Below are 65,701 nucleotides of genomic sequence, written 5' to 3'. Positions count from 1 at the left end.
TCCATTCCGTCTATCTCTTTCGTTTGAGTATTAGCGACTACATTGCGTTAAATTTGTTATTTCGTATTACTAGCATTAATTCGTATTAATTAGAATATTAAGATAATATGAAGAACGAAGAACTTCTAAGCTGAAGAACGAAGACAACCGACGAGGGAACTTAGTTTTTTATAGGTTTAGGCTCAAGAAAGAAGTCATCCGCCGAGGGATTTTAGTACCGATAGTATTAGATAGTTAAGATTTAAGTTATTTATAAGGTTTATTGTGAAAGGTGGGAAGATGTAGAACTTGTGATTCCATCTACCTGCCTTGGGCCTCCACTCGCAGCAACCTCCTCGTGGTGAGGCCTGGGCAATCGGTATTATCATCGGTAAAGTACTGTAAACTGATGACAATATCGAGCTAATGGCTGCGAACTTCGAATCTATCTCATAAAATCACGTTCAGTGTTACATCGAACTTGGATTATTCTGAGAAACGATATGAGATTGAAAGTTTTGTAAGAATGTCTAGTATTTTGAATGTTGTAATAAAGTATTTGAGATAAAAATACATGAAACTGTTGAAGATTACTTTAGATCTCTTCCCTTATTCTGTATATCTTTGGATTAAAATACAATAGTTGCTGGAACAATGGACATTTTGACAGGATACTGGTATAAATAGAACTTTGACATTTTTCTAAGTTTCATTTGTTTGAGTTGGCTGAAATTCTTAAATATTACATCATTATTATCTTAAAATCTTAACATCATTTATTTACAATAATTTTATTTGTTGCGAGAAATTATATAATGAACTTTAACCCAACTAGAGCTCAGTTAACTAAACTTCCACAATATTGCCAGGTCTGCATTTTCTTCATTTTCCCCATAAAGGAAAGCCTTTATATAGCCTAAAATACCACTAGGTATTGTAGATCAATGCTTTCCATCCAAAACAAATTGAAATAACAAATTTTCGAAGATAGAGATATGTACGCGGTTCAATTCATTCATTAGTCGTAGGGTACATTGGAATGTAAGTTTTCGAAAAGTGGTCAAACAAAGGCACGGAACATATGGCTCTGACATTGTTTATATAACCATCAGAGTGCTGCGAAATGAAATTTCTGAGAAATCGTCCTTGTACGTCTGTTATTCCGTTTGAGGTGGGTCAGTGCTCGTTGAACTAACCGAAGGTATACGTAAAAAGAAAAGGTCGTACCGGCATGTAATATGGTACTGAATATTCTATTTCGTTAAACTAGAAATTGAAGTGGGGCGAGGAAGACAGTTACCTGCACCCACTGAACCTCCAATAACAATGCCCCTAAGATAGCCGAATCAACCCACCGCGAGCAGTCAAAGACGGCCTAAGGGTCATTCGTCGTGCACAAGTTGAAGTGACAAGACGTGAAGTGAATTCGCTCCCATCGAAGTGTACGTGATCTTTACTTTTCACATTTAATCATTTATACAAACTATTAGTGCCTTCATGAGTTCTTTATCGTTACTTTCGTTTACTATTTATTCAATTTCGTGTAAATTATCGTAAATTAATTCGATATTACGGGACAAAGTGATCGGTTTCCACGACTTTCTTTGTCTACGCTGTAGTATTTACGCGTTTCTAATTCCGTTTACAATCTTTTACGGCACACCTCGAGTACAATAGTAGTTTATTTGTAACGAAACCATTGGTAATTTAATGTAATTACTTGGTTTAAACGCGTTTATTTTCTGTTTCAGAGCACCGGTTGGAAAGGACGTGCCCCCTGACACCATGGCAGTTGTAACACTCTGGAAAATTGGTGAAACACGGTAATATGTTGTAACAAATAGGTGATCATTTACTATATATTTTTATTTTATCGTGTTTCTATTATGTCTCGCTGTAAGCATGATCGCGATTTTAACCATCGTGTTTGCATTTGCATACGGTTTCGGTTGTAAGTTTGATTATATAGATACCGCGTAATTGATTGTGCTCATCGAAGCACGGGTAAATAACGAAACTTTGATATTTGTAACGATTTTCTGAATATTTACAAAAATCGGGCCGTGGTTTAGATACAGAAAATGAACGTGCTAACAGCTCTAACAACAAATGTCTTTAATATAATAGATAAATATTAAATATTTACGTATAACATATTTAATATATTTATATTGAATTGAATAATTATTCTGTAATATTTAATAATGTTTAAACTCATATGAATGATTGAAAGGCAATATTTTCTCGACAAACACTTGGTAGGATACAGAAACTAATATAGTAGGCAGGCACAAGTGTGCCTTTTATTTCCCATGTACTTTTCTTTCAGAGAATTTTGTGGCCGCGCGCAATGCGGTCGAATAGAGTCAGTGTTTATATCGTACAAGATTTTTGGTTTATGCGGAGCGAACTGGCTCCGTGTAGAATCTCACCGAAGATGCTAGGTTCTCGTGAAATTAGAGTCAGTGTTTATTGCGTGTTATCAATTACTGTCAGAGTGTCGGGACATTTTTTGCTTTTTGAGTCGCGAAAGTAGAGTCAATGCATCAATGAAGAAAATATTTTTGCGCAGCTCTGTTTACAGAGGATGTAAGTATCTTTATATTCTATTATTTACACTATTCAATCGAAACAGCTAGAATTTTGAGAAGAGGTTGTAACGATTTCTGTTCCTTTTTCATCAGATTCATCAGGCGCTGTATCAACGACCATTGCAGAGGATGTCCTCGGGCGAAGCTCCACCAGCCAAGACTGTAAGCATCTTTAAATTTTCTTACTTCCATTATTCACTCGAAATAGCTAAAATGTTGAGAATAGATTGTAACGCATTTTGTTCCTTTTTTTTCCAGATTCCTAGAGTCTTTGACGGAGCCCTTCTGTCATCGGGTGAGTCTGCATGCTTTTATTCCTCCGGTCCCCAAACATGTCGTAGGACGATTGGTCTGAAACGGCACGGGTGACTGGTTGTATACGTGCTTACTTTTGCGAGTACAGTGAACGCGGATATGCAGTCATATCCGCGAGTAGTGACATCGATCTGTTGTATTTCTTAGATAGGCTAGGGTCTTCTTGTACGCCGCGTTTGATATTAATAATACAATTCAGAAATATTTTCTATTGAAAGTATATTTATAAACGTATATTAATTTAATATGAAATATTGATCTTTGGTATTTTGAAGCCAGAAGTCCTATTGTTTAAACAGTTGATATTTTTTTATTAATCGAGAACGTGGTACTATGTTATTCAGTTGACAGCAGTAACTTGATGGTAATTGGTAGAATAGTTTCAATGATTTCGATATTATCTATGTTATTCAGTTGACTAAAGAATGCAGTAACTTGATGGTAATTGGTAGAATAGTTTCAATGATTTCGATATTGTCATTCGGATATAGTTGTCTAGTATCGTTTATGAAAATGAGCAGTAAGATTTTAAAAAGTAATACTTGTGATAATACGAGTATTACGTTTTAAAATTTTACTGTCCATTTTCATAAACGATACCAGACGATTGTATCAGAATGACGACATTCAAAAGATTATATTGAAATTATTCTCCTAATGTCTTCATCAATCAAGACGATAACATAAAAATGATTCTAGTGTTGTTTACAAGTACGGTCAGTAGATTAAAAAATAATATTGAATTCATTAATGTATGAAATAAATGTCTACGAATATAGAATCAAAATAACAAAAACCATGCCGGTATGTTTAAAGTAGAGGAAAAAACATTGTGGTGCCTTCTTAGATGTTACATACAGCAGTTAGCGCAATACCACGAGACACGGCAGCACGTTTCAAAAATTGAAACCAGTGTTTCAGGTTTCATTCGTATTTCCAAATCTCTATAAAGTATCGGTCCATAAAACGAAGACGTGTTGAATTGCGTTGTCTGTGCGTCGGTATGCACATCCTCGTGAAAAACCGCGTGTTATGGAATAATTTAACACGGGTGCACACGTGTTAAATTATTGCACGATAATTGTCGTGACCGGTCGTTTTGATTTTCCAATAGCAAAGAATTGTATCCAATTTTACGTACAAACGGGTAGTAATATGTATATCGAAATGTGCTGGCGTGTACTCACAACCACTTTAATGGAGTGTGAGCGTTAAATGCAGGGAAGGTACTACTGTGTTACACCAGTATGTATACAATGTTCCTTAAACATATCGTTATGGTAGACGTAAATATGTACTCAGAAGAAATGAGTATTTGTAAAGTCTATCCCTTAAAAAGGACAGGGCCAGAGGTGTCCATCTACCACTTGCGAGCAGCATTCTTCCCCTCCGGAGGTATTCCCACTACGGGACTCTGGTTGACTCGCTCGAGTCAATCTGAGGTCGGTAGTCGGGGAAACCCACGAGGGGAGGCTTGTAATTGCTTGTAGCTCGTGGGTGGCATTTGGACACCTCTGGTAGTAGAGTCAATTTTTATGATTGTTAGTATATAAAATTTTAGATAATAATAGTATAGAAATTTGTTTTATCCGTTAGTGTGTTATTAATTATTTTTAAAAGTTCTACAATCATTGGTAGAGAAATAAGAAAATTAATATAATGTAAATTTATTTATTATTTAAATGCAGTGTTAGTAAAATATGGAAACATGCATTGCATATTGGTTAGTGATGCTTCATGATTATTCTTATTTGTATTATAGATATAAATGAGTCTTTGTCTTCATTTATATCTTTAATGCAAATAAGAATATTCCAGAAGCATCACTGACCAATATATAATGTTTGTTTGTATATTTTCCTAATGAAACTGTGAAGAATTATATCAAATACATACTACCACGTTACTCGAAGACAGATATAAAAATTAAATAGCGCATTTTGATACACATAGATTGAGCTAGAACGTAACGTTCTAGACAAATATGATATTAGAGACCATGTACAAGAAGGCATTTCGCGACGGGTAGACCTCTGAGTCAAAGTAACGTGTCTGTGATACTGATATTATAATATATGTCTTACATTGGCTTTGACGATGAGATCGCCCGAGGATTGTTCAATATATCTAAAGTCATGTATCTTACTGCAGAATCTTGCGTAGAGTCTTGACAATTAAATTATACAATATTAACAAATAATTAATATTTGCTTTTCAATTTTTATTAATATAAAGTCGAGTCACTTTTATTCCAAGAGAATAATAGCCCGTTAGAAGAGAATGAACAATGTAATATGTTTTTTAGTTAGGATTTTCAGGATATTGATTCCGTGTTCGTTGCTCAAGCCCTTTCACGTGCCCAGGTGCTACTTGATTGGGCGAGAGCAACGGGGAACGATGACTTGATTTCATATAAATAACATGTGTATGCGACTGGCAAAGTTAGCTTACCGTGCACGACGTATTTTCCACTTGTGTGTGTGTGTGTGTGTGGTTAGGCAGTGGAATTGCGTCGGTTTCTATTTTTATCAATTAACATTTCATCTGTAATTATACTTTGGAACAATTTTTTACAATTTCCGGTATCGGTCGTACATATTCGTTTGTTTTATACAATGTCTATAATAAAATTCCCATGGAATATGTACTAATTTCGAGTCTCTCGTTATCATGCGAGAAATTTAACACGTAATCGATTTAAAGTATACCAAATATACGTACTTCGAGAATTTTTCTATTTTCGCAATGGATGCTAGTCTTTGCCAGTCGATTTCAGGAAAATGGTACGTACCTATTAGAGTGTGCAAGTTGAATATCGCGCTCGGGTGTCGGAGGCGTCCCGGGACGTCCTCCCTAGGTGTTAGGCTAAATTGCACCCGGGCGTATGCTTGAGAACCGTGGAGCGTTGTGTGTTGGTGAGAATCTGTCTTTTGAAATTTCTTTTTAAATATAGGGTTAGGTAGGCAGGTAGCATACTTTCTTGTGTGTGAATGTACGATTAAATTGTAAGTAGGTAGGGGCCGGGGCAGGCTATCACAGTCTCTGATCGGGTAGGCCCCCCATTTCGCGTGATAGTCCTGCTACCGGAATAATTTGTAGCGTCGATTCGAAACTGATCCAGACGGAGCATGCTGTCTGCTTCTGGTTTCGATTTCGATTCTTCAAATTTGTCAAATAGTTTTGTCGCGGTCGCGGTCGGAAGGATAGGAACGACGAAACGAACGACCTGCTCGATTGCACTCGTGGTACGATCGTACAAGACTCTTGCGAGTTCGGTTGATCGTCCACAACCGAGCAGTTTTAGGATTTCAGATTCGGGTGGACCGCCGAAGAAAAGAAGTGGCCCAACACAAACTGTGTATCGAAGAGGGCAGCAACGAATGGCTTTGCATCTTCGGATGCGGAGTCATTACTACTTTGTCACTGTACTCGCTTGTAGTTGTAGTAGTTAGTATTTTTGGCCAATGTATCGGCCCAACGACCAGCAATTTTGGGCAAAATCGCGGTTTGAATTAGTGTTGCGGATGAGACTAGATCACGGGTTGCATTAGCCTCTGTAAATTGTTAATATTGATATTCCTAATTGTTTGGAGAATAGTGTTGCGAATGATGAAATCGTGTTTGTATTAAAATCATTTTTATATTTTCAGAGTAGTGTTGCGATAATGACTGAGCGCGATTGCTTATATTTGTTATTTGAATGAAAGTCTTGTTGGATTAAAGATCACAATTTTAATTGATTCATATAGTTCTTGTCTTTTGTTGAATTAGTGTTGCGAGATGAATTGATCGGATTTGGCTTAGTGTTGCGATCCATGAAACGCCCAAAACTATGCTGGAACCACTATCAGAACCACAAAGCAGCAGCTTATATTGCTGTAAAGAGTGGTTCACCGCAGCCCAAAATGGTTGCACCGATTTCATCAACCTAAAGTTAGCGTTGCGTATTATGAGATGAAGGTGCACGGGAGTTTTTTCATTTTTATATTTATTAAATTAGCGTGGCGAGCAAAGAAAGCACCACTCGCGTTTTTTGAGAATCTTCTGAACATCAATTGACATTAAATGATTAGTGTTGCGAGTGATAAACGCCCTACGTGGCTGCTCTCGGGAGTTTTTTCATGTTAATTCAATTATTTAGTGTTGCGTAAAGAAATATAATGGTCCACTCACGGGTTCTTCTTTTAATAAAATGAAATTTAAAGAGTGGACAGATTCAGCGCCCTATTGTGGCTGCTATTTTTCTATTTCTGTATTATTTGCCAAGTGTTTGCGTTGGAAATATTGCTGAAAAAAATATTTATCTATCAAAAAGAAGTGTTCAATTTTTTTTATAATAACATAATCAGTCTTTTGTAATTTTTTGAACCATTAATATCAGCTACATACACATTGATGATTATATAATTTGGATTGAAGATTTGATTAATTACTGAGATTTGACACAAGAATAATGAAAATTAAAGTCAATTTGAGATTAAAGTTTAGAGTCTTTTGAAGTAGGCATGACTATTTGTTGTTAGAGCTATTAGTAGATTAATTGTTCAATCGTAATACGTTGCTTGTATACAATATTGATATCAAAATAGTGTACATTTTTGTACATTTTTGGAATTTCTCTGCAAAAATCAAAGTTTCTTCGCGATTTTTGCTAAGCTTGACAATTAATGAAAAGCTTGCAGTTGAAAAAATATGCAAATGCAAATTCGATACTTCATATTGATAGCAATTTTTCAAGTAGAGTCGCCGTTAATTCGTTATTGCTATCTCTATACGAGTATAATTTCAATTTCGATATGGTAAAATACGATTATTTCGATTTAAATGTTTTTATTATGTTAAATATTGATTATTGCATATCACAAATGAACTAACAGAGTCGCGATAAAATCTATTCTTGTTTCATCTTTGCACAGAGACAATTCATTTTTTGCTGAAATTCATTTTTTGCTTAAATTCATTTCTTGCTTAAATTCAATTGATTAATAGTAGAGTCTACCGTTCTAATAAATTCATTTTTTTCAATAGTAAAGACATATTCTTAATATTTTGTGTGTACTAACCCGTTTCCTTTTCAGCTTCTTACTCAATGAATTAGTCTGTTTCAGATTATCTACATAAATTCCTACAATGAACACAAGTTTGTCAACATGAGAAGATAATACATTGAATTTTCTGTTTCAAATTAGGTATCGTCGTGGGATTAAATTTCTACTCGGCCGAAATAAAATGTCTACAAAACCATGTTATTATATTATGTATTCTTATTATGTATATGTTGTTATGAAATTTTTATTGAAATTTATGCAAAATGAAATGTTCGTAACCATGTTTTATTGTGATATATACTTTGAATATCTATTATAGAACCAAAATATGTATAAAAATATATCGATATACTTTTATGCTTATTACATGTTATTATTGAAATTGTTATTGCAATTATTATTTAAAATTATGCATAATGAAATGTCCATTAACATGTTTTGTTGTGATCCTTTGAACTTCTGTTTCAGGGATCGCCGTATTATCAAATTTCTTTGACTTTCTGTTTCAGGAATCATCGTGGATTCAAACTTCAAACTGAAGTATCCACACCTAATAATAATGTCTCGTTTTAATCTTTCAGGGTCTGTTTCAGAAATCATCGTATAAAGACATCACATATGAAGATCAATAATAATGTGTCTCGTTCTAACCTTTCAGGGTCTGTTTCAGAAATCATTGTATGAAGACATCGCATATGAAGACCAATAATAATGTGTCTCGTTCTAATCTTTCAGGGTCTGTTTCAGAAAGCATCGTATGAAGACAACCCTTCATCTGATGATCACATATGATGAGTTCACGCTTCACATGAACTTCATACGAAGATTTCTCTTATCTAATATGAAGTTCACGTGACGAGTTCTCTTCATATAAAGATCTTGGGGGCTGCTTCGATTAAATCAACAACTAGATTCGATGGGGGAAAATGTTGCAAAAAGCACAAAGGGTGGGGCGGTGTAGGCGCGATGGATGGTGGGTCTCCATTCGCAGCAACCTCCACGTGGTGAGACCTGGGCAATCATTATTATTTGGCATATAATTGACAGTCATAATCATCTATGAGTCGACGAGTTATATAGCAAATAATATGAGCTAATTGGCTGCGAGTTTGTTCATTACTCAATTCGCGAGAAATTATTTCATTCAAACATTTAAGATGAAGTTTTATAAATGAATAATTTGTATTTTATCATAAATTATTAAACAACAACCCCGTCTTAGTATTTATGAGAAATATGAAATATTAATTATTTTATTTAAATGATTTTAATTACGTTTTGTGCGTAAGTTCAGGAGAGAATTGCCCTAGACGTGTGGCGCGAGACGATTTTGGAATTTGTATTTTCATGAACGAAATTAGAAACTAGTACTTGTGAGAAAGGGCATTATTTTTCTTCGTCACGCATTAAATTCGAAGTTTAAAGAACGTAGAATAATACTCTGCCATTGACAATAACAATAAACGACCAGAACACTGTTAAAATCGCATTTAATCGTAGAATACCACTATTGTTTGACCGGTGGCGCCACCCGTGGCAATTCGCTCAAACTGTTAGCCAAATCATACCGACAGGTGAGTGAAAATTCCTAGTGATGGAAAAATGCGAATATCTCAGTAATTAAGCGCTTAAAATGAACGTCATTAGTCTCAGATTGTTCCTCAGGACTTAATGCATGGACCCAATAGTGCAGAACCTCAGAATTAGTAAAATTATTTATGCCTGTATTACCGCAGCCCCTTATGGAGTGGCAACCCTAATTGCAACAGAGTTCGATCGCATTTACATCGCTGAACGGGCATCATTTTTCCTCGTGACGCATTAAATTCGAAGTTCTAAGAACGTAGATTCGTACTTTCCTGCGGCTGTGACCCAGTAATTACAAAAACGTTGTTAAAATCACATTTATTTGCAACGGTTGACACTGTATCTCGTCATGCGTACCCCGTTTAGTTCACTTTGGACAGCCCTTACCCCGTTATACGGATAGCTTTCGTCTAGATAAAGCACTCGATTTGTAGCTGAAAGAACGTAGATTAATGCACTGCTATTGACAATAACAATAAACGACCAGAATACTGTTAAAATCGCATTTAATCGCGGAATACCACTATTTTTTGACCGGTGGCGCCACCCGTGGCAATTCGCTCAAACTGTTAGCCAAATCATACCGACAGGTGAGTGAAAATTCCTAGTGATGGAAAAATGCGAATATCTCAGTAATTAAGCGCTCAAAGTTAAGGTTGCTAGTCTTAAATTATTTCATATAATTCAATGCGTTGACTGAATACAGCAGAACCCCATAATTAGACAAATTTTTGTTACCAGTGTTTTTATGTACATTTGTAGTGTTGACAGAAATAATTCTCCTGATTATGGGTTTCTGGGATATTGGTTCAATGTACGGGATTGTCAGGAGTAATTTGAGACTAACGACGTTCATTTTGAGCACTTAACACTTAGCAATTCATGACTTCACAATATTTCTCAACAATTTATATCTTAAAAAATTATTCCCGGTTTGCTCTTTCCGAATTTGAAATTGGTCCCATCGCACCGTTTATATTTAATGAGATATTGCAATATTTCTGGAAATCTGGCCCTCGTCACTAATGGCGCTAATGTCACATTTTCTTACACATAACGTTTACTTCTGTGTAGTGCTATGTAATCGGCGGATAAAACACATGTTGGCGTTGGAGGGATATTTATCAATATTTACTAAATTTATTGCATGCTGTATGTATGTTATGTAATAAATTTAATAAACATATTTAAAATTGCAAACACCTAATATCAATTATATTATAACTCAAATTTAGCATACACGATCTCATACAGTGGCCGCCAGTCATTCACTGTCTTGTCTATTATAAATCGTTCCGAAATTCAAACGCGTCCCGGATTTCCGGCACTCGTTTTAGTACTGGCCTGTATCACCTATAGCGCTGCAAATTGACCAAGAAAAACCTGTGAGATGTACCCCCGTGTACTGTCACACTACTAGGGTGGTCAGTGTGTACTAGACTATTGTGTAGCAGTGTGTAGAGTTCAATACTTCAGTTGACTTCAGTGTATACATTTAAATCAATATATTTATAGTACAAACGTAAAATAAAGGAGGAATGATCAGTATCATGAGCAAATATATTCAATGCCAATTATGTGGGAAAATTTTGAGAAATACCAAAAAATACTGAAAAGAAACTAAGAAAGAAAAGAATAGGTCGTTTCGTACAATACTGTAGAACATTACAAATAATGTCAGGTAGTAAAAGACACAAACTGACTGTAAAACAGCGACTAGAGATTCTTAAACACTTGGAAGACGGTGCTACAGCAAAGCAAGTGTCTTCTTTTTACAATGTGCATGTAGGCACTATCCGTAAAGTTAAATATGATGCAAGACAGCTACACCGTTACACAGAACAAGCAAGATCTTCTAACAAGAAGAGAATGCGAAGACCAATAAATAAGGAGTTAGAAGGTCGGTTGTATACTTGGTTCTTGGAAAAGAGAACAATGGATGATCCTATCAGCAATCGCTTGCTTCGTGAAGAAGCAACAAATATTAATAAAGAATTGGGAGGTCCAATAACATTTAGAGCAAGTGAAAATTGGTTGACTTGTTTCAAGATTCGTTATAAAATTAATAATATACATACTCATGAAAGTGACGAAAAAGTAGCCTTAAAATTTATAGAGGATTTAAAGAATATTATGTATGAGCGAGACATTGACCTTGACAATCTGTATAACATGGACGAAACAGGATTGGCATGGAAGTCTCTTCCTAAAAGAACATTAGATCATCTGAATGTGAAAAAGGTTGACGGTAAATTATTAAGGAAATATTGTTTCACAATGGGACTCTGCTCCAATGCCAGTGGCAGCCATAAACTTCCTCTGCTAATAATTAATAAGTATGCATCCCCAAGAGCATTAAAGCATTGCAAAAATCGTTTGCCTGTTGTGTTCAAATCACAACCAAATGCTTGTATGAATAGAATATTATTTTTAGATTGGTACGAGAATGATTTTAAACCTTCTGTTAAAAAGCATCAGTTAGAGAATGGCACATGTGGTTCAGTCCTTTTGATTGTTGATGATTGCAAAGTGCACAATCTTCCAACAGATGTTTTCCAGGACGAGAGATTCCATGTTATGTTTTTGCCACAGAATGCATCATCACTTGTACAACCCATGAATCAGGGCATAATTCGAAATACAAAAAGCAGTTTTCGATATAGAATGTTACAACTGATTTTAAGCAAGCCTGGTGGAGTGTATCAATTTTTCGTTGAATATGACCTGAAGGAAAGTATTGAACTTATAAATCAAACATGGATGAGTATTACACCATACAGTATTAAAAATGCGTGGTGTAAATTGTTGCAACAAGTTCCTGAGAAGGGTCCGATATCTGATACAAATGATATGGAAGAGTCCACTAGCTGTAAATTACAAGAGAGCATTCAAGCAATAGTGGGTGGAAACATTGCCCTTAGTGAAGTGGAAGAGTGGTTATCCATATGTGCAGAGATGGAAGAAGAAATTCTTGAGGATAATGAGGAAAATATCGAAAAGGAAGGAAGCTCACAGCTCTCTCTTGAAAATGATTCGTTCTTGGATGATGAGTTCTTGGATATAGAAACAATGTTCAAACAATTACTTCTTTGGTCCAAGAATGAACCAAAGCACATTCGATTGCAAGTGCAATTCTTGAAAAAGTTTCATTATAAAAATTAGTTACTAAATTATTGTCAACATCGTAAAATCAGTTCTATACAGAGCTATCTGGTTATTAATAGGAACAGTTTAATGTTCAATTTACCAAAACTAATGCCTCCTCTACTAATGAACCAGCATTTTTGAATTGGGAAAGTAAAGAACAGAATTATATAATCTGGACCATTTAGCAAATCAATTAGAAATATTATAAATAAGATAAAAGAAAAACAATCAAAATGTTATTCTTCATACAGTAAAGATTCCCTTAATGCTCAAAACTCGGAACCGGTTTGGAACAGTTATTCTTCTCGCTTGACACTAGTGGGAATAAAGTAGAACCATTTAGTGCAGAGATCTTTCCAAACATTCACGGAGGCTTTACTGTATTTTATTGTGCCGTGCATAAACAGTCAAGGGAGGTCTACTTCCATACTTATTCTCATTCATCCCTGTACAGTAGTAGATATCTACAAGCATTTAAAAAGTATTTTTTTTAAATCAAAATAACATACATTTTGTTCAAATGTTTTATCCTTCAATAATAGCATTCTATAATTTAAAGAAAAAGAACTTTTGTTGGTAAACAATGAAATTGTAGTTAATACTTTCATTCCATATACTCTGTAATCTTTGTTCCTGTATTTATTAAGTATGAAATACACAGACCAAATATTTTGTAAATTACTACATGCAATATTTTGTATATAAAACCAACTTTTTGTTACTGCTTGTGCTATCCATGCATACTCCCAGTTTAAGATACAAGATTTTGGAGAGACAAATTATTTATACAAAATCACACACAACTAATCACAAAAAAATGTACAATTGTTACAAATTTGGAAATATCATTAGCACATTTGTTTATGTGTTTAATATAAATGACAAAAAGACCATGTACTGGTTAGAATAGATTTTTATTTAAATATAATACTTGTATATAGCAGAAAAGTTAGAAGATCTTAAAAATATGATACAATTATAGTGTGACGATTCTCCACACTAAATGCAAGATTTAATATAACTAAAACTGTATAAATCCTCATTACTAATATTAATGATAATTATTTAAACGTACACATCAATTTGTGGTTTAGTATCATAGTTTTTTAAGGAAATTGAACCATATTATTAATGATTATTTCTATGTTCACCATACCACAATGAACTTACACTTTGTAAATTCTTACCATTATATAGTTCCAAACAGAAAGCGATGTATAACATCTATCATAACCTTTAGAATGATGGGAAGATGTGGATGATGAAGTAGTTTTAGTCAAAGATGCAGATGTGTGTCAGAACATATCATCGTGACCCATATCTGGAATGTATGACAAACCTCGCTCCTTCAAAGCATTGTTTACTAGTCGCTTTCGATCTTGCTTTAATTCTTGCTCTCGTCTTTGTGCGTCTAAAATATCATCTACAGATACTTCAGTTAGAGGTAAATCCTTTTCTTTTTCCCTGTCCTATAATAAAATTGAATTATTTCAATGAAAATATAATACTTTGTAAAATATTAAACAATATAATTAGAGACATTACTATTTCTCCTAGAAGTACCACATTTTCTCCTCTCACAATAAAAATTCCTCGTGGGATGTCTCCATATTCCTTACCAACATGAATTCTTTCAATTGTGCGATGAAGGACTATATTAGCAAATTGATCAACACTTCTAAGGTATCCAATTAAGGTTCTACCATCTCTTAATAAAACCATAAGTTTTTCTAAAACCAAATGGTACGTATATTATTTATCATGTTTAAATAATTCAATTTGATTAAACTATTACACATACTTTTAGAGAGTATACTAAGAACATGTAAATAAGCATCATATAGCAAGAGCATTATTGGACTATCAATTTTATGCATTTGGAACAAATATGTTTATCTAAAACTCAATACAATAAAACATTGAAACAAGTTAAATGAGATTTCTATAGTATTTAGAAATACATGAAATCCTTAATACAATAAACAAACTTCTGTTTGATTTCAGTTTCTACAAATTAATTCATAAAAATCTATATTTTCATCAACAGACACAATCTGTGTATTACCAATGAAAATGTCTTTTTTATAAACAATATTCTTACGAGTTCATGGCTCATTGCCTTATATTTTTGTGTATAAATAAGTCGAAATTTTTAATTCAATATTAATAATGAATATATGGAATATAAAGAACATAATAACGTACCGGCATAACCTACAAATAGCATGTCTGTGATACAAATACCTACTGTCAAGTTCTTCAAGAAGAGACGCTGTTCCTGGCAATATATTCATTTTGAAGTTCTTTTCACTTTTTGTAAAAATAATTTCCTGATCAAAACAAATAAAATTCGTCTATATCAACTTAACCTGTATTAAAGTTTACAGCTAAAGTCATCTCGCTTATTCAACACTATTTGAGCTACTTCCATGTATTAATGACTGACACTTACTAATGTTAACAGTAATATATAAAATTAAAATAGTTGTAAATGTTATTATTTCAACATTTCTGCGTACTACTTAGATCTGTACAGGTTGAATTGGTACCAATTATTACTGAAGTTTGAATGGGATGCAGTTGGAGGCAATGAAAGGAATACCTATAACCCCTATAACCTGATAAGATTTGCAGTGAACGATTTTTATGTTAAAATATACGTACTCTTGTTAATTCGATAACTATTTTCAATTTTAGAAATAAGGAATTCTTAAATTTATATAAAAACTTCTAAATACAGTATATGTAGAAACAAATATTATATAGAGGCTTAACCTTATATTTTATTGTGTGTATATATACATCGGCACGTACCTATTTATTCACATAGATACATCATTTTTAGTACGATGGCACCGTTTTTATCAAGAAAAACAATGCGACATTTCTTGCCATTTATGATACTTATTGTGGGAGGATCATTTCTATTACGTGAATTTGCAGACGTAAGGTATGCAGTATTACTATTTATTTTACTTTACACTTTATACATAATTGAGACAAAGTTGGTGGAACCATGATCGTTAAGTCAACCAAAATGTAAAGTAAATATGTTTGAGACACTGGAATCAAAGAATTGACAGAAATATGAGGTTTGAACTATCTTGAACTTTATTCAGGATTGTACAGACTATCTAACTTTTGCTTTAATGTATTTTTGTTTTGTGTAATTTAATGTCAATGGTTATTTGATCATCAAATAACTTCAACATTGTAAATGTTAATTAAAATTTGTCATTTTCCTATTAGCAAAGGAATTACAATACAATACTAATATTACTTTTTTGAAGTAATAACAGAGTAATGTATATAGCTTCATCTTGTGCATTATCAGTAGGATCTGTCTGTCAAAGGTTTATCTTACAACCATGTTGTATTGTTTCCACTAATTGTAAAAGATACAAATGGATTTTAATTTGCGTAGATACAAATTCAGATCAGTAGTCTCATATGATATAAAAAAAGATTTTCAAGAAAAGGGTATTGAAGTGAAAAAATCTGCTAGTTTAGAAGAAGAATATGAAAACACAATGAAAGTAAGTAAACTTGATTTAAAAAATTAAACGTATGTACAGGGTGTCAAGAAATTACATGTCGCGGCTACTATAGCCGGATTCTACACCTTTCGTTTGGTGGAGATTGAGGTAAGAACGGTGCCGCAAAATTGACGTTGACCTTGAATATCAAGGTCAACATTTTTTTTTATTGCGTTACATACTACTCGTGGGGATAACAAATCTAAAAGGAACCATGGGTTGGAGCTCGGCGGTTCTCTTTAAAAATAATGTTAAAGTTTCATTCATTTTTAAACTGATTTTGTTTCTAAAGTATTCAATCTCGCAGCCTAATAGAACTCAGATATCATGCTATTGGTGAAGCAGCAAGGATTTTTCATATTTAACTTTATTTTATAAAACTTCAAATAACTTTCGGCAGCGCGTTCTTGCGCGAGACCTGGGTTCGACACTGGGCATTTAAAGTGAAACAATGCATGTGTATGACACTCTGATGAACCCCATTCGAGCCTCGTCGAGAAGTGCGTCGTACCTTGCAGGTCCCTAACGGCTCACCTAACCCATTCATGACCAAATTATTGTTTTTAGAAATTAGTTATTTAACTATCGATCTCGCATCTGAGCCAAAAAATACTGCGCTTTCCTCGACGAGGCATTGCATAACATTATTTCAATTCTTTAAATGTCCAGTGTGGACTCCGGGTCGTTGACGCACAGCGTTCGGCATCTCGAATAAACACGCTGCCGAGTTATTCGAAGCCTTCGAATGAAAGATAAAGTTAACGATGTAAAATTCCTGCTTCTTCGCCAATAGCATGATATCTGAGTTCCATCAGACTGCGAGATTCAATATATTATAAACGAAATCAGTTTAAAAATGAATGAAAATTTAACATCATTTTTCAAGAGAACCGTTCAGTTCCAACCCATGATTCCTCTCAGACTTTTTATCCTCACAGTGAGTAGTGTGTAATGCAATGATAAAATATTTGACCTTCAAATCCAAGGTCAAGGTCAATTTTGTGGCAACGTTTTTACCTGTATTTCCACCAATGGTATGACATGTAATTTCTTGACATCCTGTACAAGAACCACGGTTTTATAAATCTGAAATGTGTTACTTTAAAATTTTATGTAATAATACATATTATATGATAATTTATATTAATAACATGTATATTAATTAAACGTGAATTATACATTTTATATAAAAAGTGATCATTATTAACATATGCAATTGACATATTTGTAATAAAAATGTGTTATTAAAAATGATAGTTTGTAATTAAATATATCTTGATGTAAAAAAATAAACAGAATATAAAAATTAAATTATTGTTGAATATAATGGTAATAAAAAATAACTTAAAAGTTATAATGTTTAAAATATTAATATAAAACTTTTTCAGAAACTAAATATTGATAACTGGGAAAATGTCCGAATACCAAGACCATGGGATGAAAAAGACAGTACAAAGAATTGAGAGCTTTTGAGTACTTTATAAGTTATAGTAAAAAACGAATTTTATTCTCCTTGTAAGTTAACCCGTAACAATAAATGTATATATATCTGATGTATAAAATTATAATAACTAGAACAAATGTGTTCGCACGTTTTAATTGTAATACATGAGACTCAGGTCAATTGTGTTTATACACATTTTCTATCTTCATACTGTTTTTATGAATAATCCTGTGTAGCTTAATAATTATTTCATAAACGTAGCACAGCACACGTCTTTCATATAACATAATCTTCATCTACAAAATACTTCTCAAATTGGTTCTGTAAGTAAATGACATTCTTGTAGATTTACAGGAATTAAAAATTACTGTATAGAGTTGTTAAGTATATAAATGTAAACGACTTGTAAATTTTAATATATTGTGCTTACTTTTCTTCTCGAATCCATACATGCTCAATAAACTTTGTTGTCTTTGTACTGAACACAGGTCTTGACTTTTACGTCTAGTACTTGTTATGTTTGCTTTACTATTTACAGCCTAAAAAATAGGTTAACACATGTTACATGTTTGTCTTGAATCGTAGATATTTAATTTCAGGAAATATATTACATAGAACTATGTGATACAGTAATAATACTTACTCTAAAATTTGACGAATTTTTCCTTTTACTATGTGTAATTCTGTTGTTTAATTGCACGGACAAATTTGTATTAGACCCTGTAAAGAAACTACTACTTAAAGTACTTATATCTTCTTGTGGAATTAAAAACTCAGTATCTATAGTAGGTTTTAATGGCATCACTGAATCGCTTAAAGTATATGATTGTTCATTATCTTTGTTTAAGACAGACTCATTTACTTGAACATCTGAATATGATTTTTCTAAATTACAGTTCGAGAAACTATTTAAACAGTCGTCATCATTACGCTGATTTGAGGCAAATGACGTAGTATGCTCTTCATCTACATCCATGGAATGTGATTCTCTTTCCATTTCGTCAGTTTCCATTAAGGACTGAAGGTTAACGTTGTTCGTTGAATTTGTTTTCTGAAAATTCATGTTTTCTTTTTTTTGTGAAATATTTGAATTATTCGATGAAGACAACCTATCATCGTCCGTTTCAACGTTACTTTCAACGCTTGATTTAGCAAAGAATTTACTTTCTGTAATAATGTCTTCATTTATAACTGTTCTTCTAACACGCCGTATATTTCTTCCTTTTATACGACTTTTACCTTTAGACAAAAGACTTGGAGAAGTTTTATCAGAAGATGGTTGTTGTGAAAATGGATTTGTTCGTCTGATTAAAACAGGAGATACTATTTCTTCAGTGGTAGATACATCTGTTTTGAAATTATTTTCAATCTCATTCTCATTTGATTCGTACATATTTAAAATTTCTTTTCCATTCAGTTCTGTATACTCTGTAATCATTTTTATGCGATTATACTAAGTTGTTATATTATGCATTATGTGGTTATATACGGGTGCAACTTACCAGGATTAGCCTCCTGTTCCACGAAAATAGCTCGTTTTAAGAGATTTGTTTGGAGAACCATCTCTTTACCAACAGTGTTTGGCCAAGTCATAAGATTCTTATCTCGAGGAGATCCTTGTAACAAACTTTTTGTTAATTTATAGTGTTTTGCCCAAATGCTAATATGTTGAGAATAAATTGATTTATGGCCCCATGTATTACATTTATCTTGGCTCTAAAAAGTCAGGATTAGAATAAAGTTCATATAACTAGATGAGTAATGTTTATACATGTACTGTCATTCAGTTTATAACAGGGGAATAAAAAAAAATATATATATATTAGATAAAATATTAATTTATATTAGTTACATATTTTCATGATAAATGTATTGTAATAAGTCCTTACCATTGTTTTATCAGGATCAAAGTCATGAAGTATTTGTAAAGAAAAAGGATCACAATTTCCCAAGGCAAGTTGTAATGCAGTATCTGAATCTGTTTCTGTACCAGCATAATATAATTGTTCCTCTGTCACATCAGACAAAGGTGGATGTAAACGAACTTGTTTTCTTTGTAAAGGGCAAAATACTAACTGGTGTTTAAAGGTAATATCTGCTAACATAAATGCATCTCTATATTCTTTCGTAACAACTAAGGATTTCATATTTAGGTAAGATCCCAAACGAGTTAAAGCCTATGAGAAAGAATGTACTTAATTTATATACAAAACCTCATTGAGTATTTAAAATATTTATAAAAAAAAACAATTTAAATATGCTTACCCTATGTATATCACAATCTGTATTTCTCATAATGAACTTTTTTGCCTTAATCAACCCAATACCAGGGAGAGAAGGTAGATAATCACAGCCTGACAAAATACACATATAACGGAAATTCTCCATACTGAAATGTTCAGCTTGCAGATCCATTGCAAGATGTAAACGTTCTTGGTCAACTAAAAGACCATTTCCATTTACATCCATTTTAAAAAATACCTGTAATATGTAAAGGAATCAGGAAAAACAATTATATAAACTATGAAAATACATTTACAATTTAGATACATTTTCAAATTAAGTTATACAAACCTTTTTACAACCGAATAATGTTAAATCACTATCTTCAGTAATAACAACATCAGCAATTCCACTGATGTTCAAATATGCTAATTGTGCATCTGCCTCATAAGGTGCTACAATACAGTCTATATTCATTTTCTGGCATTGTTTAATTAATTCTAATGCAATTTCGTGTGTAATATCTAAAGACCTTCTTAATAAATTTCTTCCTTCAGCATATTGTCCCATTTTTATTAACTCAATACCTTTACGACGATTTGTTTGTCTGGCTCTGAATACATGTGACATATATAAACACAAAGTAACAATTTTAAAGACATTATGCTTTTCATTCAATCAAATAACACATTTATTTATTTATTTCTTCGTTATAAAATAAGAAACAAAAGCACAATTCGGAATATGTAACTTAAAATCATAGATTTCTTTCATTTCAAAATCATAGATAACAGTATATAGCAAATCTGTTAATTTGTAATTATTTGCTTAAATAAATATATACATAACATGCATCTTTAATATTGAGTTATAGGCTTCTTGTACAGATTTTAAGTAGTAAATTAAAATCTTAATTAGCGCATGCAGTACTTATTTGCAATTTAACTGTACATACTCTCGTCGTTTAGCTTCGGTTTGAGCTTTGGCAGGCAAATGTCGTCCATCGAATACAAGAATTGGTTTAATTTTATGACTAAACAACATATATATGAATTTCATACAGTAATCAACGTACCTAAAAAAAATGATGATCGTACGATACACTGTTTTGATAAATAATACAATTAAAACAATGGTATTCTTACGCATCTGTCGGTTGTCCCATTGACAATTTGTCAGCACAAGAAAACGCACCTTTATGTAACCAACAATAAGAATCAATAGCAACAGTACCACCGGCAAACTCATTAATATTTGTTCTCTTTGAAGATTTTTCTAAGAAAGGAAGTAAGCCGGTAATACCCATACTTAACTTTTAAGAAGATTAATGACCCGCAACGAATATACACATACTATCCATCACCACCCCACTACCCATTGACAGTTACAGTTATTCGCATTGCTGCAAATTACCGCCAAATTTCAAAGCATAGAATAATAAAACTCTTACAGAGGCGAAACTTGTCCCTTCTTCTGATTCCAGTTTCCAATGCTCACGGCTCACCTTGATGGCGTAGGCCTTATATAAAAGAATTGCCGCTACATATAAATACGTAATTTCAGTCTTAAGATTTTTTTTTCGAGTACATTTTACTAGGCACATTTATCGTATTTTAAACATAATCACTTATTTTTTTTTAAGCCAGAGTGGAGTAAGAGGCAATTTATCAAATCAAGCGTGATTCAAAAAATTTATTTTACAACTATTTTTACAATCATAACTTACTTAATATTATACAAATTTGTAACATTCAGCTCAGGAAATTAACGTAATGTTTGGAAAATAAAAATTGAGATTCAACATGTAATTAAATCAGTAGTGGTAGAATTTTGTGCAGCAGTTTCTGTGTGAAAACCTAGTAAACTAAAGACAACTACAAAGATACATTGTTATAAACAGAATTTGTCTCTTCATGATCAATGTTTACTGCTTCTGTAGCTGTTTCTGGGGGTGATGTTACCAATGAAAGCATAGAATCATTCGTTACTGGTTGCTTCCCTTTATGAATTGGAGACTTCTTTACATCTTTGTCGTTTGTTTGAGCAGGACATTCAAAATGGACGCAATGAAACACCTAAAATATTAAATGTTTAGAATTCTGACAGATACTGTCTATGCACACATAAAATAATCTTCCACACATAAAATAGGTAAATAATAAATAATAACCACGTTTGCCGTATTATGTGTGCCAACAATACGTATAAACACCACAGGACGAGGCGGTTCGAAGCGAATCGTCTGCCAAGAACGACAAGCTTCTCTAGTTTTATCAGCAACAAGAACCCAATTGCAACAATTACCAGACACCTCTATATAATATGAGTATGAACGATTATCGCAATCCCATAGTAATAATCTAAATAACACATAAATATCAGTGAGAAACCATTTCGTGACTTGATAGTGGTAATTCAGAAATTACGTTGTAATATATACCGCATTGAATCTATAATATATGGTTGTCCAAGTTGCACTAAAATGGATCCAGAACCAAGCTGATGGCATGTGTATCCACTGTCCCAATCATAATTTGAGGTATCACCGTTCAATAAAGCATTGCGAGATCTAAATTTACATAAATAATTTATTAGAGAAAGAATACTAAAGATAACTGATTATTACATACCTACAAACACCTTCAGTAACTGTAGCACTGAGATCCATTGTAGCAACATTTCGTGTTGGAACAACAAAACCATTACAAAGCTTCTCTATTTGATTTGTATAGTAAGCTTGAAAACTGACGACATGGAATACCTTCGAAAAAGAATGTATGCAAAAATAACTCCAAGAGAGGATTCTCGACATTCCTTTTTTTTTATATGAATTGCATTCTTTACCTTGTTTACAGTATTATTTGTTCCAACAATACGAATATAAAGAACTACTCTTGGTTCAAAGTATAAATACTGCCAACTACGACAAAAATATTCTGTGTGATCAATAACTCGAACCCAATCTTTTTGATCCATAGATACCTGTTAATAAATAAGGAGTAATCGCAATTATTCAGAATCCTAATATTAACCTGTTTGATATTTTGCATTTGACTTACTTCTACATAATAAGAATATGAGCGCATATCTTTATCCCAGAGCAGCATCTTGATATGATTAATAATACACTGGGTTCCCAATTTGATTAAAATACAGTGTTCTCGAGATTCCGTAATGGTATGCCTAGTATACCTAATAAAAACAGCAAATTTTACTTATATGAACAACTTGGAAAATGTATTTATTACTTTACCCTCGTTCCAAATCATAGTTGCTTGTATCTCCATCCAAGAGATAACTGCGCATTTCACCTTGCAAAACTTGAGCGCCATGCATAGGATGGGCAACATTTTCATCTATAAGCAGTCTACCTCGATAAGTAAGGTCTGAATCTCGTATTTGAATTCTTGCAGCAATTGCATCTAACAGTATGTCAGGAGCAACTAGTCCAGTCGGTCGAACAATATTTAAGAGATCCGTGATAGAAATCAAGCTTAATCGTACTTTATCTATAAAATTACTTTTATTACTTACATAGAATACAGATTTTTTAAATGAACCTTTTAATATAATCGAATGAATGGTATTTGTTTTATTTTTGTACTTCTTTTTACATGTTTATTTCTTGTATCCACTTACCTAACACACTTTTGCCATCAGCATCAGGATTTGCTTTTACCCATGCTTGCACAGCTAAAAAGATATCGATTTCTGGTGCATAGAAAGAATCTCTTGAAACAAGCTCATTCAAAACAGCAGCACTTAACTGCAAAAAGCTATCATTCTGTATCACTTCGCAAGCATGTTTGTCCATATACCCTTGACAAACCTAGAATTTAATACTTGTATATTCAAACATTCTTTTGGATATCACTTTTGACATCATGTCCATACCCTTGTAAGACATTCTATTCGATAAAGAAGCGCTGCATCGTATATGAGACACACATTTCTTATATTTAATATTTCTCTTAAATAATCCGATATAGAAGTTTCCAATTCTGAAAACCCATAAAGATGAGCCAATCCAAGAATATCCAGAACCACCTATGAATAACGACAAGTTGAGAAACATAGTTGAAGATGTTAAATTAAAACGACAAGTAAGAACAAAAAATACCTCTTCACGTCTGTCTGTTAGTGACATATGTCCTGTGTATATGTACCCAAATAAACCTTTAAATGCAGCCAAATTGGCATCCTTCAATTCAATTTCACGTTGCGTTGATTCTTTCAATCCTCCAAATAAAAGAGCTCTAAAATACTGGCTACGTGCAGCTAATATAATTTTGTGTCCGTTGAATCTTTGTCCACCAACAATTAAAGTCACATCTGAATAATCATCAGAAAGACAGAGAGCACCAATATCATCAGACAGATAACTAATATGTTCTATATCACCAGACAATGGATTTAAACGGTGATGAGAACTCATTTTTGTTACGTTTCAATTTACTCAATTCAAAGATTCTCTGAAAGTAATTTTACTTTGATTATCTTTGTTTTTGTTCAAAGCGTTTTTTTCATTGATAAATACGATGTTCCATCGACGACAAACAACACCAGTAGCATCACATTTTAGAAGTTTAAATACATTCGAGAATACGTTTCATCGAACGTTAACGTATTCATAAAAGTGAAAAAGTGAAAGTCCATCGGTTCCATAAATACTTATATAGTAACAACTACGGATAACAAAAATAAGGTTAACTTTCAGTCTATATATGTAAGCTTCGCTTTTTGAGTTCACTCACATTCTTGAATTATTTTACGATTTCACTTAAAGATTATATACATATATGATATGTATATATAATCTGTATAATGTATATATATATATTGTTGTCACTAATTTTCACTAATGAACATTTATTCAAACTTAAATAAATGTCTGATGGATCAGAATGACACAAAAATACAGATTTTTCCACTTTGCAAATACATACATTATTCCCCTTTTTAATGAAATTCGCATCAATTCCTATCTCCACCTATCTCATACTCATAATAATAATATAAATATCATAGACTTACGGAACAAAGATGGGTAAATCACATATATGTATATACTGTTTACTACTACGCCGCAAGATTATATATAGCAAAGAAGAAATGATGAATATTTAAAATAAAGATTGAATAAAGCATAAGTTTATAAAAAGAATATATATGTTTGCTAAATAATATGCAAAATTGTCTCCAGTGCTCTCTATAATCTCGTTGTCAATCCTAGACTGTAAGGATGTATACCTTAATTGAAGAAAAGGAAAACAGTTTTTAAATATTTTGGGTGCATATATATTATTTCTAAATTTTCATATTGTATAAGTATTTCTCAAATACTGAAATGGAACTGAAATACTCTGCCTTTAACGCTTTAAAGACCTCTAGGGACAAATTTAACAGATTTAATAAACATTTTGTATTAAATTATGACACAATAAAGAATGTGAGATCGATTGTGTGACAAAACCACTATGTATTGTTATTTTGATGAGTTCTATGTGGTTCTATGATTCAAATTATCTTTTAAACATGCCATGTTACAAAGTCTAACGTAAGAGAGCGTTTCAGTTAGAACGTCTCAATATTTAATGCTCACACACTTTATGCTTTAAACTATATCTTTAATGGTACGAGATATTGTAAAAAACTATCGTGCCCGGTTGATTCGTTGATTGTTGAGTGTAATTCAGTGTAATTAATTACTTCTGTATCTCCATTACTTGTAGACACGAATGCTGAAAACGAGATTAAATATAGTTTTGCAAATATTCTTTTGAAAATAAATCAGCCATAATGACGAAAGGTATTCTTTTATTTGATTTATAATACGATATAAATACAGATCGATTAGGTTAAGAAGCTCAATTTTGTTGTTGTTTATCGTATATTTTCAATGAAAGTATATATTATTTATATATCAAATGGATTCTACCTTAGTATTAATTGAAAGCTTTACTTAAAACTAACATTTTTATTCATATAAATGTTTTCGTTAAATTTCGTGTTGTTTATAAGCATTATTATTTTTATTTTCAATTTCATTAAGTTATTTTAGAAAAATTAATAAATAAAATTGTACCGATACTCATGTGTAATCAAAGTAAATCTATACATTTTTCCTTTATTGATATAAAACAGGAACTTTGTTTGTTTGTATGTAATACATTAATTTATAAGGTATAATTAAATTATTATTATAAATCATATACATTATTATTAATTCTATGATTCTAACAATTACACCATACATGTTACGAATTTTATAAAAATTTGTGGGTATAGAATTTTAATAATAACCAATAATTATTAATAAATGTAGATCATGATATTTATTTATTTAGATGAGTCTCTGGAGAAGAAATCAGTAGAAAATAATGATACTGATAAGAAAGCTGCATCTGAAACAGGACCGGATCCATCAGCACCAATAACAAGAAGAGGAGTATTAACTTCATTTCTAACTGGTAAACCTATGGAAATACCAGAACAAGATATTGTAATAATTCCTACATTTTTATTATTGTTCTATTTGTTATAAGTGTATTAGTATTATTAATAATGTAACTTTTCATTTCAATAGCTAGGTAAATGCAGATTTGTGTCAGAATTTGAGAAGTTGAATCGTATAGGGGAAGGTACATATGGAATTGTTTATCGAGCAAGAGACACAAAAAATGATAAAGTTGTTGCATTAAAAAAAGTTCGAATGGAACACGAGAAAGATGGTTTACCAGTTAGTGGTCTCAGGGAAATATCTGTTCTTTTATCTTGTCGTCATGAAAACATTGTACATTTAAGAGAAGTAGTAGTGGGAAGGAGCCTAGAAAGCATATTTCTTGCTATGGAATATTGTGAACAAGACTTGGCCAGTTTATTAGACAATATGCAAGCTCCATTTTCAGAAAGTCAAGTTAAATGTATTGTTTTACAAGTACTGAAAGGTTTACGTTATTTGCACCATAATTTCATTGTTCACAGAGACTTAAAAGTCTCAAATCTTCTTATGACAGACAAAGGGTGTGTAAAAATTGCTGATTTTGGATTGGCTAGATGGTTTGGTTTGCCATTAAAACCAATGACACCTAGAGTAGTCACATTATGGTATAGAGCACCAGAGTTATTACTGCAAGCAAAAACCCAAACGACTTCCGTGGATATGTGGGCTGCTGGTTGTATTTTAGGTATATTATCTATAATCTTTCATTTTTATATAATACTGCACTATTACATTAATTTACTGCTTGTATTAGGTGAATTACTCGGACATCGACCTTTATTACCTGGGCGATCAGAAATTGCACAGCTCGAATTAATTGTTGATTTGTTGGGTACACCAAGTGAAGCAATTTGGCCCGAGTTCAACACCCTTCCAGCACTGCAGAACTTTACATTGAAACAACAACCATATAATAATTTAAAACAAAGGTTTCCATGGTTAAGTGCTGCTGGTCTAAGATTATTAAACTTCTTATTTATGTATGATCCAAAGAAACGAGCTACTGCTGAGGAATGTTTACAAAGTAGTTACTTTAAAGAAGCTCCCTTGCGTAAGTTATACAGGATAATCTATACTTTCTAATTCTCCAAATTGTTAACTATTTGTGTGATTTTAATTTATATGATTATAATTATGTCCACAGCATGCGATCCCAAGCTTATGCCAACATTCCCACAACACAGGAATATGAAGAAGGCTGCTCCTCCAAAAGAGAGCAGAGAACCAGAGGCAAATGTTACAGATCAGACAAATAATTTACCTGCAATTTCAGATCTTGTATGTTACCTACATATTCCTCTTTTATACGTTATCAAATATATACGCACTAATACCAAAATTAATATTTCTTCCAGCTTGGGTCACTTGTGAAGAAGAGGAGGGTCGAATAAATGAATGCTATAATCATATTCATAACTGAGAATACATTTCAAACATACTTTTGTTCCTCATAATTTGTAACCCTCGTAATGGATGTACGGTCTTATTCACGAAACAAACTTTTTAAATAAATGAACTTTATTACTGGACACAAAAAGACATAAAAAAGATTACAAAAGAAGTGTTTTCCTTGTTAAGAAAACACGTATTCATGAAAACAAAACGTGCATACGTTGACAGATACATTCGTTTAACAAAGTAGATGAAGAAATAATATACAAAGTATAACTGAACATGCAGATTTAGTATGTAACCTGAAACCTTCGTCAGATTTCATAATATCGATGATAATGTATACAAACGTATGTATCTCGAATGACTACGTGTATATAAATACATGTTATTGAGTTTATTTACTTTGATTGAAAAATTGTCAATGTCAGTAGATCCTCGGTGTACAGATGATGTCGCAATCTTAAATTTAAGGTTTACGTCTTTTTGGCGGCTTCAGTGTTCTGGAAGTTCTTTTTGTATTCACCATTCGGATCATATTTCGCCGTTAATCGGTCCCAGTCCCTCGGTCTTTTCGTTCTGAGGTGAGTTATTACCTTCTCCGCGGTGACTTTTTGCTTTTCATTGCATTTACTGCAACCCGAGGATAAAGCATCTGGCAAAGTTTCTGAAATTATACATACATTATCTGTTTAATATTTAGAAGATTGACAAACGAATGACGATTTATTCATAACCGAATAGTAAACAGCATATATTTTGTACAATAATAATGTCCGCACAAGCAATAAATAAAGTACTGCGCATAGTATGTAATTTGTAAGTTGCATAACAGTACATAATTGATATACAATTACGTAAATTTCATGTATCAGCCGGCTGGAAAATTATGATTATTCATTAGTTTTTACTTAAATTTGGTTAGCAAAATAATTATTCACTCTTTAAATAGTTAAATTTGATCTCGCGAACGTCCATCATTGTTCGAACGTAATAGCGGTAACGCACGGGGATAAAGAGTGCCTTCTGACTGCTTTTCCTCGTTTCATTTTTCTTTCAATGCGCGTAATAATTACACATATGCAACGTTAGACATTATTTAAGGGAGTTCGATGCACTCCATACGAGAAAGTTCATAGCAACTTACGTAATAAACAGAGAGAGTGTGGCACTCTGTCGTAATAGTCAGTGCAGATGCATTGAAATTTCCGAATGAAAGCAGCGTGACTTTTGGTCAGGCAAAAATTTTCGCAATTTTTTAACGATTTATTTCTTAAAAACGAGAGAGTGGTGCTTCTTACTACTTTTACAGATTGTTTTAGGTGAGCTTCCTCACATTAATTACCCTCTCAGAAGGGTAAATAGCCAAATTTGAACATTATTCGACTAATCATCGGTTACGATTAAAATAAATTTATTCCGGAATAACGAATCATTTTTTGTTCGAATAAAAATCGACTAATGAAGGTATCGTACGTGACGTATGAATGAATTTGTAAGTATAGCCTAGGAAATGAAGCGAACAGCGTGATGACAAATGCGTACAGATAACGAAGGATCCAGGGTCGGTCACCATTAACCCTTTAACGGTGTTCAACAAGTAATACTCGTCATGTGAGAAAATAAAATATCTTTTGCTATGAAAATTAAAATTTTAGTGAAAATTGACAAATATATTTCTTTTATTAGAATAAAGGAATCAAAAGGAGACACAATTCCAAAACGAAATTCCACCGTTAAAGGGTTAAAACATTATTTTTCCGCGGAGTTATTTCGAATAACGAGTACAGACACCTTAGACGTCTGCTAAAATGTAGGAAGACCGTAAAAAAATTACTGTCTTTTCTTATTTTATTATTTTATTATATAAATGTTTATAAACTCGTGTCAAACATTAATTTTCGAAAAAAAACTTCTATTATACACATGTAAAATCCAATTACGCATGCACAACGTAAAATTGAATTATGTAGGAAAAAAATGAAAAACACGAAAATTCGCATAAAATAATAGAGTATCTAAAAATATAATACGCGAGTAGTACAGAAGATACGGTTATTCATACTACCTTCAAATCGTGAAATTGCAAAAAATAAACTACAATTGAAATAAAATAATATTTTGACACATTTTATACCAAAAAATGTCTGTTCAACTAGGTATATTTTTTTAATTGTAAAATCCTGTGCTTCGAAGAGTTAAAGCGTTAAGTATTCGTGATTAATCAGTAAATTCTCGCCGACTAAAATATCGTTATTCGTTATTCGCGAATTATTCGTTATTTATTATTCGAAATCAAATTTTAACACCCAACGCAACCGCGTGTTCAAGCCTTCAGGGAGCCGCTGTCATTCGTTACTCACTTTTCAATTCTCGACCTTCATTGGTGCACGGGCCCTCATCCAGCATGCATTTGATGTAGTTTGTGAGTACACGGCCGTTCTGGAGGATCCTCTCGACGTCGACGTCGTCGTATTTCGACGGATATTTGTTCGCGGTCACAGAAGCGATCGCGATCAAAGCGACCAACAGCAGAAGTGAAACTTTCATGTTGCGTCTGGTGACACGCGCTTGCCGAGGACGCGACTATTGGATCGGAACAAAAATGAAGAAAAAAAAAAAGAAAAATTCAAATCCGACACACGGAGAGAAAACGAAACCCCGAAGCAAGAGGAAAATTTGGGCTCAGGGCACACCGTTGACCGTTTTCCCTCGAAACAATGATTCTCGTAACGAAGCCGAATCGGCTAGCCTCTCCGTCGTGAAAAGTGCTCTTCGTAACTGTTCGAATCGGCTACCGAATTATATAGCCGAACAGAGACGGAGGACGGCCTGGAGGGAGTGGATGGGACGCGCGCGTTAGCCGATCATTTTACGCGCGACGTCGTGAACACGGTGAACACGGCGCCATGCCACAGTGATTCCGGTATCATACCGGTATTTTCGGTTGTATCTCCGCCCTATATAACCCTATATAAGCCCTACCCTTATAGAAACCGAAAAAGTACCGGTGTTTATTACGGTTTTCGGTAATATATCACAGTATATGCTACCGGCCGTACAGCTATTGTACCGCTATTTTTTATTCAAAAATTCTAAGCAAAATTTTTCTTTTTCTTTTTTTATACATGTCATAAGGATCTTATCTTACATTTAGAGTGAAGTTCATAAATTTTTTTAAAATCACCTCCGAAGTCATCGTATTACTTTTGGCTTACCATCGCATCGTGGCGTTACCCCTTAAATCTTAAACGTGACACCAAGTGCAAATTTGATTTAGTTGACATTTTAAAAAGTTCCAGTTAATTTACCGAGACGACAATAACGCGCTATTAAAAGAAAAGACCAAAATTTTCTGTTAACAGGAAAGCTTGAAGCTTCAGAAAATTATAAAAAGGGTACTTTCAGACTAATAATTTAAATAGGTTTCTAGAATATATCTAAAATAGGAGAAGTTCAAAATGAACTTTTACGTACATTCTTCGTTATCTGTTATCCGCTACAAACATTTTGCCTATCCCCGTTGTCAGGATACGACGAAGATATCTTCCATTAAAAATTACTCATTCGATTAGAATTATCCTCGTTTGACCTGTTTATGATGTTTTAATCTTTTTTCGTATCCTATCGTCCACCTTTATGGGGACCACTACATTCTTTAATTTATTAACACATCTATGTGGCCAATTTTATTCTTATTCATTACAATTCTGGATATTAATATATATAAATAAACTGTAGATTTCAGATATCGCTACTTTCACTGATCGTGATGGTTCTTCTGTGATTTTGTTTCATTGTATCGAAATTAATTTTATTCTAGGTAATCATTTTAATTGTCTCAAAGCTTGGAAATTAAATAAAGACAAAGAACTTATTAAGAACATGTGTAACGATAGTTATATGGTATAAGATACCCTAAGAAATAAAGCATTCTGGAGAATAGGTAGCCTTATATTGTTGAACACTACCGTAAATCGTGTTGCATTCACTTTGTTTGTTTCTTAAGTTCTGCTGACGTGCGAAAATTTTCATTCGTAATCCATGAAGCATCGGTTCGTATCTCGTAATGTGGAATTTATACGTGTTATCCAATTTTCATTAAACTCGTTTCGAATCAACGAGACGCATATTCGCAGACGCATAGTTTTATGCTATTATGTTATTAGAACTGCACGTGCGTGGAAGTTTGATTTGATGATCATGCACGGCATCGTAATAAACTGGAATGCAGATATTCATGCAAGTATTGGTTTTTATGAACAAATTTACAGAAACGAAAATTAAATAGAAAGTTGGTCACCGTAATTTTTTCACAATTTTCATCATTTTTCACAACTTCCATAATTTTCCACAATTTTAAAGATTTGGTCAGTATACCAAATAACATAGGAATCTCGTTGCACTTTATTAAATTTCTTGCTACTTATTAAAATAAGTGAACTTTATTAAAATTCTTGTTGGTATACTTTCCAAACAACAATTTATAGTGTAAAAACCTTTGTATAATTCCTGTATCTTTGTTATCGTCAGTTTTACCATCTTTTAGTATTCAATATTGCTTAATTTGGAAGTAAAATTCGCGGTTTGATGCACAATTTGGTGAAAGGAACGTAGACAGTCTTCCGTGAACAAACTTCTAAGATTTATTGGATTTAAATCGAAGTATTGAATTGAATTGAATTGAAAAAAATTGTATATTGAATATTAGATAACGCATGCGATAAATATTATTGCGATAAGTATTCATGCGAACCTCTAGTTTCAAAGATTATTTCTGAAAAATTGGAATTGCAGGAAAACGTATTTTATCATTAATTACATCTGTTAAGAATCTAAATGAAACAGTCGGATAATTTACAAATAAAACAGAATCTTTGTCATTCATCAACAGTTTCGCTGTTTCATTATATTTTTACGTGTGCACACTCCATAAACGCGTAAGGCTAGCTGTTTGGTCACAGAATACACGCGAAGTTTAATTACAGAACAGGATTTATGCGCGTTTACTGGTAATAGTCTTGTTTTCTTAAAGGAACATCGTATTTATGTTCTAGCAGAATAATGTAAACAGACATATTTCTTGGATTTTAATCAAATATTAACATGCTCAAGTGATAAATAAATGCAACTGGAATTAAGTGTTTCGATGAATAGTTATTTCCGTGAAAAGTAAGAAACGATTTAGCACTTCATTAATCACGAACTATATTAAATCTTCACATTGACGTAAACCAGAAATTTAAACTTTTTACAATTGTACTGTAATCTTGAAGAACCATCTTTGGATGAATCTTCGATTGAAATTAGTCTTTGAAACCTAAATTAATCTTTAAAACCTGAACTCAACTTCATTTTGTCAACAATCTTCGTGTGTTACCTGTTTAGTAAATGTTTTATAAAAACATTGTATCTTCTTGTTCTTGTAATGTTAAACTAAACAATCTTTATGTACAGTTGCAAGGAACGATAATCGTGAATCAGGTACTAGTACGATAGCAGGAGTATAATGTTAATAGCATGCTGACAGAATAATAAAGAGATCATCCATGCGTTTAGACAGTGACCATCGAGCATTTACCTTGCATACCTTGCCAAGGATTATTATCAGTGACAATACGACGTTAAAGCTGTATTTGGCAATCACGCGATTCACATTGACCGGGTGTTTGTACAAGAAAAAATTAAACAAATAATGTATCCAGTGAAAAATTTTCATAAATGTTGCCTTTTGGACGTTAATTTAAATTTAGTTCAGTATTTTATATCTAATAATACGAAAATGACATATTGAATAATTTGTTATGTAATATTTGTGAGTTTCATTTCTATTTTATTTGTTATGTATTATAATATACTCGAAATTTATTTAGTTAATAAGTGTTCGTTAATGAAATATTTCTTGGTTAATAAATGTTCATTAATAAAATATATCTTCATTAAAATCAGAGATAAGAAAATTCATTATCTAGATAAAGAGTTTCGAATACCGAATAAAAGATAAATACGTACTTCGTCATTTTTAATCATTTAAACGTGGAAATTCCAATTTTTGTGATGATATAATACTACTTCCTAAATGAGTCGACATTTGGCAAACAATTATTTAATCTCATTAACTATTTAAAGCCCAGGATGACGCCCTTAGATATTGCAGCAAAATTCTGCTCAAATCTGGTTAAAATATATCATATGAATAAAAAAGAACTTTGTGTTCATTTTCCTTCGATACAACTAGATATCGATACTTTTGATGCGATACTAATTGTGAGTAGATATCGATACTTTTTCTTCGATACACGTTATGAGTAAAAGTATCGATACCTTGACGGTATCGATTTAGCCCTAAGTGTGACCCGCCGGCGTTCATATGGAAGCCAACGTGTTAAACAACCCTGAAATTATTCTCGAAAACATCGCACGTCATGATACACTCTGCGACTAGCGTACCTTCTTGAATCTCCTATAAGCCGCTGGATCCTTCGCTCTCAAAGCATACTGTTTATACATCTATGATGTACTTATGTATGTATGTATATTTGTTTCGACATTAGAATCGTCAGTAGTGATTTGAATGCAGACCGTGTCGCGCGCACTTCAACCCACTTCATCATTCCACCATATTGCGAAAAACCGAGCGTAGGATTGGAAACTTTCTACCTTGTCCCTTGACCTTCCTATTGTGTACAGACAGCCGCTGGGTCAAATGCAATCAAACACGGCTCGTTTGGAACACGTTTGCCAGGTGTGTACAGTTTTAATTAACGAACTTTCAACTTCTTAAACAGTTACTTACACACATTGCCGACCGCTAACGAGAAATTTTGTTTTCATAGTACATACATATGTATGTACTTACAATCCATTGGCGTCCGGAAACCGTGAGATTTCGTTTTCAGGCGCTTGCATTATGTAGTTATTGTTTCGTGGATAACGATATTTTAGAGACAGTGAACAGAGAAAGTATTCGAACGGTAACATTTTCAAAGATTTACCCCAGATAGAACATGACGCCTTGAAGACGCCTATTTTACGGCTATTTTAGGTATGAGGCGCCTTTAAGCCGTCTTCAAGGCGTCATGTACTCTATGAGACTCTACATAGAGAAATTGTGCAAATATTATATCAGATTCAAGAAAATTATATGTACATATTTACCTATAGGGTCATTCCACGTCAAATCGATCACTTTTTGCACTCGTTATCACGAATTTTGTTCGAAATGAAATACGTTGTAGTCTACGTGAAATTAGGAAGGGTTTAAGTCATCATTTCACTGGTTTCGGATTTGTTTACAAGATTTCTGACCCTCAAATTTGACAACTTTCACAGATTTTTACGAAAACTATCTTCATTAAAGAATTTTTATCTCCACAACTACACTGGCCGATTTCTATAAAGCAACCATGTTTTTTTACGCGTTCTTATAAATATTCCATACCAATTGTTAATTTCAACTTTATTTTTGTAAAAAGCCAATCACTTTATAGAAATTTCTGTTGAATTATATTTTTGTGTTTCTTTGTTTTACATAAATGTTATATTTATTTTAGACCAACTGACTTTCTAGAAATTTCGGCCAGTGTATTTGAGATATAAACTTGATTTTATTTTCCTATAAAAATAGGGAATTAAAAGCATGCAGAAACATTTACCATTTTATTTTGCAAACATATATTTTTCATAAAAAGTCGTCAGGTAATGTTAACAATACATAATATATCGGAAATGAACCAGTTGTCAATTCTAGAAACTATTCAAACATATCGGCTGAATGTGATTTGTTTCGATTGTCGGTTGTTCCATTGAATTCCTCAATATTTACGATATCACATTCTCCCATACTGTTGAACGATCGCGAGCCATTCGTTCGGATAATTTCTTTGCGTGAACGCCATCAATGTCTGTGCGTGCTCCCTTTGTCGTGATGTACAATGTCGGCAATTGTCGTTCAACGCTTCCGGCAATAATTCTGTAAGAACACATCGACTCAAAGTTTATGAAGATTCCTTTTACAGTTGGTTTCAATTGTATTGGTCCGTTTGACAAAATTAAACGATTTTGTTGACCCACTCCTAATTATACAAACACATTTTTCTTTTCACAAATAGTCGTAGTTAAAGAAAAGGTGTATTCCAACTGATTGAACTTCTTTTTAATTAATTTACCGGTCCTAAATAATATGTATATTGTTATTAAATACATATAATATCAAACCTGTGTTTCTCTTTTACGGATTACTCTTGAAAAAATAATTTGAATGATTAGTTAATGTAAGTTAATAATAGTAATAATTGTAATTATTTAATAATTGTCCAATAATTATCCTTTCGTATTTTTCGCGATTGCATCAACATGTTTTGAGATTTATCATAAAAAACGAAATTGTGTAGGGTGTTCCGCTTAAAACAGGACACCTAAATATCTTCTCTATCTGTGATTGTATGAAAACTATTTTTTACGTAATTAAAATAGTTTCAAGAGACGAATTAGATGGTAGAAAGAATCCATCTGATTCGTCTTTTAAAACCATATTTAGGTGGCTGGAAGGGTTGAAATTTTTTACTTTTACATTCAGGGACTAAACTTTTGTAATTCGTTGTATATTTAGCTTTAGCGAGATATAAGGAAAAACGGCGATTTCTACGTATAAAATTATGATCGAAAAATATCCTTAATAAATCCAAACAGAATAATGTCATCGATGTGTTCAACTCTTAACGATAAGACTCAGTATAAAACAACGAAACGAATAAGTTATATGAACATATTCGATAACAACTAAATTTTGTAAATTTCTATTAACTTTCCTCCAAAATTAAAATCGTCAGAAGCACGTGCATAATTTTATAGTTTTTAATCATTAACAATTCTACATGAACTCATTTTAGTTATATATTTTGGAAATGCCTCGTCATTGTTTAATGTATTAACTAAACAATATAAAATAGTATACAAATAAATATTTGAAGGATATTTAAGAATGTTTAATTTACATATTCTGATCATATATTCATATTACAAATATAGATACTTCGATAATAATTTTGGTGCTGAATGTTAAGCGCAAAATAAAAATAGTTGATTAAAACTTAATTTGTTGTACAAATAAAAATAAAAATTGTGTATTCTCACCTTTAACCGTTTTCCCTATAATATCACAATGTCCTTCGTTCAAAATACATCTGATTTGCCTTTCAACGTAACGTCGGTCCTGCAAGAGCTGGGATATCTCTTTCGCCTCGACAAAAGTTGTCAAAACAAGGATTGTTACACCGAAAACAATTAGAAGCTTCATCTTTCAATGTATAAGAAAATGGAAACCGTTCGGTTCTGTCTAATGCGCGACCGACTAATCGGAGCAAAACTGACCATTTCACGTTTCGGAATTCGTCCTTATATTCTGTCCGTTTGAGGGTGACTCTCACGCGTGGATACACATATCATTCTATATTCGTTAATTATACTTTCGAAATCATTAGCTGAAAGCAATTATCGAAGGATCGTAATGAAGTTCATTTTCGTTTCCTTGATATACACTTTTACAAATGTGCCAATAGGTATGAAAATGACCTACAGTTACATACAGTCGGTGTCAAAAGTATTCGTACACCCTTTAAAACGAAACAACTTTTTTACAATTGATGCAAGTTTCATGATTCATGAATGAAATCACGTGGCGAGATATCTCGTCCACCGGTGCGAAGGATTTAATCAGGGTTTATAATAATATCAATTATAATTGTTTATACTACATAACTACAACATTAATTAAATATGTAAAATATGTTGATGATCTGTGAAAATTTAATATGCATTTTATCATTTATTTTATGTTATATCGGTCTATATATTTATATTTACAATAATGTGTGGAATCATTTTGTAAATATGTAAGTTAGGCCATTTTCATAATTACATAGTAATCAAGATACAGAACATTAAAGAAAATAACACATAAATGTCAAAATTTGGACATGAGACACTGTAATCGTGTCTCGTTTTAATAAATTTTTAGTCGACTTTTCGTAATACAGAAACAGTCTGAAAAGAAAATTCTAGTATATCATTCTTATAACCCAGATAGCACATGACGCCTTGAAAACGGCTTAAAGACGCCTTAGACCTAAAATAGGCGTAAAATAGGCGTCTTTAAAGCGTCATATGCTATTTGGGAATAGGTCTAAAAAAATTTTTTTAAAATAAATACATAATAAAATATTTTGTCTATTATCTAGGTTACGAAACTTCATTTAAAATTATATATATACATATATATGTCAAAAAATATTCCAAATAAAAAACAAATAATAAGCCGTTCCTTTTGAAAAAGGGGGTGGGTGCCCCCGCCCCTCTACCCATCAAGAGATCTCCTCCATTTCCTTCACAAACTTTTTGTATTCGGCCCCCTTGCTACTCCTTGCACTGTTTAATTAAAAAAAACCTCACTTCGATATCTGTAGTAGTTTTGGAGAAAATTGCTTGTAACATTTTACGTGAGACACCCTGTATATACAAAAGTCGTAGTAAAAGAGTATGTAGTAAAAGGCGTAAAACGCTACTAAAGGTTGCAGTTGGTTACAGTCAGTTGCAATCAGTTGCAGTGATGAATAGCGGGTAAATATTATGTATTTAGACTAATTAGAATTAGACCATATGATACTTTGAAGTGAAATGTAACAGAAACTCACGATTAGTTTAGTCGACTAGCGTTTGTTTGTAATACTTTTGAATGTTTACAATGCCGTAATTATAATAATGTTTAATTTATAACCTGTCAATTGATGAATCTCCTGTATATTAGTATAATTGTTAACTAAATACAGTAATTTATGTTGGATTTTTTTTATAAAATTATTATTGTATGACATTTAGGGAACATTAAACAAATGTGATATGAAATTTAAATACTGAAAAGTTGGGTCATATTAGTTAGTGGCCTATGTGAAACAATATTTCTATTGAAAGGATAATGTAAGTTGATACTATGATACTCATGTCAATATTTTATTATACATTTAATTAATTTACTCTACTTGATTGCTTCTTAGGAAGGAGTCTCCAGAGCAAAGTATTATCAAGGATGTAACTAATCCTGTTCCCTTGTCTGTTTCTTTGAACGAATCCAAGAAAATGTGTAACCTATCATTTTCATTTAATTTTGACTTCGACGATGTTAACAATAATGATTCCTCAGATTCAGAAAATGCAGACTTGCAAATTGATATCTCTGAAATTGATAACTATGAACCTCCTAGTAAACATAAAAGAGATGCTATTGAAGAAACTTCTTCAGTCATTAATGAAATGGAAGAAGAAATTGAAAGGCAACTTGATGCTAAAGCAGCTAAAACTAACTTAACAGCTACAAATGTAAAGAATATTCTGAAGCATGTGATTACTAATGAACATGTAATGGCAATGGTTAAAAATCGTCTTCAGGACACAGAGGATGATATACTTTTTGAACCTAAATTAACTAGGGCTAAGGCGAAGTATGACATTATGAAACATATTTTATATGTTCTGCAGTTTCATAGCATGATTAATTTAAAAAGAAATATTTTTATACAGAGAATTAGCAGCAGCACAAGTTAATATACCATGGCCAATTACACCAATAAAAAAAAGTACATCTGATGTACAAGTACTGATTGAAGAAGAGCTGCCTGAAGATTCTTCTGACGAAGAGTATAATCCAGAACAAGATAAGCAAAGTGATGATGAAAGAGAAGCAGAAAATTCTACAAACAGTGATATGGATTCACAACCCTCAACAATGGCAAATAATTGTGATTCAACTTCAGTTGAACACCTTAAATCACAGAATATTCAGTACGATCCAGAAGGGATTTTTAAAATTCCAGGGTAATATAATTTCTACAATACTTCTGTAAATTATGGTTATAGTATTTTAGTTAATTGTAAGTATTATTTTTCAGTATTCCTCATGTACCAACAGAAGAGGAAAGTATTGGTCAAAGGACACGTTCAAAACTTTGTTTGAGCGAAACCCCTTTAGAACAAATAGAACAAGCATTTCTACCCCCAGATATAACGACCGATATGTATGATTGGGACTGTGAATTAGATGAAGACTGGGATAATTTTTTGAAAGAGTTTACTCAACCGTTAACACAAGATCCAGTGATGGAGGATGATCCAGAAGCAGATCCAGAGTATAACATCTTAGAAGATGAAGAAATGGAATTTTGTAAATATTATTTGTATTAAGGTTGTTTCATTTATAGAAACTTCAAATATAATTTGAATAATTGTTTTTAGTGGATAAAGAAGAACTGCGAGCTGATAAGGCTGTCAAAATTACGCGGAAAGAATTAAATACTTTAATCGCAGAATTGTTTGAATTTACGGATATATTTTCAAAACAAGAGCAGGATATTTCGAAAAAGAAGAAATTTCCAGAAAATTTAAATTTATCCCTTGAAAATAATTCTATGGCAAGGAGAAAATGTAGTTACCATATTTTACGCACTTATTAACAGAAATTGAATTTGTTTTTTTTTTAGAATTGCTCTGTAACAAATTTACTGCCTGTTTATACGGAACCTGAAATTCCTTATTTAATGAATCCAAACCAAACACAATTATTGGCAGTTCAACTTCGTCAGCATATTCAGTTAATGGTGCAACATTTTGCTATGACATATATGCAACCAGATTTACATGCTCAGTCGAAAACATGCAAACAGAATTTAATTAGTTTAAAGTAAGTTAGCTGTTAAATAATTTGTGAATCATAAACGTGTGTACAGTAAACGTGGTACTTATACAGTAATCGAAATCTTATGTGATGTTTCTGTTAGGACTTTAAGCAATGGTCCTAATTCTACATTCAATGCAGAAAATTTGCCAGATGCTTTAAAATTGATGTCCGATTGGGAAAACAAATTTCTGGATAATAAATTTTCGGAGAATTTTAAGAAAACTATCGCAGATGAAAATGAAGTGAAAAAGATATACTCTTCAAACAGGTGGAAACACACCTCTAAATTTCATCCAGAGTTGAAAAACTTATTTATGGATAGTAAAGCATTGATGTTCCCACAACTTTTACCTCTGTTACCATTCAAGACCGAATCAAATAGATTTATACATACTCCATATCTAAGGTCTGAAGAATTGTAAGTACATAATTTTTTGTTTTAATTCTGTTTCAGTGTATTACAGTTTTTCCTTTCAGATTAATTGCATTGGGCCTTGAACAATTTATTCCGTTCGTTGCATCAAAACCAAGGAGGTTTAAAAGTAAAAAGCTTCAATTAATGGATGCAGTGCAGCTGATCATACAGTATTTAGTGCCATGCAGAGAACCCGCAGCATTACTTTGTCACATTCAAAAACGTAAAGCTGCAAAAAATGCCAATCCAATAAAGGTACGTAATGTACATACCATTCAAATTAAAATGACATAACTAAATAAATGTTATTACAGCATTACTTTGAGAAGGGTTGTGCTCCCAGAACAATACATTACATAACACTAGAATGTGACCTTAAAGCACCAAAAGACCACCCAATAGAGTTACTACCTATAGAGTGGCAGAATTATCTTAACAATGTAAGTTCGTCTAATGTAAAATAATTTGAGTTCTGTATACTCCGGTTTGTAATTAGCATTTTTAAGTAATCGCGAATAATTTACATTTAACAGAGAAGGTTTAGAATAATTTATATTCATTTACACAGACAGAGCAGAAAATCGACGTATTAAAACGGAAGCATATATTGAATTCGTACAATGATCTTATGAAAAAGGATGGTTTTATAAGTAAAACTGTTAAGAATTACCCAACTGTTTCCAATGTTCATCCTTTGCGGAATCCTGTTGTGAACATGTTACCAAAGATATTACCTGCGACCATGAATCAAAAGAATACGAATAAACATATAACAAAAAGTGCTTCATGCTTAAATGAAAACCCTAATTCTAAGAATTCAATAAAAGCACGTAGCAATGAATCGGATACAGATTCATGTAATTCTGATACATTAAATAAAGAAATCCCAGTAGATCGTAATAAAGCTTTAAAAAGTATGCACATTCAACAGGAGAAAGAGAAAATACCAGAAAGGAATGAAAAAACAGAAGATAAGCTTTCTAAAAAGTCTCCTGAAACGGTTCAGAAATTGCCACAATTACGGAAAACTACGCCTAGATTAGCAAAGACTAGAAGTGCTCAAAACATGAAGCTAATGGCTCAAGCTTTAGGATCAAAAGGAGTATCGTCTAATTGCAATTCCTTAAAGTCTAAAGAAAAAAATTATGTAGATAAAAATTCGGAAAAACTGCCTATCTTGCCAAAACTTGTAAGTACAGTCGTTAATATACAGAAGCTTTTACTTAACAATCTGTATTATATCAATCGATTAAAAGAACTGCCACAGAACTTGAAATTCAAAACAAGAAAATTAGATTGTAAGAAATTTTGTTTCACAATTACATCTTTCCTCGCAAATCGTGGAAACAACGTCTCAAATATTTCCTTAAACTGTTAAAAGCAAGAAAAATATTTCCACATGGCGGTGTTATCACTTCCGATGCGTTTTTATTTCAGGATAATGAAGACGAAATAGCAGAGTTAATGTTAGCCAGTACGACTATTAAAAAGGATTCAATTAGCAGGAAAAAAGCTAAAGAAGCTAGAGAGTTAGAAAGTATTAAGAGGCTTCTAGAGTCTGATAATCCGTTAAATGAGGAAGAAAGAGGATCAAGTACGTTTCATATAATAATCTTAAGAAATGTGTCTGAAAATTAATGAAATGTTTTTATTATTTATGTTATGCAGAATTTGCGGCGTCGTATATCCAAAAGTTGCATTTAATAGTAGAGTCTAATAGTCCTGATATATTTCGATCAGTGATAAAATTATATTTAGATTATTACGAAAAATTAGAGATTATTAATCAAATAGAGAGTGAACTGTTTTCTGATGCATCTGGAACTTCACAAAATGAAAAAATTATGGAGAAAACAGGGAAGGATAAAGATGTCATGGCTATTAATTTATATCGGGACGTGTGTGAAAAATTGCGTGAATATCCGGAACTTTGTACAGACTTTTTATTATTTTTAAAACCACATCAAGCTGCAATGATAGATAAATCAGTTGAATATATAATGCTGCAAAAGATGAACGAATTTGTGAATGTTGCTCAAATATACTTCGCTAAACAACCTTCCCGGATAGCAAAAATGATGCAAGCCATCACGCAGCTTTCGTCCGATCCGCTGACAACATTAGAAGATGTTCATACAACTATGGGTCCTATATTTAAGGGACACTCTTTAGTCATGGATTTATTTTTACAAATATTACCTACTGCCAAACCACCGGAAAGGTAATGCTCGTGAAACGATATACTTATTAAGGTAAAATATCTCTTTATTATATTATGTGCATTATTCTACAGCGTATTTGCATCAAATATGTTTGAAAATTTAACGTGTCCCGTGGGACCGCATGACAAACACAAAGTATACACTGAAGATGCTTCAGAACTGTATGAAAATATAGAATTGCCAGTGTCAGGGTCTCAAGAAGATCCTTACGGTGGAGAAAATTGTAGATGCAATTGTCATAATGGCGATGACTCTATTTGTAAAAGTATTCCTGAACATTGTGTGTCTTGTGGAACAAGGGTATATATATATATTTTTTTCTCAATATTTTCTTCAAGTACTGTGCAGTACATAAGATAAGAAAGAATTATTTTGACAGTTTCTTAATGGAAAAATTTATCTTCAAACATCCGAAGGCCTAAGACCAGCCAAGATTATTTTTCCTGGTGCTGATGAAGAGAAATTAGAAAATATTGCTCGTGTGTCTTTAAAAACAACCGATAAATTTGTTCCTTCAGTTTCACCCAAACAACGGAGAAGATCTTCGAAAAACGAATCTAATTCTGAGGAACAATATCAGAAGCCTTGTGTGTCGAAAAATTCGCCTACAAAAGATAACGAAGAAACAGGGAAAGTAATAGTGAAGTCTAAAAAAAATATAAAGTCTCCATTAAAAACGGGGGACCAAAAGAGAGGCTTAAAAAGACTGGGAAGTACAGATCATATGGATGTAAATACGAAAAAAATACGGATGACGCAGTGCAAAAGTAAAAGAGAAAAAAAAATCGAAAAGCATGAATCAAAAATAGAATGCACAGATTCACGTATTGACTATGTGAAACTGAACGAATCGTCAGGCACAAATACTGTAACAGAAACAACGGACAAAAATTTTTCAGATGGGAAAGTCGAAATGTTAAATGATACAAATAAATCTGATTCGTCTGATGAGGTTACAAATTTAGTTCAATTAAATGCTGACATAAATACCAATCCATGGACTCGACAAGAAGACATGATTCTTTTACAAGCTATTAAAAAAGAATATTCCGACAATTCACTTACCTTGATTAGTAAGACATTAGGAGATCGTACAATTGAACAAGTAAGTTTTTTTTATGTAATCTTTTGTCTACTTTCAGTGCAAATTGTTTAATTAATACTTTATTACAGGTTAGAGAAAGGTGTGAAACACTTTTATCACTGCTGGAAAAAATGATGTAAGCGAATAACTTGCAAAAAATAGATTTTGTTGAAATATATGGTTCTATAAAATCTTACTGAATGAATGAAGGTAAACATCATGTTACACAATAAATGTGTTTGTTTTTGCTATTACCTTTTTAAAAAATGTATGCAATTTGATATTATGCAAAAGTATCAAGAAGTATCAAGCATTGTTGTTTAATTAGTATGTATGTTTCTTTAATTTATGTTTGTAAATAGTTTAAATTAATTTTATACTTAATGTTCCATAAAACGAGATAATATCATTGTATGAAAAAAATAATTTAGAGTTCCTGATTATTAGTTCCTTTAAAATAAATTGAATTTTTAAACATTTTTCCAGGAAAATAAACAATTACGCTTACGACACATATTTTTAAAATACTAATTAAACACTGAATTAAATAATTAATACATTGTTATACAATATACTAAATAAAGTTTTGTACACGAGATAATTCATTTAATACGTTATACAAAGTACAAATAGTTTAATATTTATTTTCGTGACTTTTATGTACATAAACAATTTTCAACAATGAAAATTTCATAAAAATGTCGCGGCACCAATATTTCTATATTATGTTGTCGCAATTTTTATAAAATTTCATACTTGTTACGTCTCTTACATTTTTTACATTTATCTTAATAATAAATATAAACATGTTAACTGAAACATAAGAAAGAAGTACAGAAATATTCCTGGTTTCCCAAAATCTAAGAAAATGACACAGTACGTTACCATAGTATGTACATTTGATAAATTATTTTATCACAATATGGAACGTCGTTGCAATAGATCGATAATTTTTTGATCACATATGATATTTATATGTATGGTAAGCAAACGTACAAACTATGTGTTACTTGTATTCACATTATGGGTGGATGTATATATTGGTAGTTTTGCAAAGATTAGAGTTTCGTTTTGTACAAATTATCTGCACGTTACAAAAAGAAATATAATAAAGTAAAAATATTTTAAAGTACTTCCATGCTATCTACATCTATCCCAACATCAAGGAAATCGTCTTCATAATCTTGAATATGCCTTTGTACAAGTGGATGTTCAGAATGATCTGGATCATCTGTTACAGGGCTAGGCGGTGGATTAGTCACTGTACGATCAGAATCTATAGGCATCCTGTCCATCCCTTCTCCGCGTCTTAATCTTGCTTCTTCAGCTATTTCCTTTGTAGAAAGTTCTGCCTTTGTTAATAAGGCGGGTAAATCTTTTTCCGAACCACCTGTATTACAGACATGTTTGTTACATTTTGTTCACAAAACAATATTTCTAATCACAAAATACTTACTTTCCAGACACTTAATTAGTTCTTGTGCCTTCTGTCTTCTAGCAGTAGCATCAGCTTTTCTTTGTTCAGCATGCTCTTTTTTATCATAGTAAAAAATTTCTCTAATTTTTTCTTGAGGGATATGTTCATCATTTTTTACTAACCATAAATAAACCCCACCTGCAGTTCTTCTTCGAGATCCATTCATTATCAACATACCACCTCCTTGTTCAATTTTTTTTGTTTTTTGGAAAAAACCAATAGCTTTTTCTTTACCAATTATATCCACAATTCTCCCTGCAAACAAAATGTACAAGTGATTTACTTGAGTCATTTCAAGCTTATGTAAATGCACAAAAGGTATTTATCCAACTGTAAGTTACAAATTCTAGTTACATTAATACACGTTATTGCATTTTAGTAATGCAGGAAGGAATTACATATAGAACACTGAAAATAAGCTGATTTTTGTGAATTTATTAGAATAAATGAATCACACATCATATATATATGTTTAAATTTAGTCATATTGCTTACTTATAAGGACATCCTTTTTCTCATTAAGTTTTGAAGTTATATCAGTAGCCACATCTGCATCAGTTGATTCTACTGTTGTACTTAAATCTGCTATTTTTCGTACAGTTCCTTTTTGATGATCTACATCCATTGCATTACGTCTCTTTCCTAACCTTAGCTTAATATTATTTCGATCTGAGTTAGTTCTTTTATTTGTTAACCTCCTCTCGGTTTCTTTCTCATCTTCTGAACTATTATTGTTATGGTGTTCCATGTTCCAACTACCATTGACAGAATAATGGTGTGGAAGGTTATAATTTTCAACGTTACGTTCCTGATACCGCTTTTTTGTTACACCACACAAGACTAAGTCTTCTGTCAGAGAATCTTCTTGAACTTGTGTACACCAAATTTTATATTTGTCATTTTTGTTTCCTCCGGTTTTAGTTGAATTTCTAGACCGTTTCAATTTCAACTTAGGTTTTTTACTCCTAACATGTCCAGAATCTGAATCAGAATCACTCTCAGAGTCCACAGAATCATCGGATTCATCGTTATAGCCTATTTTTGCAGGTTCTTCTTTATTCGAAGAAGCATGAGGTCGTTTTAAAACATTGTAGGTTTCGATATCGCTTGCCTGAATGAAAATGTATTAAAATAATTAATAAGTGTACTTAATTATTAAAGAAATTTCTGTTTTCAAATGATATTAGAACAATAATTACAGAATACGTATAAGATTTATAATCGTATTAATTTAATTCACATGAGAATAATTTGAATTTGAATTCGAACTACAACGTTCTAATATAATATGCTCTTGGCTAAAATAGGTTAGACTTCTGTCAAATAATAATATTAATATATCTGACCTCATCGTCGATAACTTCGCCATCCTCAAGTTCTAAAGGTTCTGCTTCCATATTCTTTGTTCTCAAAAATGACAATTTCTTCAACAAATAAGTAGCAAACAGAATCACGGTCACTGAACAACTTCGTCGAACAATCCGTTGCAAACCTTTCCTCTCTACCACTCTACTTGACTCTACTGCTCTATACCGTTTATTCGTAGCCTCACCATTGTCGCCACCGCTACCATGGTAAATAGTTTATTATCCGTTTAATTTAAAGATAGACTGCATCGCAACAACAATGGCGGCACGTTCTACACAAGATGAGCCTCTCATTGGCTGCTTCAGAAGACACAACCGTTGCGCAACCGTTGAGTGATTTCACTAGATTTTACGCTGAACGCTACCGCTTCAAATGGATTTTTATTCGAAGAAATTTATTCGAAGAAATTTTCGAATGAAAGTACAAATAAAATGAAATTATTTAAAAATAATAAATAATTTTTGTAGTGATGGGCACTATCGACTAATGACTATTTAGTCGCAACATATTATCGACTATTTAGTAGATGGTGCCCATCACTACACCTCTGTGAAGTTAGCCGGACAACTTTAACTTTTTAACATTTCATTATACCCAATCGATTGGTGGTCGTTTGGTGGTTATTGATGGTCTAATGTCTAATTGGTGGTATTTAGAACATTTGGTGGTACTTAGTTTCTATAAAAAACGAAAAAAACGATGTAGTCATCTGGCATTTCAGATACAGGTGTACCAACGCACGTTTAAAGTTGATAAAACAGATATTTCTGGATTGATTGTCTTTTCGGATGAATCAATGGCTTCAATGATCAGTGAAAGCCTCGGATAACATTTTTATTTAGGGAAAAGTTGTTTCAAATCATCCCACGAGTCTTCCATTTTCGGGTCCTCCAACATTTGTGTTACACCGTGTATGCTATGTCCCACATAGCGTTCTACACGCCACCTGCCGTTTCCCATTGTGAGTTAATAGATTTAAATTATGTTTATTTTTTTTTACAATCGTATGACACGAGTAAGACGTGATACAAGACGTTTGGAAGTTTCTGAAGAAACCTCAGATCAGGGTGTAACAGTCACTTTGAGTCAGTTCGTGAACCATATAAAGTATCGAAAATATTTCACAGTGGTGTATTCGTTCCTATATCGGCATAGTAATATGTATGCATATACCTATATATGTGACACATATACGTGTACCCGTGAAACGACTTTATAATTTAATGGTAGGTTATAATCATTTTATAATATAACGTCATATACTTTATTTTCTGTCCAATGCAACATTGTAGGAATGACTTCTTAATTATCTCTTTATTCTTGAGGTAAATAACTTGGTCAAGCATTGTTTATGTGCTAATGTGTTAAACTGTAAATAAAACTTATTCTTTAACATATTTGTTACGCAATCTAAAAATAACTCAAATTTAACGCAAGTGTTTATTTGAAAATATAATTTATCCTCTCCAACAATAAATAATGTACACATGTTCATATTGCTAACTTGCTTTGTACTGTAAATAGATACTGTACAAATACACATAATCTCTTAGGTTAACGCACTACATACTGAACAACACATATTTTATTATTTTAAATATTCTACAATTTCTATTATACATAGAAAACTCAATAAAATCAATCTTTAAGCGAGTAAGTCAATTAATTATTAATAAACTAATTTAATCATTACAATCATTATGTAATGAATATTAAATTTTGCCTAATTTAATAATTATTACTATAATAAAATTCATTAACATGTGTAAAAATAATCATGAAAACTATGAATAACTTTTAAGGCTTAAGTATTAAAACGTGTGTATAACTAATTGAATTACATCTTATATCAAACTAACTAGGAATACAGAAAATAATTATACATGCAGTGTACAATAATTTTACAGAAATGATCTGATAAGATACAACAAAATAAGAATTTTTATAATTACCAATATAGATTTTTTATATACTTTGATTAAATAATGACAACTATATCATTAAAAATAAATAAAATTATTATCTTCAAACTATTTTTGTCAATATCCTTGATCTGTTACAAAGTTTGAATTACATAAAATATTGTTCACTTTATAGTAACTATAATCATTATCAAGTTAAAGTGTATTCATTTAAACTTTATAAATGTTATTTAATTTAAATATAGTTTTAATAGATAAGGAAAATTAATGTAATCCTGTTTGTAGATCCAGTACACTTTGTAACACATTAAAAAACAATGAAAGGATGCCATGGATGAACACAGCAATGACCCTTATGAACAGCAACTTTATGCTGTGTTTCAAAGTTGCTTAATGAAAGACCAAACTGAGCTACATGAGGATAATTGGCTCACTTTATGCCATAAATTACACCTTACGGAACAAAGTGATGAATTGAAATCCTGTATTCAACAACATAAACAAGAAAAGCAATCTATATCATTCCAAGAATTTAGAACTGCTTTATTAACTTTATTAGGAAAAACACAGGAGTTAGTTACTTGTACAGACAAAGATTTTCCAACGGAATCTCGAAGTAACCTAAATTCATCCATTGAAGATAGAAGAATATGTAGTTCATTATCACCTAATAATTCCAACTCTAATGTAGATATTCTAAATGTAAAAACAGGTGATTACCATATTTCCATTATTTGTGTCTTAGAAAATTTTAAATAGTTATGTTTTACATAAATACTTCTATATATTATTTTTAGTCAGTTTTACCTAAAAATATATATTATTATTTTTCAGGTGTAATATTGGATGAAAACAGATTAAAATGTCTATGGGAGAAAATAAATAGTTGCTTGAAAGAAAATGTAGATTGTGCAACAATGTATTTTATATCTAATTGCTTAGGAATTCCAGCTCTTCCAAAACAAGTAATTATAAAGTTTAATTTATTTTCCTGTATGATGTATATGCACTAGTTATTTATAGAAGTGGTTATTTTAGTCAAATAGTTATCTGAAACATAAATTAATCGTTTATGTGTTTATTTTTTTGCTTATTGATAAATTTAAAATAAACTGGAAATCACATTCTCCAGTATGTATATTTCAAATTAATTAAAATAAATTTTTGCACAGATTACACAATGCATTTTCGAGAAGCTCGATCAAAATTGCGATGGATTAATTAGTTTGGACGAATTTTTCATTATATTCCAAAACAGGACAACAATGGAAGAACAATTAACACTAGATAAGAATAATGAGTCTATAAAAGAATTAATTAAGTTGGATATAAGAAAATGTACCTTTGACATGCACACACCTCGCAAAACTAGGTATTGCATTATAAAGATTATAAAATGTTTTATTCTGAATATTTATTATTGTATATTTATTTTTTGTTTATGGAATAACAGCTTTACAAGGAACAATGCTTATCTAGACACATGGAAATTGTCTGGACTTACAAATACATCTTTATTAACGGACAGGGGTATCAGAACCTCTGAAGTATGTCTGGCTGATTTAACAACAACTTTGTGTGATGAATTGAAAAATTTTAATGATTCGTTAGATCATTCTACCATTCGATCACATATTATGCTGCTAAGAGATGTCCTGATATTATACCAAGAAGAATTGCACAGTCTGAAGTATACAGTACAAATTTTATAATAGAAGATTTGTAGTATGGAAATGCAAGCAGTTAATAATAAATTTTCTTTGTTCTTAGCCTTATGATAGAGAATATAAATGGTGAAAAGGAGAAGTTACGCACGGATATTATTGAAGCTAATGAGCGAGCTAATACCCTTGCTCAAGAAATTGATGAACAGCATACACGACAAGAAGAAGTTCTACAAAACCTGCGAAAACAATTAGAGCAACGTCATATTGAAACTATACAGGATCTTTCCAATCAACTTAGTTCTGAACGAGAAACAAATGCTAGTACTTTGAAGTCAAAGGATGAGCAATTGCAAATAATCCAGAAAGAAAATCATGAAATTAAAAATAAGTTTGTGAATATTTTACAAGAAAATCAAGTTTTAGAAACTGAGAATGAGAACCTCCGTAGCCAAATAGAAAAACTTAAGCAATCAAATAACGAGTTACTAAATCTGACGAAAGTATTAGCAGCCGAACATGATGAGGTAATTCAAAATACTTTTATATACATAATAATAATAATGTGTAGAATTATGAGAATATTCAGAACTTTCTTAATTAGTCACAGGATATAGAGGTGAAACATCAACAAGAAGTTATATACCTAGTCGATCGTATTAAACAGTTACAATCCGAAGCAGTTCTTTTACGAGATCAGAATGATGAACTTACTACAGAATTAGAAACTTTAAAAGTACGCCATAATCCTATGAAAGACATAAGGTAGTATAGAAAACGCTACAATATTATATGATATATACTTACGCTTTGCAAAACACAGTTTAAGTTTATATTGTGTCATTACAGACAGAATAATTTACAAGGTGATTGTTCAACTAGAAACATACAGTTAGACGAGACTGAAGGTAATAGAAATATTACATATTTTATTTATGTCGATTTATATTTTATTAATGAGATTTTAATACTTAACATTTTTCCACAGATAAAGAAGCATTTATAGTGGAGGAGGAAGATCTGCGTGTACTTTTTAAACATTCCACACCTGTAAGTATGATTTAATAATTTATCGTTCCACTTATCTTAAAAGTGTAATGTATTTATATAATTGTTATAATATAATTTGTTAATATAATTTGTTTGCTATATGTAGATACCCTGCAATGCCAATGAAGAAGAAAATGTGAAAAATTGTAAAAAGATAGATTTAAAAAGTTTTAGAGAGTTGGTTACGCAACAGTTGAAAAACATATTAGGGAACAGTAACGCATGTACTTCAGATAACTGCTTGTTCAGGAATGAAATTTCGGGAATTATTATGAGATTGCAATCAAATTCAGCTATACAAACATTTAAAGAAACAGATTCTGTGAAAAGTATTGCGTCTGAAATGGAAACAGAATGCGAAGAACGAACAAGTGAATCGTTACGGGATTTTGTTGTTCCCAAGCATAAAAATTCTCTTTCTGCTAAGCGAATGACAGTAATGAACAATAATGACAATTTTAATGTGGATGATAATTTTAACAGTCAAGATATAAAAAATATATCGCAGAATAAAGTACCAAGTCGTAGAGACTATCCTCCCCGTAAAGAGGAACATACAACTGTTGATCATTCGAAATCAAGCAAGGAAAAAGATTCTTCGCTCAATCATGGAAAAATAAGTAACGACAGTAATATAAAATCTAATCCAGATTTGATAAAAAATGAGTTCATTGAAGACGTTGATTTTCTGAAAATAAGAATACAAGAACTCGAAGCAACACATGTGACGGAGAAAAAACAGTTAATTGAACAGTCTGCGGAATTAGAAAGAAGTCTTGAGTTATTGAAGATAGAATACGAAGAATGCGAGGATTATTGGACAGCTAAACTAGAAGAAGAAAGACAACTTTTTGAACAAGAACAAAAGATTAGCGATGAAAAATTTTCAGAACTTATAGCAAAAATGGAAGAATATGAAGAATTGATTAGTCCGGTAGATAAAGTAAAGAATAATGGTCGTTTGTCTCCAATCGAAGAAAAGTTCAGTTTGGAACAACAAGTAAGATATTATTTTGCATTCCTCATTATGTGTACAAGGAATTTTATATTATTATATAGAATTGTAAAATACTTTTTCATTATACAAGGTATTCTAGCTAATCTTTTTTTTAAATCTAACGTATTTCCTTGCATTGCGAGAATCATGAACAATGGTCTTAACAAAGTAATTTTCATTTTAAAAATTTCTTTTGAAAAAATCATGTATATAACGTATAAAAAGCGAGCCTTTTCTAATTTTGGTAGTTGGAAAACTTTGTATATCGCAACGTGTTTTTTAGTAGCTTAATCTATTGTATATTTTAGAAGGTACAAGAATATGTTTTATTTTTTTTATTGCAGTATTTAGATCTTGTAGAAGAATTTGAGAAATGGAGAGCGCAGACGGAAGAAGAAAAATCCCAGAAGGACAAAGAAATTGAAGATTTGCGTGAATTGACATCGTTGAAACGACCGACAATGACTGATATATCTGTTCAAGTGGCAGACGATTTTATTTCCTTCTCGGCATTAATGCACTCAAATTATGTTCCTAATAATTCGTTTAATAATCAACCGTCCAGTGAAGCTACATCCAAGTTCACCCAATGCAGCGATAATATTCGTAAACTACCAGAAGAATTTAAATTCAATCGAATTCTAGAGTCTTCAGCCTTAGCAAGTGACTTCATTGCACATGTAAAAAAAGAAAACACGGGCATTAGTGATTGTAGTATGAATCAAATGTATACACAATATTCTATGGCAGATGTAAATAGTATGTGCAGGATTGAAAGATCAGGGCCTCAGTGGAAGGGGTCGAATGTCAGTGGAAAGTTTACGAAACAAGAATGTACGAGTAACACAGAGTTTGACTTAATGCAAGATACATTTAAATTAGAAAACTTAAAATCATCGAATTGTCAGTGCATGAGGAACGATGCAGAGTCGCAAGTGTGTTGCGTAAATGTAAATATAGTACAGAGTTTAAGTATGAAACTTCAGGAGCAAGAACATAAGAAACTTCAGTTACAAGAATTTTTTAAGCAACAACAATACCAAATTGAACGTGTACTACAAAGTAAGTTTTTTGTCATTCATTTTGTCTTCAAAGAATGTAGTATAAGTAGTTTACATATTTAAAAGATGTTTATTTACAAAATCGTTTTGCAATCAAAACTATTCTAAAGCAACCGTTTTTAAAATCGTTTACTTCAACACTGATATTGTTTTAGATATTATATCTCAGCATCAATTAGAAGTTACAGAATTACAGTATTTACTTCGTACTACTCAAGGACGGCTTCAAATAGAATTTCAAACAAGTGCAGAACAGGTATGTTATTTTTGAAGCATCATATTATGCATTTAAATGAATAATTATTTAGAAATAATCGTGTATGATGTTTCTGTGCTATTCTTTTGCAGGCCGAACGATTGGCACGGACTGACCTATTAGTAAAAGATTTGTACATAGAAAATGCATGTTTATCAGCCAATCTGAAGCGTTTACAACAGCACTATTATATGTTAACAGGACTGAATGCTGAATCTACTTCACTATGATATTGCAAACAATCATTAATAATACCACCCACATGAATATTCGGGGATGTGTCCTCTTTAACGTCATGAAATTATTCCCGCAAGTTCTTAAAATTACTGAGAGCAAGTTTCAGTATTATTTATGAACTGCTTTCGCCGCTTATCATTACAGCGAATAATTTTTAGAACACCTACCTCCTTTGTGGAATGTTTCGGGCTCTAGTCTCGAGACAGCAACAATAAAGTGGGTAGTAAGTAGAAAATTCCACTGATATTAATCAAGTATTAATAACAACGTTCATAACGTTTTAATATCAAAGTATGATTCAGGGATAGGTATGGTTCTATCTATATTATTAATAAGTAAGAACATTCTCTCTTTTTTTGATAGAATGTCTTCAGAAGATTTGTCAATAATCAATAGGATTGTTAATTTTTGTTTTCTCACAATTGATTAGTAATACTAAGTTGTCATTAGGTCACGTCTTTTCTTTAGTAAATGTGTATACATTATTTATACTTGTTGCTTTCAACGTCTGTATGTATATATGTAATGTAATTTTGAATGGACTAAACAGAATGGTTTTTGGTTTTTGTCTTACTCTGTAAAAAGACCATTTAAACACATTTCTATAATATTTGATGTGATGTGTTGTCATATTACGCGATAAACAAAGGATGTTGTATACTGTAATCTTCGTTATGAGGATTGGAACAATTTAAGATTAACTTTTGCACTTAAGGTTAACCATGTTTACCTGTGAATTCAGAATTTTCCGAGGTAAAATTATTTCGAAAAATCTAGTATGTTCACTAGTGAATTGCCTCACAATGTTAATGGTTATTAATAAAAGTTTATAACCTGTTTTATAATTTGTAAGCCACATTTGCAAATTCATTACGTTTTAGAATTCCAACGAATTTACATTGTTAAGTATATGATTAATGAAATAACAATCAGTATGCAACCTAATCATTAGACTGCGGATTTTTATGCAGTCTTATTTTCGTAGATTAATGATAGTATGTATCAGTGAACAATTTACTTCATCAATTGAGAGGTTTGTTAAGTTATGAATAATATGAAAGTAACATTACTCCTTGTTAAAGTTCTCACCTAATTACATAAATGCAATAAATGTATAAAATCCGCAGACTACTAATTAATAATTATGACTTAAAAAAATTACATATTCACTAGTACAAAACTTGCATTAGTATCATTCTTATAGCTTCTATTCCTTAAATTATTAAGTTATTATGTATACAGGCAGTTTACAGCTATTCTTTTAGGTTTCATAGTGTAAATGCCAAAGATAAAAGTATTGTGAAAACATGGCGCTTATATTAATGCTTGTTATTTGTTACGTATAAGTGATTGTTCTTTTCATTGTATAATTTATTTTACATATTACTGTAATATTACAGCAAATCTATTCTGTTAAATTGAGAAGAATACGCTTATACAGGACAAATAGATTTTATAGTAAACATAGAAATATATTAGTGGTCATTTTGATATAAGAGAATTTAAGAGAATCATAGTGTTGATTTCTTCAATTATCATACAGTTTTTTTGTCTGTTTACTACAGATATTATATGATGAAAGCAAAAGCAATTTAAAGAAATATCAAAATACGAAATTTCATTTTTTGAAAATTTATTAATTTTAATGTAACATCTTGAATACCTATAGATCAACATTATGAGTTTTTGTCATATGTACTTGACATTGGAGTAATTCTGATGAAATATTTAAGTTACTATTGTATTATGTTCTACAATTCAGTAGCTATATCAAATTATGCATACAAATGATTTGACACGAAATATTCAACCGAGTGTATATGTAAGGTTGTACAATACATAGTAATATTTAACTGCATCTAATTTTATTGATAATATTGATGTAGTTTTGATTGTATTCTGGTAATAGTATATGTATATATGCAGTTTATTCACTTTGTATAGAAGTTATCCTAATTCAGATTTATCTGATTTCAATCACATCGCTGCCATGTAGAACATTTTGTATATGATATTTACATAAATATTTGTATATTTCCATGTTGCAGCGAACTACATTTTTCCACGTTTGCCTTAATGTTTATTAAGATTCCAATACAATCTTCGTGACTATCTTATTTTATATACTGAATACTACTCTATATTCTATACATTGTCAGAAGTGAATCGTGTTTTCGAATATTCTACAGTTTTTGATTATCAAATTATTAAACGGCAATAACTATGGCAATATTCAAAGCGATTCACGTAATTTAATGCGATGATTATTAAATGTTTAAGGATCATAATATAATCAGTTATTTAAACAATTACGTTTCTTATTGTAACTATCATTGTATATAAAAGTGTACAAAATGTACTAATAAGAAAAAGAGTATGAACGAAAGAATATTCTGAAATCAAAGTCCTACTTTATTACCTAAACTAAAAAATGATGAAAGTGATGTATTTTAAATATAGAAATGATAAACAATGATGGTGTAATCTCGCTGAATTAATAAGGTGCTATGGTTGTGTTAAACTGTTTATTGAAGTTTTCTATGTTGATATTGTTGTTTGATACACTGTTTACAAAATCAATTTTTTTTGAAGGACGTTTAAAATGATATTCAAGCGCCATCTGTTTGTTGGATCATTGATAGCCGTACTAATTGGCTAACAGCTTGACCGTTGTATTATAGATAGCGCCACAAATGAAAATTGTTCACTTACCTTCTCGATGATGCGTTACGTTCTCTGTGTGTGAAGAAAAGAACTGTGGTGTGTGCGTACGTGAACACGAAAGATATCATTTATTTATAATTTACGAGGACAAACAAGTAAATTTACATAGGAAGGACACTTTCAGTAAAACACATCTGCTAAACCGTTGTCATGCTTAACATAAAAAAGTGAGACTAACCGAAATCTAAATCACCAGCCTTGCTGATATATTATATAGTCTTTCACAGAGCGGCATGTTTCACGTGTGGGAGAGACACACGCCATGAAAACAATTTCAATCAAAGTTACGAAACGTTCTCGAAGCAAAAGCACGATGATATTAATACGCATCTTCTGGTTTTTGCTAATGACACTAACACTAATCTTTCCGTCGCTTTGTAGCGAAAAAATAAAGGACTCAACGTGACTTTTTTTTTTTTTTTTGAATGGACAGTAAACATCCCTAATCTCTTTGTCTCTCTTCTGCTTCTCTCACTCGCTCGCGTGCGTTCTTTCTCTCTCTCTCTCTCTTTCTTTCTTTCATTCTCTCTTTCTCTCTCTCTCTCGCGTTTTCGACCGCCTGACATATTTCTATCACTTTGAATTCCTCTATATGTAAATCTAGAATAGCGTCATAGTAAACTAGTAAGGTACAAACAGGAGTTTTATACACGGTTTCACGAGAGAGTACATATTAAGCTCAGGGTCTTATCTCTACTTTTCACAGAAAAAAAAAACAAAAACGTGGTCCTGTGTGTGTGTCGAATCTCTCGCGATAATCGTTCGGTCATCAGCGATCGAATTTTCGATCGTTCTGTCGGGAATAGCGTCCGACGATCGACGTGAAAATCGACCGCGAGTCGAAGATGCAGTTATTCTTTTGGACACCCACGCAAGGACAAACACCGTTCCGAGAGTTTGTTCGGGGGAATAACAACCGTGGAAAGAGAATGTGCGAGGTTAAGGCCGGAAACGAATTCGATGAGCTTGGTATGGAACATCAACGACGAATCGGTCAGCTAATGATTCGTTTAGCTATTCGGTAACGAGAACACACGAAAATCTGTTGTTCTCGCTTCAGGGGCAACATACACGGTTGTCCATTCGATTCTGTTCGCCAAAAATGATCGACGTCGTCGTCGTTTTGGGAGTCGAGCTTAAATTAACATCGGTATACAATTCGTGACATCGAAATTAACGTTTTATTTATTGAGCAAGGTTCTAAACATTCGTTCTTCTTTTCCAACTAGCGAAACTAAGGCTAAATGACATTCATGTAAACAATTATCTCTGCACGCTGCTTCGAAGATACGTTTGATAGGGTGACCCGTCCGCCATCTTATATAAAGAGTCGATGCAGTGAAACGATAAAAAGCACTGAGAAAGGAAGAGCAAAGTGTTATTAGGTCTACCGATAAGTAATCTACTATTTCTTTTGTTTTAAATAAATTGGTATGGCCTAGTGGTAGATTCGAATCTTTCTCCCGCCATTTTCTTTTTGAAAGATGGCGGCCAGGTGTTGTAGACGCAGGGCAAATTGTGTTGTTGAAATACAACACAGGCTCTCGATTCTCCATAGAATTGAACCGAACGTGACAGAATAATGTTTTACTTACTCGTGCGTCTAATAAAGGTAATTAAAAAAAGACAACAGAGAAAATAAATACTGACGAGGATAATGCTCGAGATCCTTAAAACGCAGTTAGTAAAGCCTGTTGAGGTTAGGAAGAATGCTGGGGAAACATCTTCGTAAAATTATATTAAACGTGACACTACGCTCTGCATGTCGACTAAAATCAGAATTACGTTACTAAAGAACCGTCGTTTACGACGTCAACGACACAAAGAAACACTTCGAAGTATCAAAATTCGATTACGTACACATGAAGGTAACGATATACACAGGGAGGCAATAAACGAAGAGGACCACAAAAAAAGGTTTAGGTCCAGCGGTCAACGAAGGACCGAAGCAAACTGATACTTCGATCAGTGTTACGCAAAGCACTTTTAAAATTATATTTGGTGAACAAGATACAGACTCCACTCAATTATCGTCCCGACTTCGGGTCCGCGCTGTGACAGTAATCATATAAGGAGAAATGCTTCAGACTATCGTGAATCCGTTTTTTTGCCCGAAGCCCGAGCCTCAGCAACAAAAGTGGAGGGGCAACAAAGTATGCGCTTAACACGTTCCACGCCCCTCCTCCTCAGTGGTGGGGATAACGCCTGGACAATAATCGCGTAGAACAAGTCAGACGATAATCGAGAGGAGCCTGTACAACGAACTCATAAGTTAGTTCTTAACATCTTGTCCACCAGCTACACACATTGCCCCATTTAAATCAGTTCTAAGAATTACTAAAATCGGTCAAACACTAACTGGGACGCAAAAGTAGTTTTTGTTAGGTGTATTAATAAGCGATTCACTATTGTTTCGAAACCTCTTTCGATTCCTTAGAATTGAACTGAACTAACTGAATGTTCCACTTATTTAGTACACCTGATACTTCAAGCTCGCTAGGTTTTTTACTTCACAGAAAACATCGTTACCTCCAAGTATATACGTAACGATCAAAATGCTTGGCTCACATCACGATGGACACACCAAAGGTTCTTTTCCAATTTCTCGATTGGTACGATAAGCTTTCGTGTGTCTGGCTGAGGTGGTCCAAGCGTTTCGATCGTACATTGTAAATCACAATCACACAAATAGACTTCTCAAAAGCTTCGGTTACAAAAGCATTCCCATAGAAATTCACCCAAACAGTGGCAGAAAGAGAGAGAGAGAGAAAAAGGGAGAGACTAACTAGAGAAAGTAGAAACGGCTGGATATTTTTTCCACTAAACGCAGAAAGGTGTGCGATCCCTGCGCAATTACGCTCGACGAGTTGTCGGGTCTTCGAAGCAGGTGCATCACACAGTTTTGTTATATTTTCTTTTTTTTAGCGACTGGGTTTCTCTATTAAATCGTAGTTACACCTTACAGCCTTATTAGCCTAATATCATAATCAGCCCGCGTCCGCGGGCACGGTAGGTACAGCATTATTGACAATCATTAAGACGGATCCTACTATTATATTAAGTATAATTAGGTACATTTTGTGCAAGGTAATCGTTGTGTGACAGAATATAGGACAAGTGGCTACGCACTCAAAAACGACTGAAGCGTTTGTTTGTTTGTTTTTTCGTTCTTTCCTTTTGGTTTGTGTAACTTCAAATGATGCCCCGTTCAACATCTCCCCCAATTTCACGCCGTTCCTTCCCTTTACTATTTCTTTCCTTTCTTTTTTTCCCTCGCGATTTTGTTCGTTAAATCCTGTTATTATCATCGTCGATGAATCGTCATCGTTCATTTCTCTCGAGAGATAAAAACGAAACAAAAGGATCCGACTCGTCTGGTGTATAAAGTATATAAAGGTATCTACCACAGCCCATTTAACGATATATCATTCATATATATATAATATATATGTATATAATATATATTATTGTTATATTATCATATACGTATTATATCGTTTATACGATTCGTAGTGTACACTGAAACGTAACATATATATATTTATTAATATAAAACACTAAGAACGACAGTTAATATTTTTTTGTTTCCACCTTTCCCTATCATCCTTTCGCGTCCGAATCCTACGCGTTTGCATTTTTTCTTCTTCTTCTTTGTTTAAGTTATAATATTTATTCGTTCTCTCCCGCTCTCTCGTAATTTTCTCGCGTTTCGACGGTGTGTGCTCTCTTTAAATATTTTTTTCTCTTTCACTTGGAAAATCCGTCATCGGCGGCGCTTAAGAACTCCCAAAGAACACCGTACATTCTATGGGACGCGGAGAGAGGACTATGTAGTAAGGAAACGGTCATTCGAAGTCTAGTAAAAGTTCTCAACACGGCATGGATTGTCGATTCACGGTTTTCGCTTTCTGAGAAATAGAGGCCTGGTTCGCGTGTTCAGGTGTTCAGCGTTGTATAATCACAGCCCAGAAGCATCGAAGAAAAGTGAACGAGTGGACACACACGTCCTGAAGACAATTCTTTCCAGTTGCAGACTGTTTCGTGTCGCGATTGTCGCAGGGAATTAAATTAGCGTCAAAGAGACCGTCGCGTCGTTTTGGTTTTATTTCATATTTGTACATCTACGAGTATAATATACGTTCACTATTTTCTCACAGAATCCTATGTTTCTTTCCAGGAAAATTAAATATGCATGCTACTTCGTCACTTTTGTTTGTCCTGCGCCATTTGAAATTAATGTACCGCAAGTTGGGGCAACTTTGTCCCAAGTCAGAAAATGATCATTTTCAATTTTGCAGCTCTGAAAATTGTTAAATTAAATTGATTTTCACGTGAAAAGGCGTTTCACGTAAACATATACTTGCAAAGTCGAAAACGATAATTTTCTAACTTTGGGACAAAGTTATCCCAATGGTCCAGGAAAGGGATTTATTGAATTTAATACTGTAACGCCATGTTATTAAAAAAATAATGGATAATGGTGAATCGATTTTATAATAATGATCTAATTATTCACTTTTGCGATTGGACGAGTTGTCTTCAGGCGGGGACACAAAACGGTTGTTCATCTTCGGTCACGATTTCCTGTTCGCGCGCAAATCAATAAAATCGCGCGATTTATTTAATTGCGAATGAATAAAATCGAGATTTACTGGGCGAACGCGTGTTTCATTGGCGGTAAACCAACTGAATTTGGCAAAAGCAAAAAAAAAAAGCGGACATGTCCGGAATGAGAGAGATTGGTCGGAAGTTTCGGTTTCCGTTTTACACCGGAAGCTTCAATGGTACAATTCTCGGGCTTTAAACACGATAAGGCCATTGTAAAATTGTACTCACGCCCGCGATCGAAAACTTATAATCGCAGTTATATTATAATAAAGCTAATTTTACTCGTCATCCGGGGGAGTCTAAACGAGCGTGATAAACTTTCGCAAACAAAACGAAAAAAAAACAAAATGGATAACTTTGATTTTTAAGATGCAAGCGTTTCGATCTGTAATTTCGTTTATGTGCTGACGCGATAACTGAATTATTTATACAGAAAATATTGTTACGTGTACATTGAAGAAATAGAACAGAAGAGCTGACATTACTCGAAGGAAATAGACGAGAAATACAGTGACTCATCACACATTCGTCACATTCAAAATAACAATTAAGCGTAAAATTTGTATACAATTTCTATTTATCTGTTCTCATTACCTTCAGTTTTTATTCAAAGCAAGGTCAATTCAGGAAAATTTAACGCAATCGTGATGGTTTCTTTTTTAAATGACGTGTGTTGAACTGTTGAGTTTTTGTATATATTTCACTAGTTAGGAACAGTAGTTTGCATTTGAAAAATAAAGAAGAACATCGACTATTGCAGAAAACACGAAACAATTTTGCGCGTCACCTCCTCTACCGGGGAGAGATCCCCACTAGAACCAGTCTGGAGCCGACGGCTGAATAAGGGGCTGAAACGAGGACCGTCCACGCTTACTGCGCGCATGCGGTCCCGTGTTTCGCGCAGTTAAAGCGATTTTTTCTGTTCTCGGTACCGTGATGTAAAAATATTGTAATCAATCTCTGTAGACCGACCCTATAATCTATCTGTGATCGTTTAAACTCACCCTGGATGAACAAATACACCGACTCGATATTACAGAATCGACGTCGACCGTTTTCTGTATCACACGGAAACGCAATGTTAAGGAACTTTAAATTCAAGGAACTTAAGTGTAAATTACGCATGAAAGCTCGACAACGCGTTGTACCATTGACCAGTGGATGCCAATTTCCACCATACATATATATCGACGGTTCGCGTTCCGGTTTTTCGTTTCGAGACTCAAACGCCTGCGAACAAAATTATACGCAGTATTGTTGAATGACGAAATCGATCCAAAGAAAAGCGTAGATCTCGTTAAAGATTTGTCTTACGATTTTTTCTCTTTTTTCTTCCTTCCCCCCTATCCCGGCAGTATAATCAGTTGTTGTCTCGATTTAAATCTTCCCGCGAGATTTAAACACCCAGTCGGCAGAGCGTAACCGCGACGAACGCACGTATTATTTGTGTGTTAAGCGTAACAGATATACAGGTGAAGAAATTCCTTTTAGTTTTTAGGCGACGAAAGCGAATCTGACGGTCGGTTTACCAAAGATACGCGCCCGTAACGCGAGCTGCGTGTTATATGTACATTTGTATATTTATTATAATGTATATATACCCGTAAAAAATTATCTCTTTTTTTCTTGTGCAATTCACAGAAGGTGCGAGCTACCGTTCTCTTAGAATCTCTACAGTCTTTAGGCGTACGTGGTCTGGTCGCCGCGAGACGCATCGTCGCTTACAATTTGAGCATCTTGTTGTCTTTATTCTCTTGTCTCTCCCCCTCCCTCCACCCCCTGTTTTGTCCTATTCAATTGTTCTCGCTGATTTGTTACACGTGTCTCGTGTAAGTCTGCTTGAAGTCCGAAGATCAAGAGATTTAAGCACCCCGCCCATGAGATCGACGAATCAGTTCTTTGGTAAACTGTCACGCGTCGTGACAATGTAAGTACTCGCGTGAGTGATTCTTGCCATTTGGAATTTAAACGGTGTATGATGGGTTTTCGTAATTGTGAGGTGGCAAGAATTATTTCTGCTGTATGTAACATGTCAGTTCGTAAGTGTTTGTATTATTGATGTGCGATACAGTATCGATATTTCGAATATCGATGCTTTTTCAATCGAAATATCGATATTTAATTGGACGATATATTCCAATATCGATATTTAATATGTCGATATATTCCAATATCAATGCTCAGTGTGACGATATACAGACTCCTCTCGATTATCGTCTCGAACTCGGGTCTGCGGCAGGACAATAATCTTATAGGGAGAAATGCTTCAGACACTCTTAAATTCATTTTTTACTCGAGACCTGAGCTTCGGCAACAAAATCGGAGGGGCAACAAAGTATGCGTCTGACGGGTTTCATCCTCCCCTTGCTCCAGTGGTGGGGGTAACGCCTGGACAATAATTGTGTAGAAAAAGCCACGCGATAATCGAGAGGAGTCTGTATTCCAATATCGATACTTAACCCATAAATATCGAAATTTCGATACAATCGCTGCATTTGCCGTAACGTAATAGGTCGTAAGGAAAATAGACCAAGCCCGAGCTTCTCACAAAGTTTGTGATTGGTCGATTTAAAATTCACACTGTTACCTGGGAATCTGCCTTAGTAAATATTTACTTAAATGAATAATTTATTTTCGTGTTTGGATTTTATTACTTCTAATTTAATTGCAAGTATCGAACCGATAATATCGATATTTTATTCCTGATGTACAAACGTATCGATACCAAATATCGATACAATTCAAATGTATCGCCATCACAGGTTTGTATGTGTTTTCAACCATTTTTTTTGAGTTTGTAAACCTTCGATGACGCTATGGCGACTGTTGCACTAACATTGAAAAAACAATTGATATTTTGTGATTAATAATAAATTTAAAGAATAGTTATATTAGACCTTATATATTCAATCTATTTTTTAAATAAACAAAAAAAATACAAAGACTTACGAATTGACCCAATTACAAAATATGTATCGTGAAACGCGAACTGCTTACAATTTGACGTACCTTTCGACCGCTCAAATTATAAGCACCTTCTATGCGAGTATCTCTGTGTATGTGTGTTCATACACATATGTACAAGCAAACGATTAAGTGGAGAACGTTCTGTAACTGGTTATTAACACGCAATTTTCATGGCGAGATTAATACGTGCTGACAGTATCAAGACGTAAAATCGACGACCATTCGTAGATTCTGCGATATGTTGGAAAAATTCGATAGAGCCAGCAACAGCTTTTGCAAAATTTTCATCGGAAGATGCGTGGTTGAGCAAGCGAGTATTTCCGTGTATAGACGATAGTTTATAGTTTAGAACGACAACATCCCCCCTCCCCCTTCTTTTCCTGCTGAATGCACACACTCGAAATCACCGTCCGGACCTAATATCAATCTAATAAAAGCGAAGTGAACGATCATTCCGAACGGATAAATAGAATACTAAGTGTAATTTATTATGCATACTTCAACTCTATTTCAGTGGACGTTGAGGAAGTAAAGTAGAGAGTCGAATGGACCGTCGTGACGAGAATTAGGCAATATCAAGAGTTCTATCCGTGAATGTACAACTTTCGGAGCGTACAATACCGTAAGGATCTCTCTCCTGATTCCGTGTGTGTGTGTGTGTTGTATGCTCGCGTCGGTACAACACGTTGAAATTTTCCTCGAAAAGACCGAACTCACGTATTCCTTCTCCCCGTTTCTCCTCTAGTTCACACACGACGAGACAATTTCACCGCGAGAGGATACGCTCTAACAAGAAACTAATTGAAACTTCGGCTATCTATATACTCGAGAAACGGACACAGAGCTATTTTTTTGCCGTCTAAATGACGTCCTCAATCAAATTTACTAACCGACAACTGCAGAACGACAAGGAACCACCCCCCCTCCCACCGAATCGTGACATGGATACGCATGCTTTCCGCGGTGGGTAGGCGTGGCCTCACCCGATGCCACGCCCCCTAAGCTAGACGATTCGACGCGCGGTCGCTTCGATCATTGGCAAAACGCCATCGTTGTATAGTATTTGGTATTTAATGGTCCGCAAACCAAGTCGATGTTCTTTTTCTGTGTTATTATTTATTTAGTATCTTTTAAGTATTTATTAGATTTTTTAAGTTT

General features: G+C 32.8%; 11 protein-coding genes across 11 annotated transcripts; 5 read left to right on the top strand and 6 right to left on the bottom strand.

Annotated features, from left to right (window-relative positions):
* Window positions 1-11,061: 11,061 nt before the first annotated feature.
* On the top strand, window positions 11,062-12,682 carry LOC107186104 (jerky protein homolog-like). Its single transcript, XM_015573913.1, has one exon. The coding sequence runs from the start codon at window positions 11,195-11,197 to the stop codon at window positions 12,680-12,682; it is 1,488 nt and encodes a 495-aa protein (XP_015429399.1). The 5' UTR covers window positions 11,062-11,194.
* A 1,280-nt stretch (window positions 12,683-13,962) lies between these two features.
* LOC107186240 (U6 snRNA-associated Sm-like protein LSm1) lies at window positions 13,963-14,971 on the bottom strand. The gene is made up of 3 exons (XM_015574068.1): window positions 14,916-14,971; window positions 14,213-14,397; window positions 13,963-14,136 (listed from the first exon to the last, which is right to left on the bottom strand). The coding sequence occupies exons 1-3, from the start codon at window positions 14,959-14,961 to the stop codon at window positions 13,963-13,965; spliced, it is 405 nt and encodes a 134-aa protein (XP_015429554.1). The 5' UTR covers window positions 14,962-14,971.
* Window positions 14,972-15,466: 495 nt separating this feature from the next.
* On the top strand, window positions 15,467-17,666 carry LOC107186250 (cytochrome c oxidase assembly protein COX16 homolog, mitochondrial). Its single transcript, XM_015574081.1, has 3 exons — window positions 15,467-15,617; window positions 16,092-16,203; window positions 17,592-17,666. Exons 1-3 carry the CDS (start codon window positions 15,517-15,519, stop codon window positions 17,664-17,666), a joined length of 288 nt encoding a protein of 95 aa, XP_015429567.1. The 5' UTR covers window positions 15,467-15,516.
* A 291-nt stretch (window positions 17,667-17,957) lies between these two features.
* LOC107186094 (exonuclease 1) lies at window positions 17,958-21,225 on the bottom strand. The gene is made up of 9 exons (XM_015573903.1): window positions 21,016-21,225; window positions 20,826-20,945; window positions 20,222-20,483; window positions 19,913-20,128; window positions 19,537-19,824; window positions 19,150-19,363; window positions 18,291-19,075; window positions 18,078-18,186; window positions 17,958-17,968 (listed from the first exon to the last, which is right to left on the bottom strand). Exons 1-9 carry the CDS (start codon window positions 21,174-21,176, stop codon window positions 17,958-17,960), a joined length of 2,166 nt encoding a protein of 721 aa, XP_015429389.1. The 5' UTR covers window positions 21,177-21,225.
* Window positions 21,226-21,571: 346 nt separating this feature from the next.
* Window positions 21,572-24,352, bottom strand: LOC107186259 (BTB/POZ domain-containing protein 9). The gene is made up of 10 exons (XM_015574092.1): window positions 23,991-24,352; window positions 23,765-23,917; window positions 23,510-23,699; window positions 23,124-23,379; window positions 22,930-23,062; window positions 22,715-22,852; window positions 22,501-22,631; window positions 22,311-22,439; window positions 22,041-22,230; window positions 21,572-21,945 (listed from the first exon to the last, which is right to left on the bottom strand). Exons 1-10 carry the CDS (start codon window positions 24,303-24,305, stop codon window positions 21,745-21,747), a joined length of 1,836 nt encoding a protein of 611 aa, XP_015429578.1. The 5' UTR covers window positions 24,306-24,352; the 3' UTR covers window positions 21,572-21,744.
* A 1,188-nt stretch (window positions 24,353-25,540) lies between these two features.
* Window positions 25,541-28,289, top strand: LOC107186198 (cyclin-dependent kinase 10). The gene is made up of 6 exons (XM_015574023.1): window positions 25,541-25,679; window positions 26,218-26,372; window positions 26,457-27,057; window positions 27,127-27,423; window positions 27,517-27,650; window positions 27,728-28,289. The coding sequence occupies exons 1-6, from the start codon at window positions 25,670-25,672 to the stop codon at window positions 27,761-27,763; spliced, it is 1,233 nt and encodes a 410-aa protein (XP_015429509.1). The 5' UTR covers window positions 25,541-25,669; the 3' UTR covers window positions 27,764-28,289.
* Window positions 28,241-30,527, bottom strand: LOC107186209 (ejaculatory bulb-specific protein 3-like). Its single transcript, XM_015574034.1, has 2 exons — window positions 30,128-30,527; window positions 28,241-28,431 (listed from the first exon to the last, which is right to left on the bottom strand). Exons 1-2 carry the CDS (start codon window positions 30,312-30,314, stop codon window positions 28,241-28,243), a joined length of 378 nt encoding a protein of 125 aa, XP_015429520.1. The 5' UTR covers window positions 30,315-30,527.
* A 4,905-nt stretch (window positions 30,528-35,432) lies between these two features.
* LOC107186961 (ejaculatory bulb-specific protein 3-like) lies at window positions 35,433-37,126 on the bottom strand. The gene is made up of 2 exons (XM_015574937.1): window positions 36,900-37,126; window positions 35,433-35,736 (listed from the first exon to the last, which is right to left on the bottom strand). Exons 1-2 carry the CDS (start codon window positions 37,060-37,062, stop codon window positions 35,594-35,596), a joined length of 306 nt encoding a protein of 101 aa, XP_015430423.1. The 5' UTR covers window positions 37,063-37,126; the 3' UTR covers window positions 35,433-35,593.
* Window positions 37,127-38,186: 1,060 nt separating this feature from the next.
* On the top strand, window positions 38,187-44,352 carry LOC107186702. The gene is made up of 16 exons (XM_015574639.1): window positions 38,187-38,381; window positions 38,640-38,738; window positions 38,816-39,259; window positions 39,339-39,632; window positions 39,707-39,978; window positions 40,050-40,225; window positions 40,295-40,494; window positions 40,592-40,909; window positions 40,969-41,161; window positions 41,221-41,346; window positions 41,475-42,095; window positions 42,344-42,500; window positions 42,575-43,127; window positions 43,200-43,428; window positions 43,508-44,233; window positions 44,302-44,352. Coding segments are annotated over exons 2-16 (4,362 nt in total). The 5' UTR covers window positions 38,187-38,381; window positions 38,640-38,736.
* A 793-nt stretch (window positions 44,353-45,145) lies between these two features.
* Window positions 45,146-47,245, bottom strand: LOC107186852 (phosphorylated adapter RNA export protein). Its single transcript, XM_015574804.1, has 4 exons — window positions 47,036-47,245; window positions 46,185-46,800; window positions 45,669-45,944; window positions 45,146-45,602 (listed from the first exon to the last, which is right to left on the bottom strand). Exons 1-4 carry the CDS (start codon window positions 47,084-47,086, stop codon window positions 45,337-45,339), a joined length of 1,209 nt encoding a protein of 402 aa, XP_015430290.1. The 5' UTR covers window positions 47,087-47,245; the 3' UTR covers window positions 45,146-45,336.
* Window positions 47,246-48,085: 840 nt separating this feature from the next.
* On the top strand, window positions 48,086-54,369 carry LOC107186414 (ninein-like). Its single transcript, XM_015574278.1, has 13 exons — window positions 48,086-48,283; window positions 49,265-49,691; window positions 49,814-49,944; window positions 50,152-50,351; window positions 50,433-50,669; window positions 50,750-51,170; window positions 51,248-51,408; window positions 51,493-51,551; window positions 51,632-51,693; window positions 51,800-52,693; window positions 53,035-53,752; window positions 53,907-54,007; window positions 54,100-54,369. The coding sequence occupies exons 2-13, from the start codon at window positions 49,310-49,312 to the stop codon at window positions 54,235-54,237; spliced, it is 3,504 nt and encodes a 1,167-aa protein (XP_015429764.1). The 5' UTR covers window positions 48,086-48,283; window positions 49,265-49,309; the 3' UTR covers window positions 54,238-54,369.
* Window positions 54,370-65,701: the final 11,332 nt, after the last annotated feature.

The sequence above is a fragment of the Dufourea novaeangliae genome, unplaced genomic scaffold (genome assembly GCF_001272555.1).
Source record: "Dufourea novaeangliae isolate 0120121106 unplaced genomic scaffold, ASM127255v1 scaffold14, whole genome shotgun sequence".
Classification (NCBI taxonomy): Eukaryota; Metazoa; Arthropoda; class Insecta; order Hymenoptera; family Halictidae; genus Dufourea; species Dufourea novaeangliae.
The sequence above is the reverse complement of the archived record's forward strand: the minus strand, read 5'-3'. Positions and strand labels throughout refer to the sequence as shown.

Bases quoted from the DNA above. Each gene is read 5' to 3' on its own strand.
- LOC107186259 (XM_015574092.1), bottom strand. From the start codon at position 24,305: ATGAGTTCTCATCACCGTTTAAATCCATTGTCTGGTGATATAGAACAT. The intron at 22,231-22,310 runs GTATATATTACA...TGTGTTATTTAG, and splicing joins TATATTATAGATTCAATGCG to ATTATTACTATGGGATTGCG. The intron at 21,946-22,040 runs GTTATTATTTAT...TTAATATTTTAG, and splicing joins CACATAATACGGCAAACGTG to GTGTTTCATTGCGTCCATTT.
- LOC107186414 (XM_015574278.1), top strand. From the start codon at position 49,310: ATGGATGAACACAGCAATGACCCTTATGAACAGCAACTTTATGCTGTG. The intron at 50,352-50,432 runs GTATTGCATTAT...ATGGAATAACAG, and splicing joins CACACACCTCGCAAAACTAG to CTTTACAAGGAACAATGCTT. The intron at 52,694-53,034 runs GTAAGATATTAT...TTTTTATTGCAG, and splicing joins AGTTCAGTTTGGAACAACAA to TATTTAGATCTTGTAGAAGA.
- LOC107186198 (XM_015574023.1), top strand. The intron at 27,058-27,126 runs GTATATTATCTA...TGCTTGTATTAG, and splicing joins GGCTGCTGGTTGTATTTTAG to GTGAATTACTCGGACATCGA. The intron at 27,424-27,516 runs GTAAGTTATACA...TTATGTCCACAG, and splicing joins CTTTAAAGAAGCTCCCTTGC to CATGCGATCCCAAGCTTATG.
- LOC107186094 (XM_015573903.1), bottom strand. From the start codon at position 21,176: ATGGGTATTACCGGCTTACTTCCTTTCTTAGAAAAATCTTCAAAGAGA. The intron at 20,946-21,015 runs GTAAGAATACCA...CATTTTTTTTAG, and splicing joins ATGGGACAACCGACAGATGC to GTACGTTGATTACTGTATGA. The intron at 19,076-19,149 runs GTAAGTTGCACC...AAATGATTACAG, and splicing joins GGAACAGGAGGCTAATCCTG to AGTATACAGAACTGAATGGA.
- LOC107186250 (XM_015574081.1), top strand. From the start codon at position 15,517: ATGGCACCGTTTTTATCAAGAAAAACAATGCGACATTTCTTGCCATTT. The intron at 15,618-16,091 runs GTATGCAGTATT...TAATTTGCGTAG, and splicing joins CGTGAATTTGCAGACGTAAG to ATACAAATTCAGATCAGTAG. The intron at 16,204-17,591 runs GTAAGTAAACTT...AAACTTTTTCAG, and splicing joins AATATGAAAACACAATGAAA to AAACTAAATATTGATAACTG.
- LOC107186209 (XM_015574034.1), bottom strand. From the start codon at position 30,314: ATGAAAGTTTCACTTCTGCTGTTGGTCGCTTTGATCGCGATCGCTTCT. The intron at 28,432-30,127 runs GTGAGTAACGAA...GTATAATTTCAG, and splicing joins TGAAGGTCGAGAATTGAAAA to AAACTTTGCCAGATGCTTTA.
- LOC107186104 (XM_015573913.1), top strand. From the start codon at position 11,195: ATGTCAGGTAGTAAAAGACACAAACTGACTGTAAAACAGCGACTAGAG.
- LOC107186702 (XM_015574639.1), top strand. The intron at 40,226-40,294 runs GCAAGGAGAAAA...TTTTTTTTTTAG, and splicing joins CCCTTGAAAATAATTCTATG to AATTGCTCTGTAACAAATTT. The intron at 42,096-42,343 runs GTAAGTACAGTC...TTTTTATTTCAG, and splicing joins TGCCTATCTTGCCAAAACTT to GATAATGAAGACGAAATAGC.
- LOC107186240 (XM_015574068.1), bottom strand. From the start codon at position 14,961: ATGAATATATTGCCAGGAACAGCGTCTCTTCTTGAAGAACTTGACA. The intron at 14,398-14,915 runs GTAGGTATTTGT...ATTTGGTTTTAG, and splicing joins TCTTCTTGAAGAACTTGACA to AAAAACTTATGGTTTTATTA. The intron at 14,137-14,212 runs GTAATGTCTCTA...ATTTTATTATAG, and splicing joins TGGTACTTCTAGGAGAAATA to GACAGGGAAAAAGAAAAGGA.
- LOC107186852 (XM_015574804.1), bottom strand. From the start codon at position 47,086: ATGGAAGCAGAACCTTTAGAACTTGAGGATGGCGAAGTTATCGACGAT. The intron at 45,945-46,184 runs GTAAGCAATATG...TTTTGTTTGCAG, and splicing joins GAAAAAGGATGTCCTTATAA to GGAGAATTGTGGATATAATT. The intron at 45,603-45,668 runs GTAAGTATTTTG...TCTGTAATACAG, and splicing joins ACTAATTAAGTGTCTGGAAA to GTGGTTCGGAAAAAGATTTA.
- LOC107186961 (XM_015574937.1), bottom strand. From the start codon at position 37,062: ATGAAGCTTCTAATTGTTTTCGGTGTAACAATCCTTGTTTTGACAACT. The intron at 35,737-36,899 runs GTGAGAATACAC...GTGTTCTTACAG, and splicing joins TATAGGGAAAACGGTTAAAG to AATTATTGCCGGAAGCGTTG.